The 72089-nt window shown below is 39.6% G+C and overlaps 2 protein-coding genes across 4 annotated transcripts; one reads left to right on the top strand and one right to left on the bottom strand.

The window, feature by feature from the left end:
* Positions 1-1366: 1366 nt before the first annotated feature.
* Positions 1367-11105, top strand: PSMC1 (proteasome 26S subunit, ATPase 1). Its single transcript, XM_050897463.1, is given in 12 exon segments — positions 1367-1446; positions 2236-2289; positions 3130-3226; positions 3644-3768; positions 4287-4472; positions 4674-4802; positions 5758-5854; positions 6044-6233; positions 7882-7961; positions 7964-8032; positions 9826-9980; positions 10806-11105. Coding segments are annotated over 12 exon segments (1320 nt in total). The 5' UTR covers positions 1367-1443; the 3' UTR covers positions 10941-11105.
* A 2887-nt stretch (positions 11106-13992) lies between these two features.
* NRDE2 (NRDE-2, necessary for RNA interference, domain containing) lies at positions 13993-49707 on the bottom strand. Of its 3 annotated transcripts, none has more exons than XM_050897973.1 (14): positions 49564-49707; positions 41956-42064; positions 39696-39923; positions 37420-37569; positions 35494-35956; positions 34889-35291; positions 31272-31405; positions 29107-29227; positions 26891-27069; positions 25793-26179; positions 23818-24746; positions 20803-20941; positions 15584-15655; positions 13993-14915 (listed from the first exon to the last, which is right to left on the bottom strand). In XM_050897973.1, exons 1-14 carry the CDS (start codon positions 49640-49642, stop codon positions 14790-14792), a joined length of 3519 nt encoding a protein of 1172 aa, XP_050753930.1. In that variant the 5' UTR covers positions 49643-49707; the 3' UTR covers positions 13993-14789. The 3 variants fall into 3 exon arrangements, with proteins under 3 accessions (XP_050753930.1, XP_050753929.1, XP_050753931.1); XM_050897972.1 differs by having other exon boundaries at positions 39696-39920; positions 49564-49706; XM_050897974.1 differs by lacking the exon at positions 49564-49707 and adding an exon at positions 43212-43254 and having other exon boundaries at positions 39696-39920.
* Between the last annotated feature and the right edge of the window lie 22382 nt (positions 49708-72089).

The following is a 72089-nucleotide window of genomic DNA, read 5'->3' on the forward strand; positions in this document are numbered from 1 at the left end:
CTCTACAGTGTTCACATACCTTCTTCCACAGTACCAGGCCACACATTAAAAGCAGAGTTTGCAGTATGTGCAAGGCTAAGTTGTGACTGATGAATTCTTCATGACAGCATATTTTAAAGAACCCTGCCGTGACACCTGACAGGAGGACCACACCCCAAGCAGGCGTACAAAGCAGCCAAGAGCTGCAAACTCTTTAACATTTCCACTTGTGGCACAAGTGGAGTGTCTTGGTCTTTCCAGGAAGACGCATCTCTTAGTGGTTAAGTAGTAGTGCTTAAGGGAGGTAATGTGAACTACCCGGATTGAGGCATACTTTCCCAGCATATTCAGAGGTTTTAATATCATTTTTATGGATATTAACATTGCGGCAGCAGGTTATTATGAGCTTTAATACATATCATGAGCTTCTTGTTTTGATGTGAACTAAACTGCAAGAATACCTGAGAAATATCTCGTGGGGAAAGAACTCTGCTTTCTGCTAGGTTTCTGTGGCGGAGAAGGCAGTTTCACACTTTTGAAGGAAAAGCTGCTGTTAGCACACAGTTGAAAATGTCTTCTCCACTTAGCCATTACAACGTGTTTCTTCTGTTAAGAAAAGTGAAAAGTCTTGTTAATCTGAAATTGTATTCAAAAGCTATTGCAACTTTAGTAGTAGCTGAAATGTGACAACAAAGTGCGTGCCAACGGGACAGAAATCACTTTTTCTCCATTAAACGGTTCGTTGCACGCAAGAGGACTAATTTAGATACGGTTTGAACCGTCTGCAGGCAGGGATAACAGCAAGTCAGATGGCTTTCGCTTGTAACGTTGCGCAGGCACCACCCATCTAGAACCCAGAGGCCTGACGGGCGCTTCAAAGCAAGCATCATCAAAACCGCCGCGGCCGACGCGCACCTGCGGAGGACGGTGCTCGCCGAGGCGGCCGCGGTTCCGCTCTGTCCCGGCGGCCAGCTGCAGTGGCACGGAGCCCTCTGCTGCTCGGTGCCGGCGTGACACCCCAAACGGCCGCCTCAAAGCCCCCTGCGCCGCCGGGGCGGCTACGCGGGGGCAAACGGGCAGGGCCCGAGCCCGGGGTGGGCGGCGCGGCCCGGCCCGGCCCTTCCAGCAGGCGAGGGGGCAGCGGCTGGCCCACGGCGCCGACGCCCGGCGCCCCCGCGCCCCCGCACGGCGGGGCGGGAGGAAGGCGGGAGGAAGGCGGGAGGAAGGCGGGAGGACGGAGGGCGGGCGGCTGCCGGGCCGGCTGAGGCGACAAGCCACCGCCAACGCGCGGCGGGGTCACGTGACTCCCTGCCGCGCGCCGCTCACCCGGGCGCCGTACACCTTTGCCCCGCCCACGCCGCCTGTCGCGTTTGGCCCTCGCCGAGGCCCGTAGTGACGCCGCCGCCGCCGCGTCCCTCGCCGGGCACCGTCGGGTCAGCGTTTCCGGTGCGGCGCCGAGGCAGGATGGTGAGGCGGCGGCCCGCTCCCCGGGCCCGGCCCGGGGCGCCGAGAGCGCGGCCGTGCGGGGGAGAGGGCTGTGCCGGCGGCGCGGAGCGGGCGGGCCCGGGCCTCCTCAGGCATCCCGCCGCCGTCGCCCGGGGTTTTGCGGAGTCACCGCCGGCGCTGGGCCTCTAGGCCGCCTCCGGCGGGGCAGCAGCGGGGGGGAGCGCGGCCGGTTACGCTGGGGCCGGGCAGGGTTGTGAGCCGGGGCTCGCTCCCGCGGGAGGCTGGCCTCGTTGCTCGCTGCTGCAAGAGGAAAGTGGTTTTGTAGCCGTGGGCCTGCAGGGCCCCGCCGGCCGGGAGTGCGGGCATCGCCCCGGAGAGGTCAGGCTTCCTGCGGGGAGCGCTAGCCGGTCTCTGCCGACAGCAATACTGGTTTGTTCGGCTTGCGGGAGGAAGGAAGGGCAGGTAAATTAGCTGATAGGAGAGCGAAGGAGAAATTTTTGTGATACACGTTACTTAGTGGTGCTCGTTAATTTACACTAGCAAGGAATGAGGTAAAACTATGATGTAGAAACACAACGCAATGCCGTATGAGTCAAAAACATACCAATGGACATGTCCTTCCCTGCCTCATAAGTCCACACTTCTCTTTATTCACTGACTTTTGACAATTAATTGGAATATATTAGTACTTTGTTTGGATAGGAGAAGTCTAATTATGGCATTTCTTTACATGGAACTGTCCACAGGTTTCAAGATTCATGATGGTGTACTTACATTTGGCTGTTGTTTTGTTTTTTTCTTTTTACTTAGGGTCAAAGTCAGAGTGGTGGACATGGTCCTGGTGGTGGCAAGAAGGATGACAAGGTAACTAAAAACAAAACAAATGCTTTTACTTGTAGGATGAACTACAGCTGTGCTATTACAGAGGCTGGCTGCAATAGGCTTTATTGTACAATTTTTTTTCATTCTTGTACTCAGAACTGAGTAAAATTACACTCTTGCTAGCTTTGGTGAAATGCCTTATCTCTTCTGGATGCACGTCGGAGAAAACAAGTTGCTGTTCAAAAATAGAAAAGGGGGCTTAACTGTAAAGGACACTGAAATTATTTGACAGTAGTAATTTATTTTTAAAAAGAATAAAACTATTAATGTGTCTGGGTTAGGAAAGACTAGTTGCCTTCAAGCTGTCACTTAAGTAACTGGGTTTGGTTTGAAAATGACATCGTACTGTCATCTGCATGAGGTCTGTACTTCATGTTGTGGACCATTAGAGGCCTTTCCAGTTTCCTTTGGAGATGGAAGTACAATGTACACGGCGAGCTGTCTAAGCTGGCAAACTGAATGCGCGTTACCTATTGATTAAAATGCAAGAGAAATGTTCAGATTCAATATTTTCCTCATCTTTTCATGTATGAGTCTTGTTTGTGATTTACTTCAGGCTTTAGCCTTCCATGTTCTATATTCACTGAAAATTGGCAGAAATCTAAATTAAAAAGAGGGATGTAAAATAAGAACTTTCTTAAAAAATAAGAATAATATTTCTTTTGGGCTTGTTGCTATATATCATAAAGGAGACAATTTTGTTATGTAGCTAGTCAGTTTCAGTTGAGCTCTCTCTCGGTCTGTGCGCCTAACATCTCTGAGTATTTTTTTCATTTTTAATATCCTGATTTTTTTTTTCATGGAATTCTTTTTATGAATAAGGATAAAAAGAAGAAATACGAACCTCCAGTTCCAACCAGAGTGGGAAAAAAGAAAAAGAAAACAAAGGGACCAGATGCTGCCAGCAAACTCCCCCTGGGTAAGCATTCATCTGCTCCAGCAGTCCTGTGGACTGTCCGCTCTTTGAGAAGTGCAGAGCCGCCCTCTCCCCTAGATCTGGTTGTATGTAGGTCGCAAATGATTAAACAGAAGGCCAAATGTAATTTTATTTCTAATTAACATAAAAACACAAAATAAGATTATTGTTAGGCAAGATGCAGCCCATGAATTCCCAGGTAAGAGAGAGAGAAATTGAAATGAGGAGAAGTGCAGGGGAAACGTTATCTTTAAAAATGTTTTTTTACCTAGAATTACAGTGGGACAAGTAAAATAGTGACTGCTGCTTATATAGAAGTTATTGTCAGAAAATAAAGCAGAATTTCTGGTAATGAATTAGTGAATCGTTGGTACCATGTCAAACTTGGTCTAAAATATTGTGATTCTACTTTGATTACAGTGACTCCTCACACACAGTGCAGACTCAAATTGTTGAAATTGGAGAGAATTAAAGATTACCTCTTAATGGAGGAAGAATTTATCAGAAATCAAGAACAGATGAAACCTTTGGAAGAAAAACAAGAGGTGAGGTTTGAGTGAACTGTTACTTCTAATATTACAATAAGTGCTCTAATGTAAACTACTTCATACAAAAGCAATGGAAATAAAGTGCCATGAATGTGTAAGTCAATACAAACATATTATGTATATTACAGTTCTCCATTAAATCTCAATGACTGTCCAGAAAACAGAGGATTTTTTTCTAGTGGTTTAATGGTTTTAGCCCAAGCATGGGTTACTACAGATGAAGCCACAGTGGTTTTTTGTTTCTTAGTCATCTGTCAAAGTGCAGCTCCCAGATATCCATCAATAGAGAAAGGAAGAACATTCTAGCTGTGGTCAGCCATATAACAGTGCCTATAGGATAGGACTAAAATAATAGTGGATTTTGTTACTGGCCTATGCTTTTATGCCTTTTGGGGCAGCGAAACAATAGCAAAGACTGGTTCTGTTATGTTCGGTGTGAACTGTTGAGCCAGTGTTGTACAAGAATGTTTTTGCCTGTGTTCTTGAGTTGTTGCTTGGATTCCTCTTGACAACAGGAAGAAAGATCAAAGGTGGATGATCTGAGGGGAACACCGATGTCCGTGGGTACCTTGGAGGAGATCATTGATGACAACCATGCTATCGTGTCCACATCAGTGGGATCGGAACACTACGTCAGTATTCTGTCTTTTGTGGACAAGGATCTGCTAGAGCCAGGCTGCTCTGTTTTGCTAAATCATAAGGTGAGTTGGTTTTATAAAACGAAGCACAAGTTCTTGTACTGTTTTTAACTGGCCTTTTTTTCCGAGAATCACAGAATCATAGGGTCCGAGAGCTAATGCTGTTTATTTCATGCACCTAAATGGATGGGCATTGGGTTTAGGCTTGAGCTTGTATTAATAATGCTGCTTGCTTTCTTTGACAACTCTTAATGTTTGAATTAGGTTCATGCTGTGATAGGAGTCCTGATGGATGACACAGACCCTTTAGTTACTGTGATGAAAGTAGAGAAAGCTCCTCAAGAAACATATGCTGACATTGGTGGCCTTGACAACCAGATTCAAGAAATCAAGGTATTCAGTTGTACTAATTTACGCTGTTAAGTAAGCTAGCAACATAGCTGTTGTGCTGGGAGCTCAAAAGTGTAACAGCAGGACCAGCTGCTGTTCATATAGTGTTCTTTTCTATCTTGCTGTAGTGCATTTCTTCATTTGATTTTGCTAGGCAGACTCATGGACCTAAATCTCTTAAGGGGGTAGCATACCCATTCGCAAACTGCACGCACAGAAACCTTTCACAGTTGCTGTGGAACCTGTAGAGCCCTGACCTCATAAAATCTCTGCAATAACTTATTACTTTGCAATGTGTAAAGTTATTGGTTGTTGCAAGATGAGAGTTAAATTGTAAAAAGTGCAGAGGTTGTTTTGAGTGTCTGATGCCGTGCAATCTAAGGAAATAGTGGGTAGGGGGGTTTTGGCTTGTTTTGCGTTTGCATTTGTTGGTTGGTTGGTTGGTTGAGTTTTTTTGTGTTTGGTTGGTTTGGGTTTTTTTTTCCTACCAGCAGAGCTCTAGCTGAACCCTGGTAAAACTCAACCGTTTTGCTTTGGGTAGGTGTCCAAAATCACAAATGCTCTTAAAATATTGATCTGTAGTATCTGGTAACTCATGGTGGAAGGCATCCTTTCATAAAGGGTCCCCCCGCCCCAGCGTCCTCCATGAGTGGCTGGGAGTCAGGAACTCCAGGGTTCTAAATTCAGCATGATGCATTTAGGTTGGAGGGGGAACACTCACTGCTTCTCTTCCACGTGTCAAGCGGAAAGAATAGGAAGACCTGTTCAGATAGAGTAGTTGTCTGCCTTGGAATTGGAGGCAACAGAGAGACATACTTTTCAAGGTCTGTCTTGAAATCAGTTGAGTTCTTTTTGCCTTCATGGCTTTTATTGATGCTGTTCTCAAGATACTCACAGAACTTCTGTGGAGAGCGCTCACTCTTTATAAAAACTCAGGTTTGTTTTTCTTGTGCTGCAGGAGTCTGTGGAGCTTCCTCTCACCCATCCTGAATATTATGAAGAGATGGGTATAAAGCCACCCAAAGGAGTCATTCTGTATGGCCCACCTGGCACAGGTATCTTACAGTACAGTAACAACTGTGCTGAGCTAGCACAAGTAAAATAAATTATGCTTGCTTAGTATTAAAGCATTGCCAAGTCTGTCACAAATTTCATATGACTGTTTTGTTAAAGCACTTTTTTCTTTTTTTGCCCCGCCCCCCCCGTGCAAACTAATTACAGTATTTCTTTCCAACTGAAAATAGGTAAAACTTTACTAGCCAAAGCAGTGGCAAACCAGACTTCAGCAACCTTCCTGAGAGTGGTTGGTTCAGAACTTATACAGAAATACCTGGGTGACGGTCCAAAGCTCGTGCGCGAGCTGTTCCGTGTGGCTGAAGAGCACGCTCCGTCGATTGTCTTCATTGATGAAATTGATGCCATTGGTACAAAGAGGTACAGTATTCTAGCTCCCACTTCACGCACAAGTATTGCCAGGGACAATAAAAGGTTTACTAGAAACACTTCTTTGGCAACCATATTGATACTCAGTTTCTTAGCTGTGCTACCATTTTCATAATACTCTCTTTGATGTAAGCATTTTTAACCACTAAAACTTCAAATAACTTCTTTGAAACTAAAATATATCACAACCTTTTCATATGAAATCGGTATGACCGGAGACTTAACCTCTGTTCTCTTGCTACCTGGTAGCATCTCTATGATGGAGTGTCTTAAACAGAAAGAGACACTGTGTGTAATAAGTTCATATGGTATCGTCCAAGTGCAAATCCAAATATACAGTAATTGGCTTTAGTGATTCAACAGCAAAGCTGTGTACTTAATACAGAATATATCCATTTATCGTTTGCCTCTCCAGATAGGTGGCTAAATGCTTATGTTCTTAGAATATTATATGGTAATAGAGTGTGATGTCATGGAGAAGCATTGCTTGTGCCATGCTAAACTATTGTTCAGCCTTTATCCTAGTTGTATTACTTTGAAAATTCCTAGGCTCCTTGGAACTGTCCAATACAAATAGTCTTTAAAGTAGGTAAATGTTTTTTAAATAAATAAAAAGGTGCTCGTACATATTGCTACACAGCTACTAGCCTGAAGCTCCAGTATAAGGCAGCTTCTGCCCCATATATTTCAGCATATGTAGAAAGGATTGGACTCATGGTGACGTGCATAACACGCAGAATTCTTCATAAATGTTATGTTCCTTCGAACTGTTCCTAAACATGGGTGAGCTGTTTTGGATGTAGATTATCTCATCTGCTATTAGCAAAATGAAATAGCTAAGCTACAAAGCAGAGGAATACAGCCAGAGGTACCTGTGTTTTGGGAAGAGCAGAGTTAAACCAGATCCACATTAGTAAGGCTAAAGGGTGTACAGTTGTAACTGCGTGCGTAAGGGAACAACGAAGGACAAGCTGTATTTTCTATGAAGTGGATGCATGTGCTTTTAAGAATTAGGGTTTTTTCCTTTTTTTATGTTAATTTGTTAATTTTGTTAGGGGGAAAGAAGAGATTTCCAAATACATAACAAACATGTAAAAGGACAGATTTCCTTCACGTGATTGCTGTTACTTTCCCCAGCTACAAGAATAGTTCAGTGTCTCTTTACTTACCTAGATGTTACAGTATGATTCTGAAAACTTGCTTTTTGTTTTCTATGGGTGAACATTAAATTAAAAAAAAAACCTGTTATGGGTGTTGTCCTGTTTCGGCTGGGACAGAGTTAACTCTCTTCTTAGTAGCTGGTACTATGTTTTGGATTTAGTGTGAGAATGATGTTGATAACACACTGATGTTTTAGTTGTTGCTAAGTAGCGCTTATCCTAAGCCAAGGACTTTTCAGTTTCCCATGCTCTGCCAGCAAGCAGGTGTGCAAGAAGCTGGGAGGGAGCATGGCCAGGGCAGCTGACCCGAACTAGCCAAAGGGGTATTCCATACCATGGAACGGCATGCCCAAACCACGACGGGTGTTTAAAAAAAAACAACCACCACACACTATTTTGTTTATATGTTTGTGGCAGTTAGGTGAAGTATGTTCTTAAATTTGCATAGTGCTTTTTCTGACTGTATTGTTTTCTTAAAGGTATGACTCAAATTCAGGTGGTGAGAGAGAGATCCAGCGTACAATGCTGGAGCTGCTGAACCAACTGGATGGGTTTGACTCTCGGGGGATGTTAAAGTTATCATGGCTACAAACAGAATAGAAACACTGGACCCAGCTTTAATTAGGCCAGGTAAGAGACTTCCCGCTGTGTATGCTTAAGTCACTTTTCTTGTGACAGGACTTGTTATAACTTGTCAAACATGCGCTGGTAAAAAGACTGCAAGTTGCTGGTTTGTCTTTATTCAGCATCTCATCTGTGTTGGTGTATCTTTCTGTTAGAATCGGAACCCATTCACAAGTTTCCAAATGGGAGAAAAACCCATGGAAGAGAAGAAACGTGTTAATTCCTCTTACATATACATAAACAATTTGAATATTCTTCCTTTTGTATTAAGATGGCACAGCTGTTTTAAGTACTTGTTAAGGCAAGCTGTAGTGCAGGGGCAGCGTTTTGTTGACATCTTGAGCAGCTGGGGAAGGTCGGGCAGTACCACTTGTGCCTCATAGATGAGAACTTAAGCCTTAACAGGGAGAGCCTGGATTTTGATGCAAGGAAACCACTCTGCTTCCTTACTGACCTGGCACACCACTATCATTTGGGGGATGAGTGAGGGCGAAGTAGTATCTTATTTTGACATATGTATTACATGTTGAGCCAAGAGCTTGAACAGGCACAAGTAGTATTTTTAAACGGCCACTAAAAATGTACCAATACATAATACATCGGTGGGGTCTGTTAAATAGGAAGGTAGAAAGCAATACAGAGATCAAAGGAATAAGTTAGGCCTCCCGTTAGCGTCCTCAAGTAAATCCTAAGTATTGAAGAGGTTGTAAAGATACTCGTTCTAAAGTAATAGAGGTAAGACAGGGAGCAAAGATAATTTAAGATGAAATTGTCAAAGAACAGTCACTAGACTGCATGGATCCGAGGAGTTCAGAAAAAAAACAGTATGAAGTTGCTGAGGGGTGTGTATGTATTTTTTCAAAAAAGTGTGGGTTTGTCACCATCTTAGCCTTACCCCCTCCAAATCAAAAAGCGTGCTGTTAGAGTACAGAGGCAATAATACTGTACTAGCAGTAAAAGACAAGCTAAGATGATCTAAAATTTGTTGGAAGGAAACTTCCTACACCTATTGGGTATTTAAATTTTAACCATTGCTTGAGCAACCAGGGCACTTCTAGCAGCTCAGCAGACTGATTTACCATTGTGTAGGACAGTCTGAAATATCTCATGTGGTGCCATCAACCCTTTTTAGAAAAGATACTGTAAAACTAAAGAAAAACAGGAATGATCTGGAGATGGAAAATATCTTTAAAAAGATTGCTCATTAAAGTTGGAACAATGAGTACCAGAACATCCAGAGTTCCTGCTGACATAAAGGAAACATGTGATAGGGACTTGCAACAGAACTATTTATGCAAAACCTTCCTTCTTCAGTTAGGTGGTTGGGGTTGTGGGTTTTGGGGTTTTTTTAGGAGGTTGGTTATATAGGGAGGAAGAGTTCTTCAAATTGGCACAGTAATTTATTTTGTGTGTGTGTGGCAGAAAATTAAACTTCAGAGCTAAATGTAATCTCAGAGTAGAACAAAATTTAGTACAAGAACATAAGTATTTGAGTAATACTTTTCTATGCTGTGACACATTGGGTTTTTTAATATTTGTATGTGACTCGAGGAAGGTTTTTCACGTTTCCCAGGTGAGGTGTCTCGTACCTGCAATGACACAGACTTTTTCAGCAGCATGGTGTCTTTCAGCTCCAGTAGCTTCCTGTTCATTGCAAATAGTCTGATCTCACTTTCTACTCTTAAGACATGATTGATTGTGAAGAAACAGTTACTGTCAGTCTAACCTTGGACCATTCTTCCTGCTGTTTCCAACAGCTGCATGCAAAAAACCTAAGGCTGAACTCTTCTTTTGCACAGGACGTATTGATAGGAAAATAGAGTTCCCTCTACCTGATGAAAAGACCAAGAAACGAATCTTTCAGATTCACACAAGTAGGATGACGTTGGCAGATGATGTGACTTTGGATGAACTGATTATGGCAAAAGATGATCTCAGTGGTGCAGATATTAAGGTCAGTGTACATCACCATTGTTTATACTTCAAAACACAAATCAAATCTCATTTTTACTGCATCCAAAAACATCGCCTGTTGAAACTGTTCTCTAATTACCTGTGGTTACATCACTGAGGGACAGTTGGATGGCTTTAAAATACCTTTTATGAGTGCTACGTACTCAGCTTTACAAATGGGAAGTTTATCAAAATTGTAATTATGAGGTAGCTTGTGTTGATAAGAGTATGTACCTGTGTTATCTGAATAGGAAATTTTAAAAGTGGCAAAGTGGAAATTAGAAGGGGAATGTGGAATCTTGCACAAACATGCGAGATATCTTAAACATTACTTAAGATAGTGCAGGATAAGAAGCATTTTTAGAGACTATGTTGCAAGCAGATAAAAGTGCAACTGTAGATTAGGAAGCTTCAGACATACATAGTCCGCTTTTCTAAAGTAGACAGAGCCCTCGCTAGAGTTACCACGCTCAGGAGCTTAACCAAACATGACTTACTATCACCTCATTGCAGAAGGGTTACACAGTCCACTGTTAACAGAGCTGGATGTATCTGTTCCTCGCAGGAGGGAAATACTGTTGTCACAAAGCTGCCTTTCTGTCACAGAAGCGTTACTCTGACTGCAGAAGGACATACTCATCTAGCTTTATCCAGATTGTTTTACATGCTTCAGTGCTACTGAACAGTATCAAACTTAAGAATGTAAATTTTGTTCACACTTGTCACTTCTTCTACAGAGTCAGTATGAAGATGCTGCTGTCTTCTGAGGTGTGGCTTGAAGGGGTTGCACAGAGACAGTGACTTATTCTGGCTTCCTCTGTTGCAGGCAATTTGTACAGAAGCTGGATTGATGGCTTTGAGGGAACGGCGAATGAAAGTAACAAATGAAGACTTCAAAAAGTCTAAAGAGAATGTTCTCTATAAGAAGCAGGAGGGAACCCCTGAGGGGCTGTATCTTTAAGTCATGTGTCTCTTTGGGGACTATCAGGAACTCTTTCTGTGTCGAAGACAGTCTTGTGTAAAACCACAGTCTCGCTAATTGTCATTCTTGAAGAGGTTACGTCGTGGTGGGCTGTGGTTTTTCAGTCAGCATAACACTTCATTTCCCAATAAAACATTGTTTGAATTGAACTGGTTTGGTGGCAAAGACCTGCTCTTTACATGGAACTGTCTGTTGCTTTAGTCAGACTTAGTTTCAAGAAAAAGTGCTAGCGCTGTGAGAGTGCTTGTCTCAGCGACCCAAAGCACACGCTGGCACGCCACAGCGCACAGGGAGGAGTGCATAAGCAGCTTCCCCACCTGTCAGGCCTTGTTAGGCATCAGTCCTTGTTAGGTGTGGCGGTCTTTTACAACTACTGTGTAACTGCTGCCATTCTGAAAGTAATTAGCCCCTGAAAAAGGATACAGAAACTAGGACAAAAAAATCACTTTTGAGTAAGCTTGGTGTCCTAAGTCATATATACATAAAAATTAATGAAAAATGTGCAACCTTAAGTAACATTCACATACACTTTAAAAGTACCCATCTCTATCTAGCACTTGTGCTTACAGGAAAGCAAGGTGGACACTCATTCTTAAAGATCTAAACATGTTTGGATAAGGTACTTGTAACATTAAAGAGTTTATAAATTTGTTTTTCCCAAGAGGGTTACAGTTCATTCTATAAACATGCTTTCTTTACTCTGAGTGAGTTAGAATGTCTTTAAAAGGAACCAACACAGTAGGAGGTTCTACAGCCCTGCGCTGCCCAGGGCAAGATGTGCGCACTGTTAAGGCACAGGCACTGACCAGCCCCGGTGCTAGAGGGGCAGGGTTTGTCATGCTGCAGACATACAGAGAGAAATTCAAACTACAAGTCGCATGCTTGGTGTTCTGCAGCATAATCTTAAAATGAATTCTTCCCCTCTAAACAGATCTATTGCCTGCAGCTCCATCCCCATAGGCGTTAGGTTTCTATTTTGCAAAGTTGTAGCGATGCATATACTGCTCATTAAGTATTCTGTGTAGTGTACTTTTGTGAAGTGCTAAGTAATTAATTTCCAAATGCTGTATGTGTGATTGTTAAGGTTTATATAAAGTTCCATATACAGACCACAGTCTGCAGTCTTTGTTCTGGAAAGTTTCTGTGGGAGCAAATGCTGGCCAGTAACACACATTTGAGAGTCACACACACAGCAATCCCTTTGATAACTGCCAGTGCTGTAACAACAATGGTAGCAGCAAGGCCAAGAGATTTTGTTTTTCTATGTAAAAATTATGCGGTTCATTGTTAAAAACAAACCCGACAGATGAATGGAGTCTTTTATTTAATCTGGATGACAGGAACCCTGAAATAGAGTTGTTTTTCATCTGGAGATAGAAAAACAACAAGCAAAGTTTTATTACCCATTCTTATTAACCTTATGAGATCTGTCTCCTTGGAAAGGTCACAAAAAACCAGTGACTTTTTAGCACTTTCTAATCATGGCAGTTGATCTCATCATCGCTTGAGGGGCTGAAGAGCTTCATGACATGTGGCGAGCAAGGCTTTTTTTATTTGGGATATGGCTGCTAATGCTGGCTAGAAGCAGCAAACACAAAGAGGTCAGTTCAGCTGAAGGAAAGCTGCAATGCTTTAAGCTAAACCAAGAACTGTGTTATGGTACGCTGTCTGCCACAACAGTAACTGAAAAAGAAAACTTATTTGAAAATTAAATTCTTACCTTTTGCAGCAGAATTTAACTTCTGCCACTTTCTCCAACATTTCCGAACTTGAGTCACAAAGACCAAGACAAAAGTAATAAAGATCAGGAGAAAGTGAACAGCGAGTGTATTCCCCACAAGGACAGAAAAAGCTGCTGGGGTGTGAATCAAAAGGCAGGACTTACCCAGGGGCCGCAGTAAGCGAGCAGCCTCTGACCACCCCAAGTGAAGGAAGTAGCAGGAGTGCAGCACTGGCAGAAGCTGTGCACAGGGCAGGGCCCAGGGGAGGGGATGCACGGAAAAGTGACTGAAACATGAGTCATCGCTGCCATCACTGGAGGTTTTCAAGATGCAACTGGACAGGGTGCTAGACACTCGCACCTAGGCTCCCTGTCCCACAAAAGGCTGGGCCAGATAATCCTTCGAGGTCCCTCCCAACCTGGGCTGCTCTGATGATTCTATGACTCTCAAGAGAAACACAAGCAGGAGCACAATCAAGCTTCCCCCCTCTCCATGTCCCTTCCAGGTGTTTAGAGGAAATGGCATTCTGCTTTGATGGGAGAGCAAACACACACACACACACACACACACGTGTGTGCGCACGCTCTCGCGCTCGCTCTGATGTTACTATTCAGTGCACAGAGTAACTCCTACCTCCAATTCAGCAGCTCTGTCATTTCTGAAAGAAGCATGGATTTTAAAAATAAAATATGTATTTTTTACAAAGACTAATCCATTACTTTCACAGCAAAACCAGCATCACTTGCAACCACAGCAATATTACAAGGCTCTTAAGACGTGCTGTAATGCCATTTAAAATTCTGCATATTCCCTGTAATATTGAAAATAATTTTAGAACAGACTAAATGAAGCGCAGCCTAAACTAAACTGTATTGTATCTTGTATTGTGGTGCTACAGGCAAAACCAAGCCATAGGTTGTATGGCTTTGTCCAGCCATAGTTTTCCATGTAATCAGATCTCACCAGCTGGATGATCCCGACTGTTTTAGTGCCGTTAGCGACAGTTTTTCTCCTGAAAAACCTCTGAAACAGTTTCCAGTATTCAGTGGCTGCAGGTATCCTCTTTTCAGATGAAGATCCAGTTTCTGAGTACTTGGGTCTCAACAGCAGGGATGCTAAACAGTCTTTTACATATTTCAGCATATTCTGTCTTACAAATATATAACAGATCTTTAAATTCTTACCATATCTCATATTACTTCTCTAGCAGCTTGCCTAAAGACTCTTGGAATAGAAGCTACTAATTAAACAATCATGTTTTGACTACTCTGCCTTCTTTGGTGAGGATTAAATACAGACCAGACCTCTACTTGTTACGGTGATTGCCTGTATTTGGGTCAAAAGCGAGTAATCAATTACAAAAGCTTGTTTAAAAGTGAGCTGCTTAGAGGTGCATTATGGATACATTTTCATTTTTAATACACTCACAGTTCTATTAGATTAAGAAATAAAAAATAATTCAAGTTCCTTTTGAATGTTCAAATATTCAGGTATATTTTTCATAAATAGCCGTATTAAAATGGTCATCTGTCAAAACATACAAGTCCAAAAAGTTGCCTGCTGAAACAAAGATTTAGCTTTTACTAACAGTATATGTACAGATGTAACGGCTGCTTGCCTTGGTAGTTATATATACACACGCATGCATACCAAGCTGAAGGAAATTACTGAAGTCTGCCAACCGGAGGACAGTGGAGCATCCATTTGGCAGATGTTTATTTCCTGTGCTGCTCACCAAACCATAGTTGGCATGTACTGAATCTCTACTGAACTCTAGGGAATGTAATTTCAAACAATAGAATAAGAAATGTGGGCAACATTCAACAGGAGGCTATTTATAAGAGGGTATCCTTCTGTGGGAGCCAGTAATACTTCAGAGAAATGGATGCATTTTTGTGGGCAAAATGCAGTACTTGATTCCAGAATACTTGCAGCTAACAGAACTCCATTTTGATAGCAATTTATATAAAAGCTTAAAAAAAAACACCTTAAAAAAAAAAGTCCATAGTACCCAAGTCCCAACAGAGTTCCTGTTTGAAAAGAGACAGGTCTAACTGTTAGTTTTCAACTAGCTTCTGTACTTTCTCCACTCATCTACAGTCTTCTTTTAAACCTCTAATAGCAGATCCAGCTCTTCCATAGGTACCCGCACTCTCAATTCTTTTTCAGTCATTAGATCAAGCGTCTCTTGCAGATGATCCGGGAAGTACTCTACTGCATCCATATAGAGTACCTAGAAAGACAATGAGAACACTTTCTGTGCCATCTCTCATAGCAAGAAACACAGCATAAAGAAGTATGTAGATACACAAAACAACTCTGTAGCAAGAGCGTAAGAAATATCATATACTTCTTTAAATAATACAAACAGAATTAGTACTTCTACAGTGACAGCAATGTAGATGTTTAATCAAGTCTTTTCCAACTCTTACTAAATAATTTTATTCAAAAAGATAAAACGTAGATCAAGAGGCACTGGAGCATTTGCAGCATACACAGACATTACCTGAGGAATTGCAGGTGCTCCTGAATCATTTCTCATACTATTAACTAAATACATTTTTATTTGCCTACATATTTCTGCTACTACCATGCTCATGATAAAACATGGTCTGAAAAACACAGTCACACAGAGAGGAATTTATTCTCTCCTTGCCTCATGCAATGCAACACCTTTCTGTTCTGAAACGCAAACAGCACTGACCACTACGTTTGTTTCCATTTCAGATGCATCTCTTATTTGCAGAAAAATCTTACAGTACTTCTCCTTCAGAAATCTCTCCTTTCATTTGCATATAACTCATTACAACAACTACTAAAGTCTAACTTTTTTTTTCCCCCCAAATACAGAACTTCAAAAATTAGAGTATGATGACAGGTTTATATTTTTTCTATGCTCACCTTTGCCCAAGGACAGTTTTGAAGGGCTTTGTAAAACAATCCTTTACTTTTTTCTTTTTTTCCTAGTGAAGCCTGTGTGAGAAAAAAAAATGTTCATACTTCAATGCAGTAATAGCTGAAATAAAACAATTATCTCTGAGACAAAGAAATTACTGCTGAAAAGCTCAGTGTTCTGCTGAGGAATCCTTATTACTATATATTGTGGTAGCGATGCAATTTGACAGGTTACACTGGTGACACTGGTTACACTCTTCAATGTAATCAAAGAGATGTCTTTTTTCAGGGCTTTAATTGTGAGACAAGTAATAGAATAAAGACTAGCAGAAAGAGCCTCTGCTGAGTACTTCAGTTAAAGTCAGTGCCTTTGCCTGTATTTGACAATAATACTGCAGTGGGCAACAGTGCAAATCCATTAACCAAAACTTACACCTGATATGCTACACACATACTACACAAGAGCATCTTTGGTACAGTGAAGGTGATTGTCCTGGTTTCAGCTAGGACAGAGTTAATTTTCTTCCTAGTAGCTGGTATAGTGCTGTGTTTTGGATTTAGTAGGAAAATAATGTTGATAACACACTGATGTTTTTAGTTGTTGCTAAGTAGTGTTTATACTAAGTCAAGGATTTTTCAGCTTCTCATGCCCAGCCAGCAAGAAGGCTGGAGGGGCACAAGAAGCTGGGAGGGGACACCGCCAGGACAGCTGACCCAAACTGGCCAAAGAGCTATTCCATACCATATGACATCATGCCCAGTATATAAACTGGGGGAGCTGGCTGGGAGGGGCGGATCGCGGCTTGGGAACTAACCGGGCATCGGTCAGTGGGTGGTGAGCAATTGCATTGTGCACCACTTGCTTTGTATAGTCTAATTCTTTTAGTATTACTATTGTCATATTATTATCATCATTATTATTGTTTTTCATTCCTTTCTGTCCTATTAAACTGTCTTTATCTCAACTCACGAGGTTTTTTTTTCCTGGTTCTCTCCCCCATCCCGGGGTGGGGGGGCAGTGAGCGAGCGGCTGCATGGTGCTTAGCTGCCGGCTGGGGTTAAACCACGACAGTCCAAACTGGGAGGAGTTGGCCGGGAGAGCACCATAATAATATGACAATAGTAATACTCTTGTTCTGACTACATCAGTACTGCTGCTAAAAATCAGCAGGTTCCCTTGTCAATTCTTAAAATCTAGAAATTCTTTTTCATATTATTGATACATTGGTTGTAGAAACTTGTGCTGTTCTGGTGTCATGATCTCCCTTTACCGAACAGCAATGCATTTCACTTACTGGAAACCCTGCTGTCAGAGCTGTGCACTAAGATGCATGCACATCTTTTGCAGCTCTGCAAAGAGCTTTCAGTAGCATTCTGCTTCTAAGTTTTTCACAGAATCACAGAGGTCGGAAGGGACCTCTGGAGACCATCTGCTCCAACCCCTCTGCTCAAAGCAGGGTCAGCAAAAGCAGGCTGCTCAGAACCATGTCCAGTTGGGTTTTGAATATCTCCATGGATGGAGACTCCATAACCTCTGGACAACCCGTTTCAGTGTTTCATCACCCTCACAGTAAAAAAAAGCTTTTTCTTATGTTTAAATGGAATTTTCTATATTTCAATTTGTGGCCATTGCCTCTTGTCCTGTCACTAGGCAGCACTGAGAAGAGTCTGGCTCTGTCTTCACACCCTCACATGAGATACTTATATACACTGATGGTATCTTCCAGGAGCCTTCACTTCTCCAGGATGAACAATCACAAGTCTCCCAGCCTGTCCCTGTAAAACACATGCTCCAATCCCTTATTCATCTTCATGGCTCTTGGCTATTCAAAGGGACCTGGACAGGCCAACAGCAGAATATGGTGCATCAGCCACTCCTCTTGATTTTGTATCATCTGCAAACTTGCTGACTCACTCATCATCCAGATCATTAATGAAGATGTTAAAGGGCACTGGTCCCAGTATCAGTCCCTGGGGTACAGCACCAGTGGCTGGCCTGCAGGAGGAGTTCACACCGCCTATTACAACCCTTTGAGCCTGGCAGTTCAGCCAGGTTTTAGTCCACCTCACTGTCCACTTACCTAATCCATGCTTCATCGGCTTGTCTATGAGGATGTTATGGGAGGCAGTGGAAAAGGCTTGCTAAAGTTGAGATAAACAACATCCACTGCTGTCCCCTCATCCACTGAGCTAGTCATCTCATCGTAGAAGGCTATCAGATTGGTCAAGCATGATTTCATAAAAAATAAATAGGAATTTAAGAGAAATAGTTTGTTTCAAAATCTATACAAAAAGCTTTGTGTTTTTTAAACAGTGAGAAGCTTTTGCCCAAAACACCAAAGACTGAATATCTAGACACACCCAAAGAGAAAACAGACATCTACAGAACTTAGGGTACTACTGGACAATCACAACTTCTATGACTATATCTGAAAATGTTAATGTTTCTAATTGATTTTGCTTCTCTGAACAATGTTATTCAAAGCTATTACTGTAAAAGTATTATTTTCCTCCCTCTTATTAGCATCTAATAAATATTCCTTCTTGTTCTTGTGAAAAAGGTATCTTCCATGAATGAATCATTAGTGATAAAAAACACACTGGGTGACTGTACTTTAGCGTTTGTGTACAGTGGAGTCTCATTAGTAGTTTGTAAAGAATAACAGTAATTCAATTGTACATTCCTATATACAAAGTTTTATAAAATATTTACAAGCATGTATTTGTGTAGAAATGGTCACAGTCCCACACAAGAGATCTTCTCAAACACAAAACAAGAGTCTCTTCTTCCCCTGCCTCCTCCATATTTCACAGCCTGCTAACTGCTGTTCCCCTCTGACAACTTATTACACCAGAGGACGTGAACAGAGGAGTAATACTGTGGAATGAAATTCCCCTTACACGAGTTCCAAGTATTTCTTTTGTGTTTTCATCCTCCATATTGTACTTTGGAGAAGCAAGAAAAGAACCAGGATGACAAAACTGCCTACGTGAGGTTGGTTTTATTTATGTACTTCCATGGTGAACTACAGAAGAAACGAATATTATTGCTTTTTGGCGTTATTCTGCAATGCCAGTTAGCATAACCTTTATATGCAGCTTTTAAGATTAGAAAAGATTCTGAAAATTCAATGCAAGTTATAAAAGCTATAGCTATGTTTTCCCTACCATGCATTTATTTTGCATGTGGACTGCACCTTGGTGGCAGATGTCATTGCGAGGTCACTCTTGGCAATCTTTGATCGATCACAGCAATTGAGAGACGTGCCCAAAGACTGAAGAAAGTCAAATGTCACTCCTATCTTCAAGAAGGGCAAGAAGGAGGACACAGGGAACTACAGGCCAGTCAGCCTCACCTTGATCCTTGGGAAGGTGATGGAGCAGCTAATCCTGGAAACCGTTTCCAGGCACATGAATGAAAAGAAAATCATCGGAAGTAGTCAGCATGAATTCACTAGAAGTCATGCTTGACCAACCTGATAAACTGCTATGATGAAATGACTGGCCTGGTGGATGAGGAGAGAGCAGTGGACATTGCCTACCTGGACTTCACTAAGGCCTTTGACGCTGTCTCCCGTAAGATCCTCCTAGACAAGCGGTTCATGTAAGAACTGGATGAGCAGACAGTGAGGTGGACTGAAAACTGGCTCAACATCTAGGCCCAGAGGGTGGTGATCAGTGGAACAAAGTCTAGCTGGAGGCCAGTAACTAGCAGTGTACCCCTGGGGTCAATATTGGGTCCAATCCCATTTAACATCTTTGTTAATGATCTGGCTGATGGGGCAGAGTATATCCTCAGCAAGGCTGCAGATGACACAAAATTGAGAGGAGTGGCTGATACATCTGAGGGTCATGCTGTCATCCAGAGGGACCACAACAGGCTGGAGAAATGACCTGACAGAAACCTCATCAAGTTCAACAAGCAGAAGTGCAAAGTCCTGCACCTGGGGAGGAACAACCCCATGCACCAATATATGCTGGGAGTCACTCAGCTGAAAAGCAGCTTGGCAGAAAAGGACCTGGGGGGCCTGGTGGACACCAAGTTGAACAGCAGCCAGCAACATGCCCTTGCAGCAAAGAAGGGCTAACGGTATCTTGGGCTGCATTAGGCAAAGCATTGCCAGAAGGTCCAGGGAGGTGATACTTCCCCTCTACTCAGCACTGGTGAGGCCACACCTGGCATCCCGTGCCCAGTTGTTGGCTTCTCAGTAAAAGACAGACATGCACATACTGAAGAGAGTCCAATGAAGGGCCACTAAGATGGCTAAGGGACTAGGGCATCTCTCCTATAAGGAGAGGCTGGGGGGGGGGGGGGGGGGGGGGACTGTTTAGCCTAGAGAAGAGAAGGCTCAGGGGGGGCTCTTATCAATGTATACAAATACTGGAAGCGAGGACGTAAAGAAGAGGGAGCCAGGCTCTACTCAATGGTGCCCAGTGACAGGACCAGAGGCAATGGACACAAACTGAAACACAGGAGGCTCTGTCTGAACATCAGGAACATTTTTTTACTGTGAGGGTTACTGAGCACTAGCACGGGTTGCCCAGAGAGTTATGGAGTCTCCATCCTTGGAGATATTCAAAAGCTATCTAGACTTTGTCATGGACAACTGGCTCTAGGTGGCCCTGCTTAAACAGTAGAGTTGGACAAGATGATCTCCAGAGGTCCCTTCCAACCTCAACCATTCTGTGATTCTGTGAAGTTACACAAAATCAGGGTCTAGATTTGACTGAAATATCAAAGTCCTTATAATTTCCTTACAGAACCCTAAAGTAGGTCTAAAACATAAATACAAGTCATCTTTGCTGATTTTACTTACATAAAAATAATAAAATCCTAAGTCCCTACAATTTGCTTCCTCTTTTCTTAAATTTTGCTCCCCTATCCACTTACCTTTATATTGTGAGTAAGACTGGGTGGAATCCATCTATTGACATCTTATGACATATTTTTTATCTATGTAAGATGGCAGCCAGAATAACTTGCCTGCATCTGTATTAACACTACACTGTCAGAAGCTATTACTCCTTCTAATCCATATGAATTACATTTTCCTTAATATTCCCAGCAATAAGGAGCATTACAATTCAAATATATCACCTTGCAAATCATAGAGGTATGGCAGCATTTAGTATTCCTTTTTTTTATACGGTATTGTAGCGGTGTTCATGAGAAATTCCAAATATGGTAAAACAAAACAAAATAAAACTGATACTACTCTTCTTACCAGAAAGTTCAAATACATTCTCCACAGCAGTGGACAATGGGTACCATTTTCACTCTGAACTGCGTGCTCAAATAGAGCTACAATCCGATTTGTTAACCCAGTTTCAGGAATAGTAGAATGTATTTCACCAACATCTGCCCTGAAACACAGAGGAAAAAAGAAACCTTAAACCCAAGCTAAAGGACCACATCCAGGTAAGAGAGGGTAAAGATCAATGTACTGTCTCTGTTCACATAGCACTGTATATAGCCAGGTTTTTGCATTTCATGCTACAAACTCTGAATGTTATAAACCAGATTTTTAGCACTTGCTAATCTAATCAACACATTTCTAAATAGGAAAATCAGTTAAAAAAAGATGAATGAGGTATTTTTGTGAAAATTCTTTTAGCATGTTGAAAAATTAACCCTGTCCAACTGGAGGAGATAATTTCTCTTTGAGTACAATATTCCACTATCATATGATCTTAAAACACTTAATTTAGTCTTCATTCAAAATCGTTTATCATTCCAAGCTTGGCATAGCAGCTCAAATCAAATTCAAGTCTCAGTCAGCGAGCCTTCTTCTGGTGCTCAGGTGTCCTGGTTTCAGCTGGGACAGAGTTAACTCTCTTCTTAGTAGCTGGTACTATGTTTTGGATTTAGTGTGAGAATAATGTAGATAACACCCTGATGTTTTAGTTGTTGCTAAGTATCGCTTATCTTAAGCCAAGGACTCTTCAGTTTCCCATGCTCTGCCAGCAAGCAGGTGTGCAAGAAGCTGGGAGGGAGCATAGCCGGGGCAGCTGACCCGAACTAGCCAAAGGGGTATTCCATACCATGGAACTTCATGCCCAGTATATAGACAGGGGTGAGTTGGCCAGGAGGCGCGGATCGTGGCTCTGGCATCGGTCAGCGGGTGGTGAGCAATTGCATTGTGCATCACTGTTTTTTTTTCCTTCCCCCTCCCCTCCTTTTTTTTTGTTATATTCCTTTTCATTACTATTATTATTATTATTATTTCATTATTGTTAGTATTATATTTTACTCTAGTTATTAAACTGTTCTTATCTCAACCCACGAGTTCTGCCTTCTTTCCTGATTCTCCTCCCCATCCCACCGGGAGCAGGGGGGGGACACGGGGAGTGAGGGAGCAGCTGTGTGGTGCTTGGCTGCTGACTGGGGTTAAACCATGACACCGGGCAAGCCTGTTCAAATTTACCCGTTACCTTTGTAAGACCATACATTGGTCTTGGATCAACGCCTAGATTACAGCTCTGGATCTCAACCGTGCTTACAATAATAATTTTCTTTTTCACCCAGAGATTCAAATCCCCTAAGTTCCAGGCATAACACAAAAGCAGGTACGTATTTTTCATGGAAGCATTGATTTCTATCTACAGCTGATACGGACTGGCTGATTTTTGATGCTTGAGCTTGAAGAAACAGCCTAGAGCACTCATGGCAACATCACTTCAGTCTGCGTGCACTCTCTCAGCCTGCCAGCTTGCTCCACTCACCCTGAACACTGGCTCCTAACTTGCCTCTTTCTTCAAGGGTCTTTGAGGTCAAGTTTCCTCTCATCTTAACCTTTGCTGTGAGGGAAAACGATGTAATCTACTTTGCATGGAACCAGACATTTGAAGCATTGTACCTCACACTGACTTACATACGCTACTGTTTTACCCTTCATGTTCATTTCTTTAAATGAATTCCATGCACTTAAACAAGCAGAAATACAAAACAGAATAGGAAATAGTCACACATAGTACAGACATTTTCTTAGTTTGTCACAACATCATAAAACATTAGTTTTATGCACAACTGTCAGGCCATTTATCTCTCTGTTGCAGTAGTTCAGCTCTGCTCTTGCAACATCCAACTTGTCCCTATACAAATATAACCTATAGGAAAGGCTATGCTAGCAGAGAACAATCTGGAAAGGAACTAAATGCCACAGAGAAAATCATCATTCTGGAATTTTAACATCACTTTCCAGTAACAATAATTAAAACCTATCATAGTGTCAGTCTGTAATTAACAGTAAATCAAATTACAATCCTCCTTTACATTTGGTGGCTGTAGAATTCTTATTACAATTTAGGATGACATACACTGACAACTCAGGAGTGTCGCTATCATGTCTGCACGCCTGTTGCCATACTGTAGCAATCAAAACAGTGGGCGCACCATCATTTTAAAGCATATTGATAATTCTGTAATTTCATCAAGTGTGAATATTGTAAGCTTACAGCTACGTAAAGCTTCCAGATAACATTTTCCTAGAAATCTCTGTTGCTATGTGCAGACACAAAGAACCAAGCTGCCAATGTTATTAGAGATACATAGGTAGCAGTGGATAGGTAGCTCCAAGCAACGGGTAGACAACAGTTAGAGACTAAGCTTTAAGAATGAACACATACCTCTGTTCCCCTCATCTCCTACCCTTTCCTCCTTTCCCAGGAGCAAAAAACCTGAGCCCAGACCACACTGCAAATTCAGGAAATTTCCAGCCTCTTCTACCTAGCAACAGCCCCATATGAAAACTAAACTCTCAAGTACTCACTATGGAAACAGATCTGCCACAACTGTATTCTGTGATCCAGGAGTAAAGTAGGGCAGTGAGCTCAGTCAGAATCTGCAGCATAGCTCTCTGTATTATGCTCCTTATTGCTGTAGTATTAAAATGCAGCAGTTTCTAAACTCACAGTGTCTACCTTGGCCATCTAAGCAGGCTCTTATTTATTTAAAAATTATTTAAAGAAATGCATACCATCTTGATGTCAGTAGCAAGCAATCAAACACAAAGCAATACACAATGTGATCCAGTAGAAAGGACGTGAGACTATCACCTAGGTCTTTAATTCTATTCAGGATTCTGCCACTGACTCCCTGTTCAGTCTTGAACAAATAACCTTCCTTAGCTACAGCTGCTTCTTCATCTGCAAAATGAGAACTATGATAGCATTTTCTCTCCTCCGTTAAGTGATTAGACAGATCAAAGAAAGCATAATCATAAGGAGCTGCAAGATATTACCTCTGGACATTCTCAGTGAGTTTTTTTCTCATCTGCTCTGCTTGGATTGCAAACAGCCATGGCTCTAAACAGTTAGCAGACCTTGTGACACCATCAAAAAATCTTCGTGCTTTGCTAGCACTGTGAGACTTCCTTTGGATATGGATATATGACCTCCAAAGAGACTGGTTGCTAGGATACCGTTTCAGAGCCTCCGTTAGTGCCTCTCGCAGGGGATTCAAAGGATAAACACTAATTTTCATGTGGAATCTGAGTAAATTTGTATGCAGCAGTGTGATAGCTTCAAGAGCAGTTGGAAAATTTTGAATGCCAAAATTCTCTCCAGTATTTTCACATTTCTGTGGACCAGGAGCTTCGAGTTTTTCCAAAGTTTGTGCATATATTAACACCGCAGCATCAATCCCAACAGTCAAATACTGGAACAGTGCATAACAACCAACCAAGTTAACGAGCTGATTAGCATCACTGACCTGATCCTGATTAGAAACTGGTGTTTTACTTAAATAATCTTGCAGTGCATGCTCATATGTTTTACGAGCTTTCAAGACATTCACAGATAACACTTGTCCACTATAGGGCACATAGGGTCCACTTTCAGCCAATTTGGTCAATATATGAACAGCACGTGACATAACAGCTCCTTCTATACTTTCTAGTAGTTCCACTTCCAGCTGAGCATAAAGCAGACTGAGGCTGCAGAGCTGGGGACTCTTCAATCCTCCTGTCCCTGCCATGCAAAGAGCTGTGTCAAATACCTTCCTGGCATCATCAGTGTTACCAAGCAGCCATTCTAGGTAGGCATACAGTTTCCAGAGAGAAAGGTGGTTTCGGTTGTCAGGTGCTTTAAGGAGATTCTTGGCCAACTTTTTACTCTTCCTCCCTTGTGCTTTCAGCTTCTTCTTGTTTTTTGTTTGGAGACACTGAACTATCTGCAGGGGAGAATAAACAGAACAGATTTTGAGAGGAGTGGGAGAAGAAACTAAAAAAAAAAAACCTCACAGCATTTTTTAATTTCATTACTGTGTTTGTTTTCATATTGTTCCATATTTCACCACCAGCCAGATCTGTTGCTACTGAGTACTGTAAGTTGTCACAACTGCCTGTTGTCAGCAACCTCCAACATAGTCAAATTACACAGGCTTATCATTCTTACTCCTGCCACTGCCATTAAATAATATCAAATTTCACTCTCTTAAAAGGCTAACTGCTCAAACAAAGAGCTGCTAACCTGTAATGATTGAGAAAAGGAAAATAAATGAGCCTGTCTGGCCAGATGCAGCTTATGACTAGCACAATTAAACCTCCAAATAGTTTTTCACAGTGGGGAATGTGCTGACAGACAAATCTGGAGATTGGATAGGAAGATTACAGGATATCTTCTGGTCAGATAGTGTTTGGCTAAGAGACAGGGAACTTCTCCATAAGGAAACACAATACTAAACTTTCTGAAGCGTTAGGAAGACAACCTGGGCTCTCATCCTTCTGTGGGCATCTATTAGAGCAGTTTTACTTAAATAAATCCATATTCAAGTGATAAGGTGTTATTTCCTTCAATAACACTACAAATGTAACTTGTATAGAAGTAGTAAATTTCTTGATAAGGTGCTCTTATCATGGTATGGGGGATTATGCACTTAGTAGAACAGTTCGGTAAAAGTACTTGGCTGACTCACTTTCCCTTGCAAAAAATCACTTGCATCGGTTCCTGTCTAGCATATAATGTATCATATAATAACATTTATCCAAAACTGCAAAGAATATTTTGTTACATTTACGCCACTGTGTAACATGTACTGAAGAAAAGGGTTTGGGGTTTTTTTTACCCCCAATGCAATCTTAACTGGCATTTCCTGATTTGAATACTTAGTCCTACAAGACTTAAATTTTCATCAATAGTTATTTTAATTCAATATAAACACTAATACACAAGAAAGCCACACATCACAAATGCGATTATATGCAGATTCCTCATTACCTTAGATATTTCATACTGTAACCAACAAATTGACAGGTTAGATTTTTCCTTTCCTGAAAATAGCAGGAATAGAACATGAAAAACATTCTGTATGAACTCCTCTCCTTCTTTGTAGTGGCCTATGTGATGTCTCCCTCGTAGCATCGTGTCCATATGACCAATACTGTTGAATCCAGAAAGTGGAAAATCAACAGAAGTCAGTGGCTTTTCATCAGAAAGCACACTGTCAAAGATGTTATTTTCATCCATGGCAATATAGAGGTTGGGAGGAAAGAGTTTACTTGTACATGGAACTCCTAGGAACTGCAAAAATGAGTACAGTAGTTGACGTTGAAGATCTGGATTAGAAAGCTGGATTAAAGATGGTCCAAGATCATCAAATAATACCTAAGAAAATCCAAATTAAAAGAAACTCCGTTAATTTATGCAATGAAATAAAATTAGCAAACCTGTAATTTACATAATTAAAGAACATTTTCAAGTCAATAAAGATTTATAATTATTATTAAATGGTAACAGAGTGTCATTCAAATTAAAAACAGACAAGTTAAGCAATGTGTTCTTCCAGTCAGACTGTAAATTTGCTATCAAGAGATTTTTTTTTTGCCCTTGAATATCAAAGACCTCCACAGAAAACTTACACAATTAAGGTCTGAAAGGTATTATTGCTTAGGTCATTTAACACATTTTTATTTGAAAATCAATGTCTGACTTGACCTATCTCCCAAGAAGGAAAAAAAAAAAAAAAAAAAAGAAAATCCAACTATCTGACTTGAAGGCAACAAACCCTTTGTTTTTTTAATGCGTATATTTTCTTAAACACAGATTTCTGTGACATTTCCACATACAGATGAGAGAAATCACAGAACAGCAAAGACAGACTATTTGCCTACGGCCCTTTCCAAAGTTTACCATGAGCTTCCCATGGATTTCAGAAGTCTCAGCACGAAACCTCAGGTAAATATTGAATTCCAAACAAAGAAAAGAATTTTTTCCAAACAAAGAAAAGGATTACTCCTCTAAAATATCCATTAGCAATGAATTCAAATGAAAGGATAATTGGTCTTATCTCCTCTTGTTTTATTATATCACAGTGACCTGTCTTTCTGGATCTTCGCAATCTTCTTCAGTTTCCTTTTTGGTTTTGTCTGGCCTCCAAGGTAACCAATGCCTTGCTTCACGAGAATATTCAATATCCAACCAAATATGCGACTTGGGGAGAGTTTTATCCTTTATTTCTTGATCCTCATCTATCTCTTCTTCATCATCATCATCATCTAAAACCAAATCCAGACACCCCACCACACACAAAATTATTAAAGAAAAATTAATCCACCAAATCCAAAGGCCAGACTTGACATACAATTTAACTACTTTAAAAATGTAAACAAAATACAGCATTAATAAAACAGACACAAGACAGAGCAAAAAATTTCCACATCACAGTTCTGGGTTTTGACACCAACTCTGTAAGAGTAGGAGGTTTCCAAACTTTTTGAACCAGTGAATCAGCGTCAGCACTCAAACTTTCTCATAGAGGAGAAAACACTGACAGGCTGTGGACCACTTTTGTCAACAGCAATTTGCAAGCAACAGCCAAGAGTCAGTCATCTTTTTGTGCAGCTTAGGTTCTTCACTTCACACCTGGGCATACAATCTCAAATGTGCTCTATGAACACTCATGTGCATAAAACGTTTTGAGAAAACCACTGTAAGTAAAAAGTAGTACTATAGTGTTAAACATTGCAAACCAAGCCTGGCAATGCTGCTTTAAAATACTTGGTATTTTCAACAATTCAATTAACATGCAATTGAAACAACCAATGTAGTTAAACACACATGAAAGGAAGTGCTTAACCACATCCCACTTTTATTATGATCTTTCTGGACTATTAGATACAATTAGTGTATTTTTCCTGTGACAGTAATATATTAAGTCTGTGCTGAAACTGATGAGCACCTGTGAGCTCAGGGAAAGCTTGTAGAGATTTTTCAAATACTTTTTTCTTTTTTGTTGTTGAGGGAAAAAAAGTCCTCAAAATTTATGGTTACCTGCACTATTTTTTTTGGTACAAAAATCAGGCCATTTCTACGCCGCCTCCAAATTCTTGATCCTGACGTTTGCCATTAACTAGGTGAAACACTCCCACTCCCAGTTCTTAAATTTCAGGTAAAACAAACAGGTGGTGGCAAGATTTTTACTCTCTCTATATTTTTTTGTGATCTATAGCCTCTCCTTTAGTCAGCAACTCTACGAAAAATGACAGCATTTCCACGATCTAACCAAAGTTTGAAAAAAATTGACAGTTTTAGAGATGACACTTGATTATAGATTGCACCTGAACTTTTGGGCTTGACACGCATGGGGAAAAGCATTGATATATGCTGGACCTGCTCAAGACTGGCAGTGGTCCTCTTCTCTATACCGAGTCTTCTGAATTTGTGGACAAAAGGTCTATAGCTATCAGCAGTGGAACTGCTGACCTCAGTTAAGGGGCAAGGAAATTCCATCTTAATCCAGGGACAAGGGAAGCGCAGGATCATTTTTCAGTTCCTTTGTTTACTAAAAGCAGAGCCAAACTTGCTTCATTAGAGTTGCTACAGCAGCAGGAGCAGCAAAAGCAGAGACAGCTCGTCTTTGGTCAGACACATTCCAGCTTCCCTTCGGGATGTATCTGTTTGAGAAATAGTCCTTGACATTAAGGGAAGCACTGTAGACCAGAAGACAAGGTGGGACTAAGCAGCAGGGAGGCGTTTTCTGCATCCCTGCTCACCCAGAAGCACTCCAGCCAAGTGAAGATGGAATTCCTTCGTTTTCTGCATCACAAAGAGAAAGGAAAGGTCTTCCTCCTATTTCCACTATATATTTGCTATAAGAAACTGAAATCTGATTCTAGAAATAGAATCATTAAGCTAGGAATCCTTGAGGCAACTATCATCTAATACTATAATCCCACCTGGTCTACCATTATGATGAAAGGGTCTTAAGGGAAGTAACTTCCTTCCACTTTAGATGGGCGTGGGTCTCAACCAAGTACTCACACCTTTAGCCGTTTCAGCACAGAGTAGAGGATATGCCATCCTCTCCCTTAATTCTTATGCCTAGGAAGGACAACAATAGTCCATAAACAATAACGTACATTGAACACTCAACACATGCTTTTCCCTGTGAAGCATGATACACTGTATCTTAACCTTGGTAAATATTTTCTAAAACTTGTATGCAAAAACATAATAAACAGCTTGTATCATTCTAATAAAAATGTTTAGAAGAACACGTGGACATACAACTACACATATTGACACAGGCATACCAGGCTTAAGAGCAATCCAGCCACCCTTTTCTTGTTGGTGCATCCATGCCTTCCAGCCTCTTGCTCCTTTTTCTCCAATTCGTGGTTCTCCGCTATCCCAAAAGGGTTCAAAGAATTCCACCTGTTGTTTTGGGCAGGGGTAACCAAAAGAAACCACATAGAAAAATCATTTTTGCTGTTGTATAGAAACTACCTGCGTCAACTCAGGTTTTCCTGACCCTACAATCACTTATCTGGGTTCAACTTCTGTATCTGAAGACTTTGTTAGATGCTGCTTAAGAATCAGCAGGAACAACTGAGTATTTCAATTATGCCTGTGGCACAGCAGGATGGTCATCAGCTCTTCTCATGAACACAAAGGTTGTTTTTAAAAGGTATGAGGTTTTAAAGAAAGCAAATGACTTTTGTGCCAAATGTCCTATACAGATCTTTCAAGGATAAGGATCCAAAGTCCCCAAGATGTGGCTTTCAGAAACCAAATCTCCCCTCCTCCCTGTCTTCCATGGGACCATGAAGAATCTGGCTAATGGAATGATAATTCAGACAATCATACACCTACAGTCAAATCAAAATGTTACAGTTGGATGTAAATATGACTGGACTGAAGACAAGAGGAAAGTATCAGTAAGGCCTTTCATCTCTCAGGTTTCAGGGTGGTAAATAACTTCAGCGCACCTTCCAGTGAATCAGAAGTGCAGGGTTCTAGTCCCGACTTTGTCACTGCCTGTATGCAATCTGTCATCTTTAGATTCATCAATTCCTCCCCTGCTTTGTGTATACTTAGCTCTAATGACCATCTCTCTCCTATTACATGCTTCTGCTGTGTACCAAACCTTGGCTTGGACATTGAGATGTGACTGTTAACACAAATATTAACAATAAAATTTACTCTAAGAAAAATCAAGCATCAATATATCAGAAAATGCAGGGCTTACAGCAACTGCAAAATCTAACTCTGCTCCTCATGGATTTATTCTCTGCTCCAAGTGAGAAAATGAACTGTGAAAACAGTACGGAAACAAGTAATTCAAGATTGAGTCATAACGCTTCTGTAAGAGGGCAGAATGTGCAATCAGCTGTAAATCTGGCATTTCCCTATTTTCAAGAACTGCACTTTCCAACCTAAACACTGTCCTTTTAAATTGAGGTTCCTTTCCATCCTGCTTTAAGAGTTTTTAAACACTACAGATAATCTTGCAGTTTTTCAAATGATTCGAAGTGTAACTCAAGCTTTATCTGTGTAACTATACCAAATCTCCCATCCTGCGTGATAATTATGAATGAACTCTAAACTTTTGGCTCTTTAAGAGGACACCACTATTATTTAAACTACAAGATTGCTCCATTGGTGGGTAACAGCATTAATCTAGAGAGCAAAAAATGGAGCCTCAGTAGTAGATGCTGAGGAAGAAGGTGAGGCAATAGAAGGAAATTCAATTTCTGTCCTTTACGGTCGCCCGCTGCCTAACTGTTGGCCCTCCCTACCACTCATTAAAAAGGAAGCAGCTCCCGACAATTCAGTGGGATGATGCTACACTGGCAACAGCCCCCTCTAAATATTAACTTACTGATTATTATTGGGGTGCATGCCCAACACTCTCCTGAGCAAAACAAGAGAAAAAGTGATTTAGTACTTTAACAGAATAAGCTGAATGGAATCTCATGGGTCAAATAAAAGATACTTTAAAGCATGAAGGTGTTCCTAATGTAGCCATCAAAAAACTACTGCAAACAACAGATAACGGAGAACCTAAGATGCTTGCAAGAACTGTCTAGAACAGAAAGAGATTATAGGTCCTATCAGCTTTCTCCATCAACAGTAACAAAACAACAGCAGTTTTGGGGAAAGGAAGCAGGGGAAGTGCTAACTAGACACAGACATTGGTCAGCCAGCTCGTTTTTTTTCTATCTTTAATTAGTAAAAAAGATGACATGAAATGACTGGTTATCACACTTCCATTATATACAGTAGAAGCAGCCATTTGGCATGTAGTTCCAGAGGACCCACAAGCATTTTTCCAATGCAAGCATCACCTTGAAGAACTGCAAAGTAAGTTGTGATTCAAAATATGTCCCTATGTCCTTAAAAAATCATCAACATTTTTCTGTTACAGCATTCTCTGTAATGCACAAGGACATACACCCATTTAAATGGAAATTGCTACCTGTCCCCTTGTTGGCAGATCTTTTACACTGTCAGGTTTAAAGAAGGTGAAGTCAATCAGAGCCTGAAACAAAGACACTGCTTTCTCAGAATGGCCAGCCTGTCTCAGAAAGTGGCACTGCTGAATAAATATAGCTGTAAAGTAAAGAAAATAAAATTTTAATATTTCAAATAAATTTTGTTGCAAGTATTTTATTACAGTTCACAAATATACAAAAGACATATATGAAGTGCTGTAGAGCATAATTGTTTTGGAACAGTATCAAAATCCAAAACACAGGGAGTAACTAGCACAAATGCATGTCAAAATTGTTGTAGTTTAATTAACTTTAAGACCTCCCACTTTAAATGCGCCAAAGAGACGACACTTTATTCAAGCCACACATGCACTGTCCTTGTTGATCAATAAAAGTTATACGCAATGGTCCCAACTTCAGTTTATCCAACAGCTGTCAGAGTAGGTCAGAGCCCTCTTTGAAGATGCTGGGCATTATTACAATTCACACAGTAAGCAATTACAACAAAAATCCTTTTTGTCTCAGGTTTGCATGAGATAGTTACATTGGTAATATGTTGGTAATATACCATTTTCATTCCAACTGTCATTCCCATTTTCTTTTCCTTTACATAAGAACTCAGTTAAGAGAAGCCCAGTCTTTTCGTCAAAGTATTACTGCTTGACAGTAGAGTCCTATCCCTTGCTCTTCAACAAATTATTTCTGTAATCACTGCCATATCCCTACTACGCACTGAGCCTCAAGTCTCAGCTTAAAAAGGGAAGGAAAGCCTCAGTTTTTCTATTCATATATTTGCAACGAGAGTCTTAAATAAAAGAGCTGGAGAAATAACAGGTATTATAAACACCTCTATTACTAGGCAGTTCAAGGACATTTCAGAGATATTCCATCACTCCAAATTACAGTCAAATCTTAACAAAACAGTGGCTGTTCAAAACCCAAATTGCTTTAAATCATAATCTTAATTGGCTTGCAAAAAAACCCAAACCCCATAAATCAAGACTTAAATAATTCATTGACAGTTTTGAAAACAGTTCTTCAAAAACTACTGTTTCTTCACTAAATGCATTGGCTTTGGAGGGGTTTAAACAATCAAAATATTTAAGTGTCTAGATACACGCGTGTAACAACACAGGTTAGCATCAATTGCTTCTAACGATCATCTTATTTTTTAATACTAAAAAGCGGCAAATTATTTACTCCTTTTACCTGTATTCAGATTTACATCAGATGTGTGCGCATAAAAATTTGAATTCAGCTAGAATATACAAACTAGGCATTTCATCTGATTTTCCTGAAAAGTCAATGACTGTTTCTGATAACAAAGACTCTGAGATTTCTGAAGATATTTAAACAACAAAAAGTATGTTTAAGTATGTAATAGAATCTTCCAAAGTATTTTAACCAATTTAGGCACTGCATGCAACTGACACTGAAAAAGTTGTCCTAGCATGAATACATACTTAATTCAGTCCATGATGCTAAGACACTTCTGCAGCTGAACTGACCTAGAAGATAAGGATGTTTCTTCCCAACCATTAAGTATAATTTGAAAAATAGGATTCCCTTTCCACAGCAAAATTTAAGAATGCTTACCTTCATCTGCTTTATATTAACAGTTCCTAGTAAACTTAAAATATTACGAATCGTTATCTCAAAATTTAAGTAAAAATTGATCTATAATTTTAAATTAATTTTTACCTGCTTTCTTAAATTTCATTTTTTAAAAAAACACCCACCTATTTCCAAGCAGATAGTACTGCCTACTGAATTGAACACTAGATGGCATAGTCCACCACTATTTAAAATTAGCTCTTACACTTTGTCATTAGCAAACGTCAAAGGTTGAAGATACAAGCCTACCGTACATCTACACTGCTACTCATCTTATAATTAATTTATGAAACTCTTTGTATATTTATCTTAACAAACAATTTGGTAATCTTCCTAATAAGTACATTGACAGTTCAAATTCAGCCCAAGAATTAGATAGTTGATTCACTAAAAAAAAAAAATCTCAGATCAAGAAGTCTCCCCACTGGAAACTTCTCCACTCCCATCATTTGAATTCCAAGGGGGGGGGGGGGGGGACGGACACGACGACACACAACAAACCAAAACCCTCAACAGTGTTCATAAACAAATCACTATAGCCTATTATAATACAGAACAACAAGACATTGAGTGGAACAGAAAACACAAATGAAGCTGAGTTCCTTTTCATTTTAACCTATCTATAGACATTGCCAGCAAACAAGTATTTTGAAAAATGTCAATCAATCTAATATCATTAACTAGTTAAAGGAACTCCATTAAAAAAAAACAAATTTCTTATAGCAGTTCACAAACAGTATTTAATGAGTCAAGTATGTTCTGGGTAGGGAAACAAAATGAAAGAAAAACCTTCCTCTTTGAAAAAAAATAGATGCTGAATAAAACATTTGTCCTGAGAATCATTCATTGTGGTTATTGTACAAAGTGACTGAAGTGTTGGAAATCAGAGACAGTAGAAGCAATTAGAAGCTCTCAGGCAGTACAATATCCACCTGCCAGCACAGGATTTTTCATTTACAGCACTTCTTCCAAGATGAATCGACCGAAGACCATAAGAGATCTGAACACCTGAAACTAATTTGTAACCCAGCATCTCAATCTGTAAGTCCAGACTGGATATTGCATAACAGATAGCATCATTGCTCAAACAGCAGTTACAAGACTTGGATAAAAATAGAGGTTCCTTGGACTATGCCACACATGAAGAAATGTGGACTGCTTCATAATAGTCTCCTCTAGATTTAAAACAAATTTTAAAAGGAAAAAAAAAAACTGAACATATTCATGGTGACACTAGTATTTCCCCCTCCTCAGCGTATTCATAGATTAATAATCACAATGACCCCCCAAGGTAGAGAAGCAAAATTGAAATGGGATAGGCTAAGTCATTTAGCTCCAAACAAATTTAAAGCCCATGCCAGAACTGAGCATGAACTCATTTCTTCCCTGGATCCAGTCCAGCATCCTAACCATCTGACTACTTTTCCTTCCAGGGATAATCATATAATAAATTATAAGTACTAGATATATGCATACAATAAATACAAAAAGCATGATTACACGGTATTACAGTTTAGAATTTTCGATCTATGAACCGGGATGCTCAAGAAGATTTCACATCAGACTTCCCATGTCCCTTCTCTTTTCTGGATTACAGTAATTAACTATAAAACTTTTGAACCAGAGATAATTGTTTCTTTCACAAGCCAACCTTTTTTTTTTAAACAAACATTTTTCAAAGATAAAAGCACACCTCTTGACTGTTGGCTACAATTCTCCAGCCTTTGCATTTATACTGTTAACCGCTCAGCACATTAGACTTTACTGGATGTTATATCAGAAACTCTCCTGGGGAAGAAAAGCATCTGCTATATCCCTGTTTGGTTGGAATATCTGCTTTAATTCTCAGCTAAGAAATCAGGATGCTAGGCCTTTTGAAGAGAATAAAAACTTCCTGTAATACATAGGAAAATCTATTCTTATAGAGAATGTAGTCAACTCCTGTGAAGACCGTTCTGACCATAACATGAAATAGAAAGAACCTTACCTAGCATAGCTTCTTCTGTGCCAGGCAGTAGAGGATGTGATACCATGCTGCCATCCTGTACAGCTGCCAATGTAGTCAAACACTTTCCATAGAGACTATTGATTTTTGAAACAGAAAAGGTAGTGAACTGACTTTGACAGAACAGGAGATATTTCTTCCATAGCTCCGGATTATTGGGATGTAAGAAAATTAGCTTCTGCCATTCTTTGATCAAAGCTGGTGGTTCCCAGAATTCTGTGCAAAGCTTCAGCCTGGCAAGTTTCAGATCAACATTACTTGGATTGCTTTCAATTGCCCTCTCTAAAATAGCCAGTTTCTTTTCTAAGATTAACTTCAGTGATTTTCTTCTTACTTCCTGCTCTCCCTTACTGGCATAAGGGCTAGGTCCTCTCATTAATTCATCCTTAAAACAAAAATAAAAATCATTACAACATTAGGAATAATCATCACTAGAATCACGAGAAGAATGCTGACATTTGTGAAGATGAATTAACAGCTCATTCTTCACCAACAGAAGATATACAGTCCTAAACAAATGAAACTACAATATAATGTTCATGTATTTATTACTTATAATAAGCAACCAGGTCTGTCAGAACACATACCTGAAAAGAAACAAATTCCATCCAAGCATTAATATCTCTTGGGTTTTCTCTGACTTTCTTGTTATGTTCTTCCACTTTTGTCATTAGAATGGAGTTAACATTTATCCCAGGCTCTTGAATTGTTTGCTGCGTATTTACAGGCTCATGGTCTGCACTCTTGCACCCTTTTCCTTGTAGCCACACTGTAGTTGATGGATCATAAATCCCAAGAGGATTTACTTCCGTTGGGTCGGAAGGATTATCAGTTTCCATTTGGAAAACTGGTATAAAAGCAGTTGGGTCAGATGGAGAACTTCTATTGGAAACAGGAATCCCATCTGTGTTCAGCATCTTCACATTGTTCTTTGTGAAATAGCGCTCAGGTCGCCTCTGTAATTGCTTCCTTTTTGATGCAGAACTGTCCCAAGTTATACACTGTTTCTTTGCATCTATGCCAAGACAGGAGTCACCTCTCCTTTTATATCTTAGAAGGAAAAATACAATTAAACATCATCTAAAACACAGGTTAGAAAAAGATACCTCCTTTTTGAAAGAAAGCATGGAAGAAGTACTTTAATTCAAATTGACCTAAATAACGTTTGCATAGACCTTCAAAAGTGTAAGAACTTGGTAACTTTCTCCTTATTTAAGGCTTCCATTTACATATTTTTTCAGTGCCATCACAACTTTTATTATCATACTAAGCTTCCTCTGAGTTCAACAATATCTGTCATACTCAGCAGAAAGAAAATTTTTTTTTGCTCCTATCATTTTAAGCCATGTAGACAAACCTGGAGAAAAAACAACAGACAGCATTATTTGAGGCTATTTAGATTAGACTATTTTAAACAGAAAAATCAGATACCAGTAGTTCAGTCCAGTAATATCTTTCTGTATCTCTAAGCCTCTATCCATTTTATATGCCAAGAAGTGGGCAGGGGAGTGGAGAGGAAAGACAGAACAGGCTCATAAAGGCCACAATAATCCTATAGATTAAGGAAGGAAAATACCATCTTAAAATATTACCAAGAATGTCATTTCAGTGGCAGAAATAGTGACGTGCAATGCTAAAATAACACTTTTCAACTCAATAACACTCAAACAATATCTGACAATCCAAAGGTGGCAGAAAATTGGAATGGATTGTAACCAGGCAATTTTACTGCAAAGGTACATACACTACAAAAATAAAACCCATAAATTCTCCCTCCTCCACAAATAATTACTTTTTATATATAGTAAACAATTTTCCTTGAGAACATCAAGAAGTAAGTGTACGTACATAATGCATGAGCCCAGTGTATGCTCCTTTAGATGGGCTTCTCCATTAATGCAGAGAATTACTGAATATGCAATTTCATCTATACTCATTTGAAATGTAGCAATGCACAAGATAGATACCCTTTGGTACAATGTCTGGGTGATCTAACACAGAATCTGTTTGCTAAGAAAGTACCTGTATGTTTTTTTTGCAAGGATATCAAACTACTCAAGTAAGCAAACCTCTTGACAAATCTAGCATGAAATAATCAGTACCTTCATTTCCCTTTCAGACACAGAAACAGAACAATAGATCAAAAGGGGCACTTGCCTAAAGATGATCTATAACAGAGCCTGGGATTTCTGACCTCAAAATCATGCTTTTGAATCTGCCCCATGCTGCCACATCCAGACAGCAGTTCTACAAGTTCACATGCCTGCAGTCTACTACACATAGAATGTTTTCACAAAAACGAAAATCATGCACTTTATTCCCATTATTTCATGGCATCTTTTGCCTTTTAAGATATTTATGCCCAATGCAGAGTCAAATTTTTAAATAAACTATTCAGTTATTTTATTTTCTCATCTTCTACATAAGATTCATTAACTTGAGCATGGCTGTGAAATTTTTGAGACAGTGACTCTGTGATAGTTTGAATACCAACAGAAACCAACATGTTGTACCTTGCTATGTCCCCTCGATACAGGGATTTGTAGGCCCAGTTTGCAGGGTCTGGTTTCTTGTCTATTCTGAAGGTTTCTTCTGTGAAAGCCTGGATATCATCAAGCCAAACAAAGCGATTGCCGGTAAGGTTTGATGTTTTCTTATCTAGACTGCAGAAAAGGACAAGTATATTCTAAGCATTTGTGCACATATTCAGCATTTAGAAAACCCAGGAAACATTGCGTTTCTGTAGTTCATAATAATTTAATTTACTCAAAGTCATGGTATGTGATCCATTATTGCAGTCAGTCACACATACGGAAAAAACTAACTAGAAATACACTAATAGGACCATCAAAACAAAACACGAACACTCCTTGCACTTCCAAAAATTGGATTTACGATTATGAAAGGTAATAACCAGATTTAACCAATCAATTGCTTGGCAAACTATAATCTAAAAGCCATATATTACTACTTCTAAAATTTACTTTTGTCTTATTAAGATGCTACAATTAAGAAAAAGAGGATAATCTGTGAGAGGATTATGTTGATTAGCTGTAATTACACCCATGCATTTGATAAAACAGTGTGCAAAGTGGTTTATGGATTACAGTTATACAAATGAACTTAAGTGGAACTTGCCACCTGTCTCCGAACCATAGACAACTACGAACTTCCAATCCAAATTCATGTTACAAATACATAACTTAGTAAATGAGTTTTATAGTCTTGAGAAGCTTTCTAAAATTTCACAAGACCTATTGCATTTAGAGCAATTTTGTGGTTCAGGTTTCAAAAACAGTCTCCTGAAAACTCAGTATTCTCTCAGTACCATCAATTTACAGAAAGAAGTAAAAATGAACACCCTGAAAGAACTTCAACCCTTTCATTTGGGCAAAGCACTGGCTGGTTGGCCCAGTCTAGCAAACAGCTGATGAACCAGGTTCAACACGTAAGTCCCTTCCATCCAGCCCAGACACCCTTCCAGCAAAGACAAGAGTGACTGAGCATAGCAGAATGGTCTTAGCATCCCAATGATTTTTACTGTGCTTCCTCACGGCCAAGTAAGCCTTAGCCACAACAAGCCAAAAACAGAGTCTTCAGAAGGGAGGAGGTGAGTGTGGCTAGAGGTATCAGACAATACCTCCAGCTCCACTGCCGTTCTTCCACAGGGAAACAATGTTAAGATCCCTTGGCATACACACATGCCTACAAGCCTGTGCTCTCAGCTCCTGGTTAATCTGCCTTGGGAAAAGTAGTAAATTGGGGGAAAGTCAAGGAATGCCTGGACTACACCCAGCTGTAACAACAATCCCTCAATGTCACCAAATCCTCACTCTGTCCCCAGCAGCAGCTACAATGCTGTGAATGAGAGCCAGAGCTGCTGGTGCTAAAGAAAAAACAGGAACTAGGCAATCAGAGAGAGGCAAAATGGCTGCTCAAACTAGCAAACATGATGAGAACCAGGGAAAGTTGCCTTACACAGCCAGTTAGATCAGGCCACTTTGAATGAAATGATCAAAACCTAACAGACTGAGAAAAGTACAGCTAGGTACACCACACTTGAATACTCAGTGCGTTCACAGAACCTCTTTTACTGCTCAAAGATCATGCTAGTCACTACATACCTATTTTCTTGTTCCATAAAAAAATGACACCTCCACTAATTACACGGTACTTTAGAGAGCTCCTGGAATTAACAAAAAAGATCTAGCAAAACAATTCCAACTGTTCAAATACCCATCTAGATGTACTATGAGCAAGAAGTATGAAGCACACAGCATAGAGTAATAAATGGCTGGACATAAAAGAAGTGTTGAATAGTACAACAAACTTTGTCTTAATATGAAAAAAAGGAAATGTTAACTGTGTGAGGAGGAAGTTATATTACAAGGCAAACACAGCCGTATATTAAGACTTCTGCACTAATTAAGAATAATGTTTAATGCAATCTCTCTTCAAACTCTCCCCAAGGAAGATCCCTGAAAGAAAACAAGATGATTACAAAAACTCAACATAAGCCTCCACATGTCTTTAAAAATATACTTTATTACCACCATACCGTGCTTTGTTCTGTAGAACAGTACTTCACAGAACATTTTAGTCATAATTTTTCAGATATGATTAAACAAGTGGTTCTAATTCTATTTTCATTGCTTTGAATGCAGGTTTAGTCATACATAGCTTAGAAAAAAATGACCCACCAGTGGTAAGAATTTCATTCATAAAGTTGAGGAGACAAGTAAAAGAACACAATGAACTTACATCTTGCACAGCATTAATGAATACGTACTTTGCTGCTGCTTCCTTTTCGTGATTTCTGCCACTTCCTTCGGCTTTGTCCTTGATGTGCTTAGTGTCCAGGTCTGACTCGCTGCTACTGGAGTCCCCTTTGGTTTTCTTTTTTGTCTTCTTATAGTGGTGATGCTTTTTCTTTTTCTTTCTCCTTTTCTTACCTGACTGTTTCAGACTCTCATCTGTATCACTTTCCCCTGACAACTCTGATCTTGAAGTAGTCCTGCTTGGAAACAAGTACATGTATCTATATATACCTAGATATCTAAGTAGTAAAACTGTAAAGAAATACCACCATAAGAAAGTTCAGAATCATTTTACCCTTTACCTTTATTCTCCCTGTATTTTTGGAGTAGAGAGTTAGCAGCAAGACATAGAATGAAAGTGATATAAATCTGCATTAAATAACAACTATCTTTACTTTTTCAGCTGCTGGAATTACTGACAACCAGTCTTAAAAGTTTTAATTGTCAAAGGCATTTTGATGTGTGATCTGTATAAATATCCATCTGTTATCATCGCCACGTTAAAGAAGATGACTGAGCTGATAAAATTTCCTAACTTTGCTAACACAACTCAGGTCAAGCTAAAAGGATGAGAAATCTTTCAGGGTGACCTGCACAAGAAAAAAGTCTGCACTTTTTTTCCTTATTTCTTTATGATTTACATAAGAAATATCAAAAACATACTTTGAAAATCACTTCCAGATTAGAAATTCAAATCTCACCAATCAAGGAACAGTGTTTTATGACCACTGAATTAATGTTATAATGTAATAGAATGTAGTAACAAACACTACATGCAATAGACAACTGACTTACTGAGAGATCACACAAAGGACAGATAGTTTTGGCAAAACACATGTATATCATTGTACATACTACATACACTCCCATACTTAATAATCAACTGAAATAATGGAGGTCTTCTCTAACCCTTAGTTAAAGCACAAGCTCTTTTCACACAGGTTTTCTGGAATCTTTCAATAAAAGAAAGGAGCAACAAGTCTCAGTGTTCCTAACATGTCAATAAAAGAAAATGCAGCATTTCAGAAGCAAGGCACCTCAAAACCTTACACAATTTATTTAAGGGCACTAAGAAAAAAGAAGCCATGGGAGAACCACCAGCAGGCCTTTAAAACACACACACACACACTCCCCCAAACAAAAAAAAACCAAACCAAAACCCCCAAAACCCACCAACTAGGTTGGAGTAATTAGTTTTTATTGAATTGAGAATGTACCCTAGTAACAAAGAGATCAAACACTTCTCTGTATACTATTTTTTTGACAAATTCTTTTTCAAAGAGTAATTAAATATGGTGGGTTTACTATGTCATTCTATCTGAATGGTAATTTGTGAATTCCTTAGCTTTATGACATTAAAGTCCTGAAAAGATTTGAAGAAACATAAGCAGAATATGTGACTGATAAACAGAACAGTGATTGCATTTCAATCACACAATACATGTAAACGTAAGAATACATATACAAAAAGATGTATTCAGCTGTGATTGTTATTATAAAGACGTTCTCTATCATGACCACCAACAGTCATTGTAAACAGAGGAGCTTGTATCAAATTAAGGGTGACTAAGTTTTTGAACTTGGCAACTGTAACTTGATTCCATTAATTATTAAGTGCTAGTTATAGTGTAGATATGACAAATATAGCAACTATTCTAGTGAAGGTGTTAAAACTAGTTCTTCAGCAAACATGGCTGCTTAAAGCTCATTTTTGTAAAAGAATATAATCACCCACTTCAGTGATCAGCATGTTCTACACAGCTGCACAACTTGATACATGTAATATTTCATTAATTCACATCTTCAACTAGTTTTTAAAAAGTAAAAAACTCGACTGTGAAATGGCTGATTGAACTGGTTTTCACAGAGAAATCACAAAGATGATGCTTAATCTTTACATTATTTCAAGGGTCACTTAGGACATCCAAAAGCTAATGAAGAATCATGATCATTCAGTTCCCTTTCCATTCCAAAATAATAATGATTTAAATGCAGCTGTGAGAAAAAGAAAATGGGAATGTAATTGCATAAGTATAATTTCTCACTATTTTAAGGTAAAGGACATGGAAGCATTATTCATACTTTTATATATGACTCAGTTCAGGCCTTTTTAAATACTGAACAGTGGAATGAAAAGCAGCCCTAAAAGCTCCTGATTTTGGTCTCACATAACAAAAGATAAGCAGGACAAAAGAAAGATGCTATTTTAAAAGATACTGAAGTATATTCTACCTTGTTAGTGGTGATTTTTCAGGGATGACACTTGCAACTTCTGTAGTGCGCTGATGCAGTAATAGTGCGTCTTCCGTAGAGAAGCTTGGGTTACTAAGCCAGTCCAATTCTGCAGGTAAAGAAAAGTGTGAGATCAATACAAATTAGCTTGCTGTGCTTTTTAAAGTTGGGGGTTAATCTAGTCAGCAGGCAGCTAAATTCACAGCAAATGTCACTAAGTCGTGTAATAATTGAGCATATCTGAAAGCAGTCCATGAAATTTCCATTTAGCAGAACATTAGGTTGTAATGAGGTAAAATATTTAGGAGCTGGAATCTTCCCCTGGCATCAATCTAAGCTTTAAAAAACCCACTATATAATACTACTTAAAAGTTCATACTGAAAGCAGATAATACATTTCATACACTGCTATATAATTTATCAAAACAAATCTGTCCATATTGATTTTTACCACGTAAAAATTCTAACTTTATATATTTCTATATTGTATAAATATCTTATATATGCATAATTATATAAGATCTTCTAATGTATCTTCATATACTTTATATTAATTATAATTATTATATACAATATATAGTATAGATATTTACATATTTAAAGAGTAAAATTGAAAAATTACCAAAGGGCATAATTAAATGAAAGACGTAGTTAATGAATGCAATACAACTTATGCAAACTTACAAAAATGTACTTTACTCACTGTATGGAAAATATTTTTAACACGATTTTATTGATAGGGATACCCATTACTGATAAAAACTCAACTGTTTTATACAAGGTCAAAACGTGTCACTGGATGCTCAGTTCTCTAACCACTGAAATACCATCAGACTTTTAAATAGTGTGAAAAAAGGCTAACTGATGCTAATTTTGATATATTAGTCAGCATTAAGCATTCTGCATCTAGACCTCAGCCATTTCAGTCATCAGATAAGATCAGATACTGACAGGATGTGGAGGGGGAATTTTTTGCCATAATTTTACTGATAATAAAACTTCTATAACAATTTTCATAGAGATTTCATTCCTAGAATTCTTTTAAATATGTGGAATTTTCTAACATATTAAACAACAAATGTTATTTTGCATAAGCACAGAATTTAACAGCGGCCTCTCTGATGCCAGACCACAGGAGATAACAACAAAAGGAACAAATGTGATCTCCCTGCCTGTTCTCCATGCTCTTTACAACCATTTTTGCCTCGGTGTTCTTCCTGTCACACTCTTGTCTTTGTGCTTTTGACTACACTGACCTCTAATCCTTAAATAGCATGAACTCATTGTCTGCCAAGCCATACATCTCTCCTCCTTCTAAAGTATTTCTTTCAGAAATAGCTCTTCATACCAAAATTCTTTCTTCTGTCTGATGTCCCTGAATTGTTGTCCACAAAAGGATTTAAAATGGAGCAGGCTGCAAAACAGTTTGTCAACCTAAGTTAAACTCATCAAGAAGTACGTGCAATCAAGCAAAGCTCCAGTTCGCATTTCCCAAGAGACTGCCTCTGCTACCAAAGGCCCTGTGGGGAGGACCACCTTCCCTGGTTCGTCTTGAACCTCCACCTCTGTGCAGAGGAGAGCCCGCAATTCATGGCACTGTCAGGACCAAAACACACTTCCCACAAGTGCCCCAAACAATACGCCACAGAACACTGCTACGCACCATTTCCCAGCTCACCAAAACATAGGATGGAGACTGAAAAATAAAAATTCAGCTGTATAATATATATGTGTATTATTGTAACCTTTTGCCTGGCAATCAGAATCACCAAACCTAAGGCAAATACACTAGCCTACTTTGTTGCAAATCAACATGAGATCCCCCCCCCCCGCCCCGGAAAATGCTTAAGATATATAGATATATTAATGTAAAATTAGAATAAAAATTGAAATCTTAAAATTGCGATCCTTACTCGCCTATTTAAAATACGATAAAAATCTACTATTTAATTTAAATTAATCCATCCTGGCACAAATGCCTTCATTTTAAGTACGTGTCTATGATTCTAAAACTGTAAATCTATCACAAAGCATTCTTCCAAAACCTTTGGTGAGCTTAAAGGAGAAAGATTTATGCTGGATAATACCCAAGCAACATTTCACTCGCCTATCAAAATAATTATTCCCCCTGCTGGGGAATAAAGTGTTATGCAACAATAAGTGAATTTCTTATTTCAATCCTGTAAGAGATGTATTAAGAACCAACCTAAAATCAGAACTAGTTCTTAGAAGAATTGTATTTAGTATTTTCCATAAAATAGCCAAATTTTTCTCATGGATAATTCTGTAACCATTACATACTTAAAACACACAGGAGTTAAATAAATTCATACATCTGATAACTGCATAATCAAATTGGAGATAATAATTCAATATACATGTCACAGTATACCGAGTGCTGCTTTATACCCAAGATTTTTGAGGTATATTTATTAAATGGGATATTGATTTTAAAAATTATCTTCCTTATATTCAATTATTTCTGCTCATTTTGGTAACGAGGACGGTGTGTAAAGGAACGCATGAGCAAACTGCAACCCTACAATGTTTTTCCACTGGTCACACTCTGGTCTTCCTTAAACATAGACAAATTCAGTGAAAGTACAACGGCCCAAAGCACTCCAGAGTTCAGTAAATGTAACTAATCTGTGCATAAGGCCTTTTATTTATTTACAGAAATAAAGGAGACATTTAATTCCCTTAAAAAAAAAATCCATCTTTGTTTTGATTTGCATTTTATTACCCAGGTCCACCTAACAAAACAAAAATTTACTGGTTGGCAGAGTCTCTGGTGTAAAGGTGCATCACATAACAGCACAAAGCTGTAACTTATTGGCCAGACAGATCTCCTTAAAATTATTATATCTGTTCCAAAGATAGAGGAAACTTAATTGGTCTTTGGCCAGATCTCCAATAACATACTTCAGGCACAAAGACATTCTCTGTAGCCTTTGAGCTTCTCTTCTTTTTAATAAATTATTGTTTCCCTTTGTAATGTGTAATACATCATTTACTAGTATTATTTTTTGGTAGAAATAAATTTATTGTAAGGTAGTTTTGTATTGATTTGAATGAAGAATTATGGTTCAAAAATCACTTGAAATATATTAATACTAAAACTTATGACACTTAACCACTGAGTTACATTTTTTTAAAAAGTAAGCTTGAAGGCAGAATGAAGTTAAATAATTTGCCTTCAGTCATACAGAGCCATTGATGACAAAATTCAGAATTCAAGACTTACAATATTCAGACCATCAGGAAAAAAAGTCTAAGATGTTTAACTTTTAAGATCTTGATCTAAGGTCTTTTAAAATGCTGTATGCATCAAAACAAGCTTTTCAGTGATTTCAAGGGCATAATATCAGGTTCCCCAAAGACTAACGCAGATAATGCATTTTTTAATGTTATTCATCGCTGTAAACACTTTAGATACAGACCAGCCCAAACTAGGAAAAAAATGTTTGCATACAAGTATGCTAAATTTTATAACCTTGAGCCTTATGGCACTACAGTGCCAAATAACTTCCAAATGGAGATACAGATCCCTAGCAGCACTAAGAGCTTCAGTCTTAAAAACTGAAAAATAGAAAGCAACTGATACATTTCTTTTTAAAATGACATTATTGATCACATTGACAAAATGAACAGAGAAGAAAATAAACAAAGAAAGCAGTAAAGCTCCAGCCATTTTAGAAGACACAATAAAATATGGGGCTGACCAACCATATAAATTTCCCTGAGGCACAAAACACACTTTAAACAAAACAGGCTACACCTGAACTGGCAGAAGAGTGGAAAGCAGTTATCTTTATATTTCTGTGTTTAAAAGGCTGTTCTACAACCAGAACCATATTGTTAAATAAAAAGAGTTGGCAAAATTTTCATTCCTCTCCTCCTCCCAGTAAATTAATCCTGCAGCTCTCAAAAAGCTGAAGCCTGGATTTCTGAGTTGTGTTCTCCATCTTTTACACTCTCCACCACTGCCATAGCTTCAGGAATTATCTGGGTTCTCTAGACCCTTCTACAGTACTTTGCCACATCCCTTAATTATTGGCTAGGCAAGAGGCAGCCTGTGCTGTGTCAGATTGTGATCTCCAAAGATGTTTATTAGTTGGCTAACGTACAGATGCTCATTGCCAAGCCCATCTATCCTGATAACAGTTCAATTCATGTTACAGCCTCTCTCGCAGCAGTGGCATTTTATCTAGATTTATCTTTCCTACGCAAATGTGGATTTTCACAGACCTCCTCTACTTTCGCGATTTCTCTCTCCCACCACAACAAATTTGACTGAAAGGGTTAAAACTCCTGAGGAGGAAGAGAGATACTGAGGAAGTAGGCTGGCGGACAGGTGCACAGCAAGCATGCATGAGATCCATTTCCATAGGAAATCTGCCTTAAATAGAGCAAAATAATGTCTACTATCAGCATTAACTATTAGAAACGAACTTCCAAGCTGTCATTTTGACTTAACTTTACCTGAAAGTATCTGTTTTTCCCTAGATGTGAAGTCACTCACTAACTTGGTGCAATATGATTACAACAGTGAGCACAAGCAGAATAAGGTTTACTTTTTGTATTTTAAATTATTGTTTTAGGGCCTCCAAGGAAAACTCACCTTGAGAAATGGAGTCATAAACATTAATTCCCTGACTGTGCCACTAGCTTGGTTCTACCTGAGCAGATAAGATCAAATTGCATTTTTAAAACATTGAAGAATCACACTGCAAGAACCAACCCCTGTAGCACAGTCAATATGCCTCTGTGGATACACCAAGGAAATGTTTAGAATTCTCCAACTACAGCATTTTCTGAACAATTTAATCAAACTGACCTAATACCCTGGAAAGAACTGAACAATTTTTTCCATTACACAAGTCCAAACCTCCTTGTAAATAATTTCCAGTGAATCAGTTAGCTGGATACAAGTATTTCAAACATCAAAATGCATTCCAAACTTTAAAACTCTACTTTTTCATTTTTTTGTTATTTTTTCTTGTCAGATGTCTAAAAAATTTATCATTTTCACAGACCAGGTTTACATTCTTAAAGAACATAAAGAATAAAAGATAAAAGACTTCTTTTGTGATAACATGCATGTACTTGTTATTGTTCTACTCCACCATTCACATTTATGAGCACAACAGTAGAAGCAATCCAATAGCATTCTTTTCATACCTTCCCAAGCCAAAAAAAAATTAAAAATTTACAGTGCATGTCTACAGAGACAATTTTTAAGAGTTATGCAAAGGCTTTCATTGCCTCTCAGAATCCTGAAGATCTGCTTTCAGCAAAAATCACTGCATCATCTTACCTATAGAATAGTTCAGAGTGTGAATAATGCCGTGCATAATGCTTACTACTATCAGTAGGGTTAATTATTACCACTGCTCTGTTCATGGCTACTGATAAATTTGTAATTTATCTTCTACCAAAAACTAATTAAGGTTGACAACATAATTGTAAGAAACCATATACAAAATTACTTTGCACTCTAGAGGTTGCTGCAACTCAGCAATGTAGCAGGATAGGAAGAGTGTAGAGCAACACTTCTGTTTCAGGCAGCACTTGTATTTGTAAACGGTTTAGGAAGGTTCGTAAGAGTATGAGAGAGAGGTGGTCGGAGGAATGAAACATGGCCAGCATATTTACATTATTACCTCAACTTTTACAATAAAACTATGAAGCAGTCCTAAATGACTGCAAAAGACACCTCAGTTTTGCATATCATGTTAAATACAACACTCTGTGATCTCTGTATTATGATGGACTTTGGCTTCATATCAGCTCTGAGGAGAGCGAGCCATCTATCAGAGAGATACTAAAGTTGCCTGTCAAGTTCTCAGGTTCTCACAAGCTGAACATGTGAAATTTGATATATGCCACCATAAATGTGGTTCCGAGTTAACACTTAATTTTTATAACTTATACTGAAATGTGGTCATTAAAACCAAAGTACAATATTGGCTAAAACATAAACCAAACAAATTATGTTCCTTGAAGTTTTGTCAATAATTGTCATACAAAAAACTTCCAGCTGACCAAAATGTAACTCATAAACAGTGCTAACAACTAAAATCTAGATCTGAAAGTCAGTCTTAACATCTTTTTCTGTGTAATTTGATCTTCAGACAGGTGGTCTGCAGTGACACAGACTACACATAACAAACCTAAAGGCTAAATTCCCAGAGTTTTAAAATATAAGCAAGGTGTTACTACTAGAGAATTTTACAGTACCTTTGCCTGGCAGAGCAGCTCCTCTCTTCCTAGAAGCTGTAATTTGGGATCTTATTATGTCCACTACTTCCTGCACCAAGTGTCATTACCAGAAAGACTCCTAAATGCGGCTAGAACACCTCTGTACTGGCAGACTGATTATCAACAGCTGCAATGCCATCAGGGGATAATGCAGAACTGGTTAGAACAAGAAGCTAACCCCAGCCTGTATTGCTACAAGCTTCAAAAACTCGCCATACTGACTGGACCAAATATACAAGAAATTTAGCCTAGGTATACAATTCTCTTAGTGTTTCCCCTTGCTGTGGTGTCTAGATGATGGGCAGACTCAAGGGTGGTGGAAGCTGGCAAGCAAAAGGCATAGTTCAAAACACTTCCCAGTAGAATAAATGTATGTTGTGCGTACTTCAGAGTTTGGCAATACACCAGATAGGGTTCTTTACTAGTTTAATAAAAGTATAACTTGCTAGACAGCAACCATGACAGTCAAAATGATAAACTGAATCATAATCTCACTCATGACCTTCCAAAAAATATCCTTTACAACTAAAATTTGGCTTAATAAGCAAGGAAACGAGAAAACGCCTTTTTAAGTTACACAAGGCTAGCGGTAAAAAAAAAAAACAAACCAAGACCTCGTTTTCGGCATAAAGCAAACCTTCTCCACCACACACAAAGTTAACATGCACGTATTTTTCAAAGATGAGTATTTCTACAGCCATGCCTCCAGCACCTACCAGCAGATAGCTGGAAACAAATCTGCACACACCTGAGAACCCGCCAATGAGAAGCCAGCACCACTTTCACGGGAATGTCCCTATTTCGGTTCTCCTCAAAGTTACCTCACGGAAAGTAACTTTATTCCTAAGTATGATAATTTTATTCAAACCGGCAGCGACATGCCTTGCGCAGAGTACGCCTGTGCGCGCCATACGTACGCTCGTACTCTGCACATGAGGGAGAAGCCCGGGCTGAGGGGCACACCACCCTCTGAAACATCGCCTCCAGAGCGCTCTCAGCGGCGGGGCTGGCCGGGCGGACGAGCCCCTCTGCCGCGCTCCCAAGCCTCCAGAAGCGCTAGACACAGACCGCCGTTGCCGGGGTCCCGGGCCCCAGCGGCAGCACCGCCCACACCGCAACTCCATGGCGGGGGCGGAGCGCGCCCCGTCCGCAACGCGGGCACGCACAGGCGGGACGGGCTATCCCGTCGGAGGGCTGGCTGGCGGCGGGAGCGGGCCCGACGGGGTACGCGGAAGGACCGGCACGGTGCAGAAGGCTCCGTGTGGAGGCGACTGGAAGCAGAAGGGCTTCCCGAAGGCCGGGCCGCGGAGCGTTGTTGGGGGAAAGAGGGTTCTCCCAGGACTTTACCTTTCCTGGAGCCCTCGCTGCTGCCGGCTGGGGGCTCCCCGGGCTCGGCGGCACCGGCAAAAGCCGGGAACAGGGCCATGTCTCAGCTTACCGCCACTACTATCTGCCCGAACTGCCCCGCGGAGCGGCGGGTCAAGATGGCGCCGCGGCGCCGAGCATACTGGGAGATGTAGTTCGACCCCCAAAATGGCGGCGGAGCCCGGTGGCTGCTGAGGGAAGAGAGGCTCAGTGTTGGAGCTGTTGCGGGTGTCCTGCCTTCTCCAGGATTCCGCGTATCTTGCGCCTTCCGCCGCTGTCACTAAGGGGACTGGAGGAGGGAACTGCTGGGGGAAGAGGAGGGGATGGGGTTCCCAGAGCCAGCCTGTCCTTCCGCACCACCCTGTCTTCCCTCGTAGAGCAACATCTCGAGACTGGAATGCTTAGCTGTGTAACGGAGAATGCTGTAAGAAGCCACGCTTCCTTTCTGTTAGTATCCACTGTATGTTTGAAGGCCCACCTAGCCAGACAGCCTGTCTCAAACACCGGTTGCAAGGGCTTAGGGAAGAAATAACCTCCTGCAGTCAGTCCTTCATTAGCCTCCTGACCAGGGAGTCACCTATCATGTTTAATAGCATCCATGAGCCCGCCCTCTATAAAGGAACTGGAAAAATAATTTTTTATGCTTTTACACTTTGTGCCTTCTTGGGCAGGATGTTCCACTTTTTAATTACATATTGTCTGAAACAGTATTTCCTTTTTGTCTCAAGCCCAGTGCCTGATTCTTGCATTGTGAGGAAAAATAAGCGTCCCTATTCATTTTCTCTGCAAAATTTTATACAGTGTTAAGATATTTCACTTCAGTGTTCTCCCTTCTGGAATGAAAATTCTGCCTTTTTTCTTCATATATTAAAGCCACTCCATAATGTTCTCCTTGTTGAATGTCTTTAGTTTTTCTAACTCCTACACTAATACTACTGCATGACCAGAATTTCATGTAGTGATTAAGCTATAGGTGTGTCATGGTTTAACCCCAGCCAGCAACCAAGCACCACGCAGCTGCTTCCCCCTCCCAGTGGGATGGGGAGGAGGAAAACAAGGTAAAACTTGTGGGTTGGGATAAGAACAGTTTAATAACTAAAGTCAAATAAAATACACTACTAACTAACAATAATAATATAATAATAATAGTAATGAAAAGGAATGTAACAAAAAAAAAAAAAAGAGAAATAAAAGCCAAGTGATGCACAAAGCAATTGCTCGCCACCCGCTGACTGATGCCCAAGCAGCGACCCGCCCCTCCTGGCCAACTCCCCCCTGATTATATACTGGGCATGAAGTTCCATGGTATGGAATACCCCTTTGGCTAGTTCAGGTCAGCTGCCCCGGCTGTGCTCCCTCCCAGCTTCTTGCACACCTGCTTGCTGGCAGAGCATGGGAAACTGAAAAATCCTTGACTTAAGATAAGCGCTACTTAGCAACAACTAAAACATCAGCGTGTTATCAACATTATTCTCACACTAAATCCAAAACACAGCACTGTACCAGCTACTAAGAAGAAAATTAACCCTATCCCAGCCGAAACCAGGACAAGGTGTACAATGAGTTTAGGGAGCATATGGAATTAAAATGACTGGTTTGTTTTCTGCTCCTTTCCCAATACCTTTTGATCGTTCTGTTTGGCTTTTGGCCTCTCCTGAGCTACAATGTCTCTTGAGCCCATTCCTGAGTAGCAAAAGATAATACGTAACTATTGCCTATAGATGTTAGGATTAGCTTCGCTATACAGACCACTTTGCACTTACCGAGCTGATTTTTTCGGTCATTTTATAATTTATTTCTGAAATACTTCAGCGACCTTTCTCAGTCAGCTTTCCAGTTGATTATCCTGAATACTCTTGCACCATCTGCAGACTTTGTCAACTCTACATTCACTGCCTTTTGCAGCCTTTTTGTAGATGTTGAACAGTCAGATCCCAAGGAATCCCACTGGTGACTTCTTCCTTTAGAAAACTATAAAACTATTTCTTAATTCTTGTTTCCTACCTTTAATTTGTTATTAATCTATAAAATGCTATTCATTTTTATCAACAGGAGAGAAGAATATAAGTACAGAGAGAAGAGGATTCAGAACAAAATAGTGGTCATGGACACTGATAGTCTGGAAGTCATCAAATGAGTGGGGCCTGATTGCCAACTTGGAAAGAATGGGCTTTAAAATGTATGCTCACATACTGATGTGGAGCAATGTTTTTGTTGAAGTCTGTTAACATCTATCAAATTTTGCAGTAAAACATTAGAATGTGGAAAATGCAGTATGTAATATACAGAGATATATATCTGCCTAGAACTGATACAGAAGAGAGGGGAAAAAAATCTAAAAGAAGCATGTTACCAATTTGTGACCAAATTCTGAAGAGACAATTTTAAAAAAATTACCTTGTCACATGCACTTTTTAGCCTTTTTCCTGAGAAGAGAAAACCTATCTAATTATGCTACCCAAACAAGCATTTGTCTTTCTGTCTGCCTGGCATAATTTTTCCAGGTAGTTTTAGAACTTATGACCAATTTCAACCAAATTTAACAGGAGGTTGCAGGTTATTACATTACTGCAAATTCCATGAAAACAGGTGGCAATGCAGAGCAGGATTTTCAGTGGGAGGAAAACTCTAGTGTACATGCAGTTCATATTGGGAGTCTAAACTACTGGCAAAGTTGAGTCAGAACTCTCCTGCTCATGGAAATACTTGTTATAATTTTATTTGGATTGTTATTGAAATTTGTAAATGTGCTTATTCTGCATACCTCAGCACTGGGAAAACTACCACCTATGTACAGAAAATTAATTATTTCCCTATTCTCTTACGAACCAGACTCAAAGCTCTTTCAAGATACTGATGCGCTAGATGCAGGATAAACTAAATGGACTTCATAACAAAAGCATTCAGTTTATTTGCTGAACGTCATGATTCACCTTGTCTCTCAGCTGCTCATAGCGATGGTAGCTAACAACTTCTCAACAAAGAGAATACAGAAAATGTGCTTTTTGAGAGTAAAGCAAATGACCAAAGAGAGAGTTTATAAGAATCCTAAATACAGATTTATGCCCTGCGTCCCTGGAAATTAGCCCCAATTATAGATAAAGAGAGGGATAAATTAACAAAGGGTGTTATTATTGTTGCCATACATACATTACTGTGACATCCAAAAAAAAAAAAAAAAAAAACCCACCATATTTAACACTACCACATAAATGCAGGCAATATTTCCCGTTATCACAAGTGGAAGTTAAACTTGTGTGAACATTGCTTTTACATTATTGCATTTATTTGTACAAGTAGTTCCTATTTATCATTAGTAAAAATTGGCTATGTAGTAAAATCTTCTACATTGACATTTCCTTGACTTACTGAGTGATCAATGCCCATTCTGATGAAATGTAGTTTTCTGCAATGTATTTAGCCCCACGTCTAACAAGTTTTATTTTGCAGCTTTTGTCTTAAAACTCTGCAAAATGCATTTCAATAATGTTATATGAATACTTTAATAAGCCTTTACAGGCAAAAAGTACTATTATAAATAAATTGTTTGCCTCAACTCAGTTGAGCCAAGCCTTTTCTTAAGATTTAGTGAAGAACCTGACCAAAACACCTCTTGGTGTCTAGAATAAAGTTACCTGAAACACTCAGCATTGTTTCTTCAGTTCTATCCTAATAACAGCAAACCATCAAGCGTTTTACAATACGGACAAAAACACAGGAGCTATATACAACAACAGTTCCTTGTTAATAAGAAGGAACAAACTAACTAACTAAAGGAACTAACAAGTTCCTTACTGAACACTCTGGTCTGCTTTTTACATTGTATCTACCTATTTAACATATTAAAGTCTGGTATAGTTAATATTTTTTATTAATAATTGATTTTAAGGCTTCTTCTTCTTTGATAAGGATTTTTCTTCTTTGGAAAGCCTTATGGTGAGTAATGTACTGAACTGCCTAAGCAGACTTGAGAGTGATAGTTTTCAGCAGATTTGGGACTTGAGTTTTTTGTATATTTTGACAAAAATCATAACATTATATTTAGGGACAAAAAACCCTCTCATCAGGTCCATAACATTTTCCTTATTACAATAAAATTGTAGCAGATATTTGTGAATCTGACTTTTGTGAAATGGATGCCATATGAAGCAGTAATTTGGGGACCTTTACCAGGGCCTGAAAGGCCACAGCAGGCCAGTTTGGTTCTTGGCCTCACACATTCACATTTTGCTCTGTCATGCCCTCCACACCCTAACTTTACAGCCTGTGATATCATGCCTCTTATATCTTTCATATTTTCTGTTGCTTCTCCACACTTTCTACTTCCTCTATAGTAAATCCTGTAGTTAGTTCTTCCTTCCACTCTGATGATCGAGGAGCTCCTGCTAGGAGTAGGTTCATCTCTCTGCAAGATATCAGAGACCATCCTTTTTACAAAGGAAGGTTTGTTCTCATATGCAAAAACTTACAGAACAAGCCTTATAGTACAGCACTATAAACGGTGTAATTTAAAGCATACACAGTGGGTACCTTGAATAAAAGCATCAGAAATAAAGGCAGTCATTTTGAGTAAGAGCTACATTGCACTCATTTAAAGAAATGAGTGCCTCCCTAAAATACTGTAAAATTTTGTAAGACTGTAAGAGCAGAGGTTGCGTTAGGGAGGACATGAAATGAATTCTGACCACAGAGCTAGAGGGACAATTGGATGTATTTATGTGTGCCTTCTCTGGCTCCCCTGAACGACCCTTATGGGATGGATTAGCAGGCTTCCACCTGTGTGCCACACCAGCCTTTTCAAACCCCGTTGATGTACCAAGTGCTCTTAGCATCATGTGATGATGATGCACTTGTATCATGATAAGAACGCTTAGGCAGCTTACTCTAATAAGAAAATACATGGTTTTAATATGACACATTTAGCATGTTCCAACAGTGAGAGGAACTGGGCAAATGTAAAAGGAGGGTGCTATAGCTGTATCTCCCTGCAGTGAGACCTATGGAGCACAACGAGGTTTCCAATAACACAGGTTCCTGTTCTGATGGCGTGCCAAGTTTCCAGCCTTCCTCTACGTTTTCCCAGGCCCTTCTCGGGTTTCTTTCACTAAGAAATCCTTTTGTCTATGCCAGCGCTACTCAGATGTATTGAGATCTACTGAGTAATTTTACCAAGGGCTGATTTTTTATTGAGACCCGCTCAGCAGGCAGAAATGCGAGAGCTCCGGTTTCAGCTCTGCCAGGTGCGGTGCACTGCTGCCAGGCTGTAACCTCAGCACCGTCCCATGGCCAGCCTCACCAGGAGAACAACACAGAAGAGATGATCTCCTGCAGGAGCATCGCATGTTTGGGACTTTAATGATGCCTGATAAGGTCCCCATAGCTATTTTATTTCCTCTTTCTACCCTGCTGTCGGGGTGCTGTGTGGGCTGGCAGCTCCCGGGGGGCCAGGAGCTGCAGGGGCCAGGACAGGAGCTCCCCAGCCAGTAGCAGGGCACCGGGGGCAGCCCTACCCCTGGAATCAGGCGCTTCGCTGGGGACAAGGATGGGCCAAGGCCAGGCTGGGACATGGGCCCACAGGTATGCCCAGCTTGGTGGGGCCCATGGCCGGGCAGGGCAGGGCTGTGGGGAGCTGGAGACCAGCCCTGCTGTGGCATCACATCTCCGGGGGGCTGACATGGGGTCCTGGGCCATGGGCAGGGTGGGAGAGGCCCTGGGGAAAGCTGAGCAGGGGCAGTCAGACCCATCAGTGTCCTCAGGGACACGACACCTTCACCCCACTCCATTCCCCTTCGAAGCTGCTGTTATACTTCCCACCCCTTCACCCTTCCCACCTCTGCCATTCACTTGAAGAGGGAGAAGACTCGCCTCCCCTGAGTCTGGATGTGGCCTGGCAGCCACCGCTGCCATGCTGCCGGCTCTCTTTGCTGCCTGCTTTCTTTCCCAGATAACCAGATTCGTGTCGTGAGCATCAGGCCTGACATGGCTGGGACATTTCACAGAGGAAACGATGTAGAGCTCTCCATCATCTCACACTTTGCCGTTGTTTGAGAGAGGCAGCTCAAGAAGATGTCTTCTAAGAAAAAATTCTTCTTAAATGTCTAGATATTATTCTTTCAATCCTCAAAACTGACAGATCAAAACTGAACATAGTTTGATACAAAGGTATAATATTTTACATCTTTACATGCTTGTACAAAAGCACTTCTATTGTATTTTTAAAGGGAAATGAGCTGACTCATATTTAGCAACAAATTCCAATTACTAACTTTCTCTTCAGTTTTTAATTATATATTGTATTACACGTACAGTAAGTATTCTAGATGAGGATATTGTATAATACTGCTATTAAATTTGATGTATCATATTTTTACCCTCAAAGTACCTATTTTGCAGGTCAGTATGTATATACTTCCTAGAGTCTTTTATACAGAGATTTTGAAAATTACATTATTGCTCATTGAAAATATGCAATTCTACTGCCTTCTTCTTCTTACAATGTCATAAATAATACCTGAATAAAATCTTAGCAGTTTAAATTATTAATAATACAGGGATATAAAATTACATGGAAGTGGTGCAAACATTTTTCCTTCAACAGATAAAATTCAATAGAAAATAAACACATATAAATTGATCTTATTTAGAAATGCATTACTGCTAATATTTTTACAAAGGCTGTCAGGCCATCTTTCTAATGCTTTAATAAATCTCGTGATTTATTTACTGCTCCAAGTTCTATCTGTAAAATCCTCAGTTATGATAAGCTTGCTGGGTTATCAAATGCTTGCTGGATAGATCAGCTGTTACAGGTATGTTGTGATGGACATGTAATAAAGATAACTGGTTCAGTTCAGATGTACATTCTGATTCTACACTTCAAAAACCTAAAGGAGATTTTTGCACTTGATTATTCAAGCTGCATGGCAATGCTGGCCTTGAACTTTGAACTAAAGCCATGGTCAGACTGACCCTGTATGCATGTACGAAATATGTATACACTGTTCCATAATACAAAACAGAAATAGCAACCAAATTAATATAAAAAACCTTTGTTTCAAAGCCATACTCTAGATAGGCCTATTAGGTTTTTAGACATAAACCTCAGACTTGTAAAGTATTTTAACTTCTGCTGCATACGCATGTATGCATATGTGAATATAAATCTGTATTTCTATATAGATTACAAAAAATGAGGGTCTTGATATTGTTCCCAGTACATTTACTGAGAATTCTGCTGTGAACAAAACTGCACCTAGAAGAGCAAGGAGGTATTTTGAAGACATAAGCAGAGCATTCTCTTTGCTAGAAGTGCCCATTAGCATTTTATACAAGCTTTCTCAGGACAAAGACTACAGAATTTTAAGAAATTCTGAATGATCAGAACTTCCTATATATCCAAAACCATGCAATTTTATCCATTTTCTTTTTGTAGAGAAACAGAGGCAAGGAGTTTGATTCCTGAAAAAACCCAAACCAAACCAATCCAACCAACCAAAAAAACCACCCCACCCTTATTTTTGGCCTATTTCTATATCTTGTACCCTGGAGGCCCACCATCCTTCTTTTTAAAACAACACAGGAATAGATCTTCTTGTAAGAAAAATGCACTTGACATACTTCTTTTATTCTCAAATCAAAACAAGTAAGTGTTACATGCTGTTCCGACAGAAAACATTCAACTTATTGGAGCATTTTGAGGTGGCTTTGTGGCTTCATTGTGCAGCCACAGATGAAGCTTCCAATTACTGTAATGGGGTGGTTTTTTGGTGTCTTGGGATCATAGGATCAGACGTTTTAATTTTGGGGAGGGGTAATATCCCTGATGAACCTTTCAAAATGCAGCCTGTGAAACAGTTAGCATGCTTAAATAGTCAGTATTTAAAAAATAAGTAGGCTACACTGTCTAACAGATGGGATTTTCCATTTCCTATTGCAGTTAGCAATTCTTCTGCATTTTCCCTGGGTGTCATGATTTCTTATGTAAAATCCATGCTAATTTCTCATTAGACTTTTCCCCCCAATAAAGTTTATCTAGCCATTTATCCCTAGTCTCTAACCTTTTGTGAACATAGGTCTGGAAGGGATGGTCTAAGTCACTGAGTTCAGCCTTCTCTGCAGAAAACCTTACCACGTAAGTCTGTTCATATATTCCATTTTGAAATTTGTTGGGCTTTTCTACCCACAACTCCTGTTGCAAGACAGGTCCAGAACCTCGATCTTCCAATGCTTAGAAACATGCTGACTTCCTCCTTAATTTCATTCATGCTCTGTTTCTATCCATCTGTTTCTGGGCCAGCATTTTCCTATGGCTTAAAATAGCTCTTCGCTTCACCAGGGTGCTAACCTGGATGTAATCTGTGCACAGACAGTAATCATGTGCCACTCAGCCTTTCTTTCATTAAGCCATTTTAAAATTTTGTAAGATCGGTTGCTCAGTCCACTGAATTTTTTGCACTTTTCTCAGTCCATATTCTGAACTAGAACTGTACACAGTATTCCAGATGCAGTGGTACTCTACAGAACGGCCTACTTCTCATTCTCTGCTGAAAAATATTCTACAGCCCTGCATGTATCGTTTAGTTGGCTGAATCATACTAGTGGCTCATAATGACCATGACCAATAATTACACTTGGGCATTTCCAAACTATCACTTCCCTTGGATGAATCCCCCTATCATACCAGAAAATATTGTTATTGTTATTAATCCCTAAAGACATGGCCTTCTATTTTGTATTAAATTTAACTTTACTTCTATTACTCCAGGCTGCTAGGTCACCTGTTTTCTAGGAATTAAATTCTTGATATGGCTCATTGTGAGCAAGGCCTCTCAGTTTTTGCCATCAGCAAGTTTAATTAGCACGCTCTTATTTTTGTGCCATTGCCTTTATTAATTAAGATAGGGCCAAATGCTGGTATAAGTAGCCCCACTTGAAATACCTCTCTGGTCTCATAGTGCCCTTTCCAGCACAGACCTATTGTCATCCCTCTTTTAGCCACTTCTTTATCTAACTTTATCTTTTCTTGTGCTATTTCCCATTTCAACTAATAATCTCACAAGTACTACATTGTCAAGTGCTTTACTGAGATAAAAATCAATTGGATCTACCCGGTTTCCATCCATAAAAATTTTGCTGCCATTAAAGTACACTCATGATCCACCTTTAGTAAACTCGGACTGCATTTTATCCCATTTTCCATTTAAATCCATAATGTTCATTATTTTCAAAATTTGTTTTAAAGCTTTGTGTATTATTGTAGTCTAACAGAATAATTGCAAATATATTAAATGTTTATAAAAAGAAAAGTGAAGCTTGCTATATAGCACCACCACAATACAACAGATGGATTAAAATCTCTACCACAAGCCATAAAACGTCATGCCCTAGTTCTTTCATTAGTCAGTAATGCTTCCCCATTTGAGCAAGCTGAGTTCTCCTAGTTTAGCTTCCATGCCATGGTTCTTTTCACTTTGTGTATATCCTCTTCTAACAGCAAACTTAGCTTTGACTTTCCTTTCTACATCTTTGTCTGTTCTGAAAGCTGCAAAAATTACTCATTAGGCTGGGGAATGTAGCTAGATCATATATAACCTCAGTGCTTTGGGGCTGCCCCTTCTTTTTGTGCTAGTTGCAATGTGCTACCTATGTCGCTAAATAGTCTTTTGCTTTTTGTTTTACTCTTTTGCAAGATCTCGCTCTGGGTTCAGTTTGGCAAATCTTCCTTGAGTCCTGCACCTCCAAGTCTCCCAATCATAGCTTTCCTCATTCATTCATTTCCCTTCTCCATTCCATACAGACCTTTTCCTTGTTTTCCCCCTGACTGCTGAGGTGGTTACTCAGCCTGCATCCATACTTGGAATGTAAATTCCAGATGGTTTTTGCATCTCTGAGTTAGATGAATTCCAGACCTCTGTCATGTTTAAGCCTCTGATTTATTCAGTCCATTCAAATACCTCAATTATGATGTCTAATCTACCAACATTTGTTCTTATGGTATTAAAAAAGCCCTCCAAAACTTTAATTGTTGAAACAGCTTTGTTTATTCTTCTATTTAATTTGGATTTTTCAACCAAGTGGGGATGGAGAGGGGACTACTCTGTTTTTGCTTTAAACGCAACCAGCTCTCTCCCCACCATTACTACCTACCTAAAATTAGTCTAAAATAGCATGTTTGTGCCCAGTAAAAAAAATGCTTTGGTGGTCACTTGCACAAATATCTGGGCTGTACTGGCATTAGTAGCTCATGTTTTCCACTGTACATCTGCATTTTTGAATCTCTTTTCAACCTTGTCAGAAATCTCCCTCATCCCCATGTTTCACCAACAACTGAGCTGTGATGCTTGCAGGAGATTTTCCTTTCTCCAGTCTCCATTTGTGCTGCAAAATTCCATTAATTCAGCTGCCACCGAGATGGCAAACTTTCCTCCAGTTTTCTAGAAAATTTCAATTTGTAAATAATATCACATAGGTATCCATTATTGGTATTGAAAAGTTTTATTACCAGACAATTTGTATAATGCTTGAGATGTATGCAATGTCACCTCTCTGACAGAATGCTGATTGCTGTCACTAGACAACCGACATGACAGACATTGAAACTAGTTGATAAATATACAGTAAAAAAAAAAAATCTACAATGTAATGAACTGGAATTGTGCTGTCCTGAACTATTACAGTGTTCTTTCAGCACACTGAGGATTATTACGCCTATAAAAACACCATCCTAACACACCTAAATTATGGATGGCATCACTAAGTCACAATAATATATTAACTGGGACTAATCAACTATATATTTATTAAAATGAAATCCTCTATCTTGTTAGTAGTGAAAGTCCTTTTATACAAACTGCAATTATCCTGCTGAAGTGCTGTTACTTTAGACCTGAAGAGCAGCAATATGCTGCACAACCTTGAGAAGAGGAGAACGCATAGGCAAGTACACTTGGTACGTGCTATAACAGCATTAGGAAATTTAATTTTCATGTAGAGAAGAAAGGACATTAATTTTATTTTTATGGTCCTTCCTCAAAGGTACGACCGTGCTTCTTCTGTGCACTTCTTTTTCACCTTACCTGTCCCTCACTGTTTTCCTACACCCATTAAATTGCATAAAAGCAGTTCTTTTGGCTCAGAAGGCTGGAAAAAACCAGCCGTATATGCATTAAATGTATTAGGAGGAAAAGTGAGGGTGATGGTAATTCAAACCTAGTTCTTAGTGCAATAAAATAGCCTAAGCCAGAATAATTTGAATGTCCATGTACCTTCATCAGGGTATGAGTGAAAAAAAAATATGTCTATACAATTTTGTATTTCATAACTTATTTTATACACACATACAGGAGTGGAGCAGTTTGAAATTTACAAATTTCCAAGAAAATTGAGTATTTCAAAAATCTGCTACTCAGTCTGTACCACAAACATGAATATGCACAAGTTCATCAAAATGTTTGCAACAATCTTCTTTCCCATGTGAGCAGGAGGCTGGACTAGAAGACCTGCTGAAGGCCCTTCCAAGCTGACCCGTGCTATGATCCTGTATGAGTTCTACCTCCCTCTAGAATTCTCTCTCTCACAACCACTGTTCCACATCCAAACATGCATAAAACCAGATGACAACCCTTTGGCAAATAGCTCGCAGCATAAATCTGTCTCCCATATATGCATATTTCCTTTTTGGTACCCAAACTCAGGACGATCTTGGTACCCAAACACACGACCACTTGCTCACAAATGGCCAGTCATATATTGTTCCTTTTCTTGTTCCAGTCACTCAGCATTGTACAACAATCATTTATCTCACTGTCCATCCCAAATACTCTTTCCTCCCTTAATAGATGTTACTTTCTTTTTAAATTCCCCTCAGATTCTTCATCACTTTCTCTCAGATCATCAATTTTGTTCAAAGCTGTTGGGCTTTCATGAACCCTGAGCTCGTTTTGACAGCTGAAGGCATTATCTGAAATACTTTCTACCCATCTGGCTATAAGTAGGTCCTTTTTGGTCAGGGGACTTCTTACCTATTTTCATGAATTCACTTTTGGCAGCACATGAAATCCACCCTCAGAAATACAAGCTTGTACATATCACTGGGATGGAACCAAGGCATTACTAAGACAAAGGAACAACCACCACCACATCAGTCCAGGCTAGACCTCAATAGCTTGCAAAAGAAGCGTTATGTGTGGTTTGGATGGGTGAGGGAATGTGATAAATATATGGAGTATGAAAGATTATCTTCTCCTTTTTCACTCATCTCTCTCAGTCTGTCTGTGATTATACACTGCTTCCCAAATACTATGCACATCTCTGCAAAACAGCAAGGTGGGAGGTAGCCATAGTGGCCTTGATGGATAAGATCTCTCTAATTATCTAATCATTCTTGAGAGGTCAAGCAGTGGAAACCAAAGCCCATAGCCAACAAAAAAAAAGTGTTCCAGAGCTTGTAATGTGACTCCATGAATGAAGAAGCCAGAAGACCGATTTCTACAACCAGTGTTGTTTGCTTAAAAAATGCTTTACATTACGATTGAAATCATCTGGAATACTCTTCCTCAAATTCTTCTAAGTCAATGTGTCAATATATTGTCAATACGTAAGTCAATACATCAAGCATTCTGATGACCCCTCTCTAATAACAGTCTCAGTTACCTTTTTGAGGTAACTGGAGTTGTTCTACCATTTCTTTTCCTACTGTAGATTAAAACACTATAGATCTTTCCTCTTCAATTTATTGTGCTGGTTTCATTTGTTAACAAATTTAGGATACAAAGTAGTATAGCCAACCTAAAGCATTTCTTACTCAGGTGGAAAAGGAGTGCAAGCAAAAAGCCCCATTTCTCATTTACAGGTGATATTAAAAAACAAAATATAGAAACAATCTTTCTTCTATGAGACATAATCCCATGTATAGTGTGATCTGCTGTAGTTTTTCCTCAGCATATAGCTCACAGGCAGCACATTCCCTGCAAGACCCTCTGACATTGCTCAAGGCCTTAGAAAACTACTTCTGTAACTATGGTCCAGGTTGATACAGAACATAACAATTGCTTCCCCTAGAATATAAATTGCTCATGGAAAACAATACTTAGATAACAAAGCTTAGGCACACAGTCCATATTAAGTTGCCCATCAATCTTGCATTGTTGATTTTCCCATTTCCCAAAGAAGCATTTCCAACTTTCAACCACTGCCAGGTTGGGGATTGGATTCTTTTCCACTGTCCATTGCTAGAGGATTTGGGAATTTGCAGAGGAAAAAAAATAACCTTATTTAGCAGTCCAAACCACACTACCAATTAGCCAGAAGCTGGAGAGTTTCTGAGAGATTAAACATCAGACAAGGTAAGCCAATGTGTCTAGCTCAAAGCAAAAATTAGGAATGTCTGATCTGCAGCACAAGTCCAGAGACAGATCTGTACAGGACCACTGTAGATACCTCTCAACACGTTTTGTCGCTGAACTTCTGAATACAGAGTCTCCTTCCATTAGACTAAAAGGAGAGCAATGGCATTTATTACTCATCTGAACATATCTTAACATCTGCTTAGCCATCTGATAGATTATTGCTGAGGTATAGGTTCTGGTCATATTTCTAACAAATGAAGCCACAGTTCCCCTTCCACTGAAACGAACGTGAACTTCTCTGCACCTTCATTCAAACAGATTAATTCCTCGCATGCACCTGATGGATGTTGTTTTCACAGGTTATCTTGCTTCTGACTATAGATTTGAAGAAAAATAGTTCATTTTGCTATTTGATATCTTGTGAGGGGGCAGGTTAATATACAAAAGGAAGGAAACATTAACCTTTATCCTACTAAAGGTTAAACACCTCTGGAAACCTATGAAGCTTGATCCCAGAACTTTATAAGACCAAGGTTGCTCATGATTTAAAATACTAGACTGGAAAAATAATTAAAAGTTCCACTTACTATTGTCTCCTTTCCTCTTCAAACAAGTGAAAAGCTTTGCTTTATTGAGGGAAAAGTATTGGGAAAATTACTCAATACAATCTCAGTACCCCAAGTGTATTATTCCTCTTGAACAAAAGTCACCAGAGAAAGAATTGTGAGGAGCATGTAGAAATAGGAATAAAGTCTTTCTCTAGAGTAACGTGAGATCATGTGAAAAATAATTACAAGACAGAAAAGGGTAAGAGTCAGAAAAATATAAAACTCTACTGAATTTGTATAATTTAGTATTATTTGTCAAAAATTTCTTGTACAAGTGGAAAAGTATCATTTAAATATGGAAAACCTCTAAAATGCTTCAGTAACAGTTTATTATTCCATACATTTTACTTTGATAAACTGCCTTAGTCCATTAATTTCCATCTACTCTTTTCATTATTATCTGCATTAGATATGAGCTGTTCTCAGTATAATTTAGCCTAGCATTACATTAGGTTCTTATTCCAAACTAGAAATCATATATAAAAAAACCAGAAAATCCATACAGAAGTAAATAGAAATGCAGCTAACACAGAAATACATACCTGACCATATTTATGCAATTTATTAATGACTAAGAAATTATTATTAGCGTTCATCAGTATATCCAGAACAACTTAATTAATCTTTAAAGTATAGTCAGCGATGGTAGACAATCTTGCACTGGAAGCGATAAAACACTGGAGCTGTATTTCCCAGGAATCGTAACAATTGATTCCTAATATTTAGGAGTGTTCAAAGTCCTAAAATCCAAATAACACTGAAATGGTATTCTACCACCCTTGCTACCAAAAGGGTGCCAGTGAGTTTTAGAATGAAGCACTTATTTTGAGCTAAGCATATTGCCATTTTAATGAAGAAAGCACACCATATGCTTAAATCAAAAACTTCTGGCACCTACACACTGAAAGGGGAAGCTGCACTCCACCCCAAACTATGTTATGGCCTTTGGCAGAAGCATACAGTAGCCTCATATGAACTGTGGGATCTCTAAACACTGTCAAAGCAGCCTTCATTTAGGAAGAGCTGCATAAAGCAGGCTCTGCTATGTTTGTCCAAGTTCATTTATAGAACACTGTACCTTGGGTTTGTGAGTTGGTATCCCAAATTTCTTAGCAAACAAATCAGTAACAATATACTGGAAAGCAAAAAAACTCAAATGTTGACATTATAGAAGTGTCTGAACAGCCATAATCATTAATGGAGGCCCTGTACTAGAGTATCACTACTGAAATATGAACCCTGAAGACTTTAAGACCTAGTCTAGAAAGCATCCTATTTTAAAATGCTAAGATCAGAGTTTTTCTTTGGCTGCTAGAAGTAATTACTTTTTATTGCTATTCAGTAAATAACTATTTGAGAAAGGTAAATTAATAGGACTAGCAGTTGCAGGCAAGCCCAGAGATAAGCACATTGAGATAATCAGCACAACATGTTCAGTGAGTTGTCAGGAACATAGATAAGTTGAGGAGGGGTGCAAGGAGAGGCTAAAGAGGAAAGGGAGGGAGGAAAGCAATAAGAAAGGCTAGAGTTAGAAAATGAGAGCTGCTGAATGCCAATAATGTAAATTAATAGCTGTAGCCAAACAGAGAGTTTCCTGGTAATAGAATTTGTTCTTCTCAAGTTAAGAGAAATACAGTATTTTCAGGTGATCTCTGTTGTTCAGGGATCTCTTTCCCTGGGCTTGCCAGCTGTGTTTTGATAGCCAGATCAGGTGGGAGATTTCTCCAGTGGCAGATTCTGACATCTTTCTTCCCTGTTGAGGAAACAGCTTGACAGCCATCAGTTCCTTTGCTTGTCAAGGAAATTTTTTTGTTCCTTGGCCAAGTGCCTGCTCTGTATTTTTTCCCTTTGTTTGGATTTCTTTTCCTTTTCAATGATGTTTTCTGCACACAAGGATTCTCACCCTCTCAAGGAAAACCATGGTTAGACCGATCATATGCCACTCCTAGAAGTGTCTTCTGAAGCCTGATGATCATCTGTCTCCCCCCACCCCGTACATTTTCCTTCCGCCCAAGTGGGGTGGAGCAAGAGGAAGCAGCAACAAGGACAAGCAGTGATTTATTTCTCTGTAATTTCTGGCCCGGTGACACCATGCCTATGGGGCAGAGCGCCCCCTGCAGCCACTTTATTTGTAGCCTTTTCTTCATTGAAGTCGCTGACAAAGATGACTAGGAAACCCGAGGCTCTATTGTTTTTCATTCCCAACAAGCCATGAAGTGCACAGTGGTATGCGGCTCGGTGAAGCCATCTAGTTTTTCACAGAGTACTGTGTGTGGTTTGTAATTTTGCAACCCTGCAGTTTTCTAAATGGTGGTTCAGTACTAAAACAAAGAGAATAGCGTTTTCATGTGCTAAAATGAAATAATTCTATTTATTAATGCCATTCCTAAATTATTTTATTTGCAGGGAAGAAAAAGCCTTCCCTCAAATCTCCAGCTACCTACCACCATTTTTCATTTTTGAATATTTCACCTTCTCAGAGCAAACATGTTTGGTGATCTTGGAAGCATTGTTTTATTTAAGATTATTCCTAATTTACAATGGTACAGCTATTAAAATTAGTGGAATTACAGGAGTATAGGTGCCCTGTGGCTACTGTTTCACGATAAAATATGGCAATAGTAGCTTAAAGCCTTCTTAATACCCCCTCTGCCCCTCAGCTGTGCCAACACAATTGCTTGTAGGGCTTCTTAAATAAGGCTCATTAAAAAGTTGTCAGCACTAAGTCAGGGAACTGACTGGATTTAAAAAAAAAAAAAAATTATCGATCTTGAAAAGTTGTGCTAGCACAACTGAATGGGTGGCATGCCATGGGCAGAAGAGGGAACAAAAAAGGGGAAGCAGGAATACCTCAAGCTGATACTGCTGCTTGGACAGCAGTAAAATGACAGCCTATGTACAATCAAAAGTGAGAGCAGGCTTGTAGCACCCATTGAGCCAATTCTCAATTATCTATGATTAGATTATCTACACTGCAGATTATCTGTGCCACAAATGTAAAACCAACCACCCTGCATCCAGCATAGGTATTAGCTGAGGCCCACCACTGTACAAACGTCTCTTGCAAGACTGTACCTGGCCTGGAAACAATACATGCACCTTCATGCAGAGCCAGAGATCATAAATTCTGTCGAGCCAAAGTCGCCTCTGTGAAGAAACAGCTGAGGCTTCTCCTCATCGTGTTCCCAGAATCAGGAGTGACAGACAGCATGCTGCAGTCACACCTCACCGCTTCGCCTCAGAAACAGCTCAAACCCAGGTGGGCTTCAGGCCAGCTGCAGCCGACTTCATGTGGAGGCAGCTGAAATGATCCCCAGCACGCAGGATTATGGGAGGCCTTTTAGGTCAGGTGAATACGATACACATGCACAGATCCACTTTGGATATCTGACCCAACAAACTCTCCTACAGGGAACGAAGGAGATAGCACTGAAACATCAGCAGCAAGAAGCCTGGCCAGTTTCTGGAGGAAAGTATGGGAGCAGAATGAAAAGGCCAAAATGTCATAGGTGACACCGCTAGTGAGGCATTTACACTATAAAGTATTACTTGCAAAAGAAAACAGGAAACATTACAATTAGGAGTAGGATGTTGAGAAGCATTCCGTCTTTGGCTCAGCTCCAGCCCGACTGAGCTGGATGACACAGAGGATCCAGCTGAAGTTATAAGGCAACTATTTCTTTGTTGTCTGTTATAGTGCTAACACAAAGCTTACAAGCACAGTAGTTTCCTACAAACTACGATAAAACAATCACCTCTCAGTGTGGAAGTACATGTTAGCGCTAGACAGTAGCTTTGCAGCTGATTATTCTGTATTATTTATATTGCACCGTAAATGTGTTTACCATTTTGGATTATTTTAAAAATATAGTTTGCCATAGAAAAGCAATTCCAAGTGAACACACGTATTTTTACTCTAATGTAATAGCTATCACTTTGCCTTTAATGGATCATCAAAAATTCAGAACTAATTATTTTAATTCTTTGCAAATATTCAGATAAGGTGCACAACTTCATTAAATCAGTTAGCTTCAGGACTTGATTTTTGTGTGTTTTTTTCTGCCCCATATAAGCAATACTAATGAAGCCAAACAGGCTGTTGGCCTGTTCCTATGTTGCAATCTTGTGTGATATTATATTCTCTAGTAATGCCAATTCTTTTTGGCCCAAAGAGTTGGCCAGCTTTCCACATCTTTAAGGTTGTTTCCATTAGGAAAAGAAATTGATGAAATTTGATATGATCCCCTTTATTTAGTCAGAATGGGCATAACATCCTGATTTATGGAGCACAAAGAAATTCAGATGAGCAGGAGCAATTTATTTACCTGTAGTTCCCAGACTCTCTGTAGGCAGCTGTATTCTAAAAATCTTCCTCCCAGCATTTCTGATGCCACACAGACAGAATTACAGCAGCTTGCAGATCACTTCCTCAGTTCTGAAATTATTTCTAAATCCTCAGAAAACCAGCTGGACTGCTTGACCCTACTATTGTCTGCACCTGCACATGACCCAGTGTGAGTACAACATTTTCTACTGCCCATTATCTAAACCAAAGTAAATTTTAATTGTTTCTTGTGGTTTCTGAATGGAAAGTGGCTCTCATGGCCACCACTTTGAAAAAAATGGTTGAGCTGTCCAATGCCCAACACAGTAGCATGTTCTTCAGACTTCATTTTTTCGTATTGTCAAACAAATCTCTTTGGAATTGCACAGAATCTCTTAGCTTAGCCAGATATCACAGGCAATCCCATGTGGCCATCCACCAAAGCCAAGAGAATTACTGCAGGGATGGATCTGGCAGTACAGCATTTTGAACTGAGTTCCCTTAAGCAAGAAATCAGCACAAATGTACAAATCTGGCTGTGTTTGAAGGTTTTGTTTTGCAGCCATCTGTGCAGGCTTTTATTGTTAAACAGGAGTAAAACAAATTCTGGACTAAATGATACTCATTTATATATGCGTTTAGGTAAAAAAAAAATACACAGAATTACGAAAGCTGAAAATAACTAGAAAAAGCTGGTTTGAATTATTAGAAAACCCAGAAAACATTATGTTTGAGTAAAACACTAAGAATCCAGCTTAAGACATGTTGACACTGCAAATTAACATCAGAATCCCAATATGATTTATTAAGCTAAAAGATACAGTCAGCTGAAGGCAGTTTACTGTGTGTTGATTTCTCAGACAAAACATGAGAGCTGAAATGTTGCCTCCTTTGTAATGGTACATAAAATTTTGTATCATTTCTGTAGAAGAAGTAATGTACTTGATTACTGTTTGCCAAATCAATGAGTAATTACATGGTGAAACATATTGCTACAGAAACCCACTGAGGTAAAGAACTGAGTAAATTCTAAAACTGTACATGAATAACAAACTGCCCAGAGCTGCGGTTGTTCACAATAATTCTGGAAGCCTTATTCCATGTCATGCTTCAAATTTAAGAAAATCTCTTACTGTTACAGTTTAGAATACAATCTTTTATGGGGACAGACTGTCTCCTGTTACCAGCAGCGAGTACTTCGTTCAAGGACCTGATCTTGCCATAGCTGTAGAAAGATACGGACCAAGTCTGACCTCAAGTCTGATCCAGAATAGTATTTTCTACGTGTCAACCTCTGAGCTTCCTGTGACATCCCTGCTGTTTGGGAGCTGAAGAAAGCAGGGTGGATGCCAATTTCAGTTACTTTTTTGCCATTTTGCTTTACCAGTAACAACCATTTTAAGGATGAGGCACATAAATAACGACACCAGTTTATAGATTTTTTTTCTCAACATACCAACTCAACTATATTTTAATCTGTGCAGTCAGTTTTTTTAAAATGCAGCTTTGCACAAAAACTTGATCCACATTCTGTTTTCACTTCCATTTGGGACCAGCTTCTGATCAATTTAAGCAGGGGAACGCAGTGAGGGTGTAAGCACTGAAGTGCTCTCAGATTCAGACAAGACTAATAATCCTGTTAATAAGCAACATTATTTTTGCTTTTTTAACACTCTTTAAATTGCAATGAATGACACAAGTGGCAAATACATACTCACCTGAGCTGTGGAGCAATCACCACCGCAAAAGTAGTTCCAAGCAGTCACTAACCATTCACACTGAGAAGTCTCCCTGTGTCTCCAGTATGCTCTGGCATAGAGCAGTTACTCTGAAACAGCATATGTAACCCAGGAGTAAGCTACTCTACACCTGGAGTTGTACATGATCAGCAGCTAACACCAGCCAGCTGATGGGCAGTGACTTGCTGCTGTCCAGGCCGGCAGCTCTTGCCTCTCCACCATCATTGCCCCTACTGTAGAAGCCTAGCCAGAGCCACCTTTTCCAAGACTCTGGGAGCAAGACAAGGTAGGAACTGTGACATGGATGGAGCGGAGGTGGATAAGGCAATGGAGCTGGCTTCTTTTTGTGGAGATGAGGGAGGCAAGTTAAAATTGGGGCTTCAATATGTGATGCATGGACATAGGTACAGAAGTGGCATAAAAGGGCAGGTGTGGAAGCACGTATCTTCCTGCTCATCCATGCAGACCAGCCTGGGGACAGAAGTTTGATGCTACCAGTTGCACCAAAGGCTTGCCCCTATCCAGTGGATTAAGCCTGGGAGCCCCTGCTCTGTATCAGTCTGTTTTGTTGTCATGGAATCTATGCTAGGATGGATAACAAACAAGTTAAAGTTTACACCCAGGAAGTTAATCACATGCTGTGACCAATCAACATGCCCCACAATGGAAGAAGGCTCAGAGCCATAAACTCCTGCCATAAACCTCTGACAGAATTAGTCAAACAATTAGAGCAATGGGGTACTATAGGAAAAACTCACCCACCATGTAACAGCCCAGTATGGCCTTTTAAGAAACCAGACAGGATATGGCACTTGACTATTGACTGTAGGGCTTTCAATAAAGCAACTAGCCCTTTAACAGCCCCTGTTCCCAGCATAGTAGATATGAATATGCTCTTCTGTGGGTGGGAGTGTTAGCTACAAAAGGTATGGTCTTTATGATCCTGACACAAGAGCAAGACAAACCACAGTTTGCATTTACTTGAGGTGGAAGACAATATATCTTTTATCGCCTACCCCAAGGTTTTAAACATGGCCCCACCTTCGCCCATGCCATGTTAGCTAAACATCTAGAATCAATCATCCTCCTACCTGAAGTAACAATTTTGCAATATACAGATGATACTGTAATTGGAAGACATGATGAGGAAATGGTTCACTGAAGTATGAATGCTATCGTCCAGCATTTACAAGAATTAAATATTAGTGTTTCTGACTTGAAATGGCAAGGACCAAGTCAAGAAGTTACATTTTTAGGTACATGATGGATAGGAGGACAGAAAACTGTTCCAGAATCTGTATTAGTGGAGATACAAAGCATTCAAACACCTTCTGATAAAAAGGAGTTACAAGCTTTATTAGGAACTTTTGGGCTTTGGAGGTCATGCATTCCTGGATTCAGTATTTTAGGGGGATCTCTACAATTTGCTGAAGAAAAATGCAATATGGAACTGGGAACAAAATCATCATGAAACATTAAATGCTTTAAATGATGACATTTTACTAACCAATCTATGGGACCCCTTAACCCTGCACACCCAAGTACACTTCATATAGGCATAGGTTATGAGGGATATCAATGGGGATTATGGCAACAAGATGTGCAAGGTAAAAAAGCCTACCTATTACCTTTTGCTCTAAATCGTGGCAAGGCTCCCAACTACACTCCATTTGACAAAGTGCTGTTAGCTGCATACGAGGGGCTGCTAACTACCAAGCCATTAATTCAAGAAAGGAAAATCAAGTTATGTGCGCCCATTCCTATTTTAAAACCAATTTTAACTGGTAAGCCGTTACCCTTAATAGTAACCCAGGAAACTGCTGTGCAGCTATGGGCTTTGTATATATTTCACCAGGTGTCAAGTGATGGGATGAATACAGAAAACAAATGATCAGAGAGTGCAGAGTGAATTGGGATGCCTATTGAATACTCCCATCTGCCCTCCTCTCCAATAACTGATGTGCCGCCCTGGGAAGGCGAGACAAAAAAGTTTGGTTCACAGTGGCTAGAAAACTGGGTGAAAAACAATCAGCAAGTAAATGGTAGAGACGTATGGGGAAAAACACACTGGAAAAAGATTTATGATACAGACTAATCTAAGTGCATATCCATAGGACATGTATCTGCCCACCAAAAACTAAAAACCCTGAGGCAAAGTGGAATCAGATGGCTGATCATTTGGCTAAAATATTGTATTGCAAAACTTGAGGCAGAAAGGGTAGTAAGTGGGTACAGGAATGGCTAGGACACACTGGAAATTATGATTTATTTCAATGAGCTGCAAGGAGAGGATGGCGTGTGACAAAAGCTCTGGCAATACATATTGTAGATGCATGCCATTTTTTTCAAACAATGGTACAGTACCTGTCAAAAGGACAACAGTTTGCCAATCTCAGGGAAGGTAAACTACTCTGAGAAACTCATCAAGTAGATTAGATCGGTCCTTTAAAGTGAACACCTAAAGGCTGGAAATATATCCTCAAAGGAGTAG

The sequence above is a fragment of the Gymnogyps californianus genome, chromosome 5 (genome assembly GCF_018139145.2).
Source record: "Gymnogyps californianus isolate 813 chromosome 5, ASM1813914v2, whole genome shotgun sequence".
Lineage (NCBI taxonomy): Eukaryota > Metazoa > Chordata > Aves > Accipitriformes > Cathartidae > Gymnogyps > Gymnogyps californianus.

Coding starts and splice junctions, on each gene's coding strand:
- NRDE2 (XM_050897973.1), bottom strand. CDS start 49,642: ATGGCCCTGTTCCCGGCTTTTGCCGGTGCCGCCGAGCCCGGGGAGCCC. Junction 27,070..29,106: donor CTGGATTGCTCTTAAGCCTG/GTATGCCTGTGT, acceptor ATTTGGTTTTAG/ATGATGATGATGATGAAGAA. Junction 14,916..15,583: donor AAAACTGTCCTTGGGCAAAG/GTGAGCATAGAA, acceptor TTGTCTTTCTAG/GTACTCTATATGGATGCAGT.